Genomic DNA, 72,089 nt, shown 5'->3' with positions numbered 1-72,089 from the left:
GCTATGGTCTTGAATAAAATTCTAGCTTCTTTGTAAGGGGGAAAAAAGGGGGGGAAATGTCAAGGGGAGGAACAAGAGAAGTCCTCAGGGATGAAAAAGAGTTCATTATGTCTGTCTAAAATGTACCTTGTTAAAGTCTTCAGCAGCATGTTTTTTAATGGAGAAATACCCTTTTTAGTTTCTCTTATGCATAAGAGCTGTCAAACCATTTATTTACAAAGTCTGCATGCATAAAAACAGGGAAGAATGCAGGTGTAATCAAGCATAATAACTTCACCTTTAACCTATGATTTGTTTATCTTCTAGTACTGTGAGGGTCTGTTACTTTTTTTTTTTTTCTTATATCCAAATGTCCTGGGTTCAGCAGTAGCAGTCATTTTTCTCCTTCTTAGTAGCTGTTGCAGAGATGTTTTTGACTTTAGTCTCGGAACAGTGCTGATAACAAACCAATGTTTTAGTTGTTGCTAAGTAATGTTGTCCCGGGGGCAGGGGGGGTGTGAGGGGTGTGGAGGTATGACACGGGCCTATATTGTAGGGGGGGACAAAGTTCCTGTGGTGCAGATGAAGAATTTGCTGGAGAAGACAGTCTGGGTTATTCCTGCTTCAGGTAAAGGCAAACTCACTCGTGGGATTGCTTTTGCTCAGGGACCAAGTATATCTTGGTGGGTAATGCGGGAAGATGGGCAAGTCCGATGTATACCTCAAGGGGATTTGATTTTAGGGGAAAACAGCCAGTGAACTCAATCGTATGCTGTTGCCTGCTCTGTAATACTTTTATAGCCCATCAACTAGATGTCTTCAGGTCACCAGCGACTAGCCCTGACTTCCCTCCAACCATCATCCCAACAGAGAATGAACTTCAATAGAACCAGACGAGTTCTGCAGTAAAGGAACGATCAGCATCAGCAGGCAACGATCCAACACTGCACACAGCCTTTCCTGCCCTGAAAGATTGTTACAAGAGATGGAACATGACATTATGGACCGAATGGACTCAGCAGCATTATAGGGATTGGTCCATGCACTAAGAAAATGATCTCTTTCTCTCGGTCTGTGTGTGTATGATAATACCGATGTTTTCAGTTGTTGCTAAGTAATGTTTACCCTGACCAAGGACTTTGTGAGGCTTATGCTCTGCCAGGGAGGAGGGGAAGCTAGGAGGAAGCAGAGACAGGATGCCTGACCCAAGCTAGCCAAAGAGGTATTCCATACCACAGCACATCATGCCCAGTTTATAAACTGGGAGCAGTTACCCGGAAGGGGTAGATCACTGCTCAGGTCAGGGTGGGTATCAGTAGGCGGGTGGTGAGTGGTTGTATTCTCTTCCCTTGTTATTCCCCTTATCATTATTATTATTGGTGGTAGCAGTAGTGATTTTGTGTTATACCTTAGTTACTGGATTGTTCTTATCTCAACCCGTGGGAGATACATTCTTTTGATTCTCCTCCCCATCCCTCGGGGATGGGGGGGGGGGGGGGAGCAGGGACTGCGCAAGCGGCTGCATGGTTCTGAGTTACCAGCTGAGCTTAACCATGACAGTTCTTTTTGGTGCCTAATGTGGGGCAGGAAGGGTTGAGATAACAAAAGATCTGACCAGAGCGTGTCTAATGATATTTGTGATAAGCATTCATTGCTTCGGATTAATCATCTCTCCTCACAATGTTGATTTATTTGCTCTCAGAGTTGTTGCGCTTCGTCTCAGTGTTTCATCATGTCATGCCTTACTTACTGCCAGTATTTGCTGTTTTAGTGTTTATCAGCTGGGAGGCCTGGGGTAAGGTTCTTGTTTCGCTGTACTTCATGGTAATGACTTGTAATACAATAAACTCATTGATCATGAAACTGGTCTAGCATGCGTTCCCAGCGTGGTCATCACCTCTTTACTTTGGGAGGCATATAATGGAATTTTTGAGCAATTAAACATCTTTTTTTTTCCTCCTCGGGTGGTCCACCTATGAAGGAGACATTCCTTCACAACCCCCGCTCCCCCACCAGGCTATTTAAAACAGCATTTGAGAGTTCTAAAGGTTTTTGATGGCCTTTGCATACCCTTGAAACCTGCCTGCTGCTTGTGCTGGGGTTCAGTATGTTGGCACACATATAGCATGTGATTTACCCATGACCATACCACCTTGAGAACGCCCTATTTCATCTGATCTCAAAAAAACAGGGTCAGATTCAGGTCTTGTCTAGGGTTAGATGATGATAAGTAAAACACTTAAACAAGGTGTGCTCTCATCCTGGTGTTATGAAAACTTCATTTCAGCCACGGTCTAATTCAATTATTTTATTAAAATTGATTAATTGCAATAAGCAAGCAGCGCTGGGTGCGCAGGGGAGTCTCTGCTCCACCAAAGACGCACACCGGGATCTTTGGGGTATAGTCTCTTATACTTCTCGGTCTTGGGTTTTAGCCAGTCCATCATCTTCTTTACCCGGATGTCGACGTGGCTCCTTTCCATTGTTCTTTTCTTGTTGCTGGGGTCTTTCTCCAGTGAAGACATTGCTGAACTTCTTGATAACGTATTAACAGGAAAACTCTTACAAGCTTAGCCGCAGACTTAGCATTTTGTTCTATACCTCATATGGCTATTTGCCTAGTACCCAAGTTTCACAACATCCTGTAACAGGATGTATCTCTTGGTTATCTAACCCCCTAAAGGCATTCAAGCAGTTAAACAAAGCTCTCTTTGAGCAGTAAAGCAGTTGAGTAAGAGGGATTATTCCTTTGTCTCTTCTTCCCTTTCATCATTGTATTGACAGGAACATCTATCATAATAATGATCATTCCTATATTCTCCACACATGGTACAATGGTCACAAGGGGTTCCAATTCCACACAAAGTGCAATGGTTACAAGGACTTCTAAGTTGCTGACACGAATCATCCCTGTATACTCCACAATTCCCCCCTTTGTTTTTGTGTAATTTATTGATTCGTGTCTTGGCCTCAAATCTAATAACTACCTTCCGAGCCGTGGATAATATTGGAGTCATCTTAGTTTTTAATATCATCAACAAGTGGGTTCCTCCCTTATTTGCTATTTCTGGTTCCAATGGCATGGCGGTTAATTGCATGTTTTGTACAACCGTATGTATCAGTCTGGTGAAACATGGGATTATACATGGAATAATTAATAGTCCTCCAAATATTCCCAATACCACTATACCGACCTTAGTGATCCAGTCCCCATTTAAAAATTGTCCCCAAGATCCTAGTCCTCCTAAATTGATTCCATTCCAAGTTTGTACTGGAATATGGGCTATCTGTTTCATCTCTCTTACAAGCTCACTTATGGCTTTTCCCTCATCATCTATTTCTAAACAGCAATTACTAAGATTGAATTTTCCACAGACCTCTCCTTTTTGAGCTAGCAAATAATCTAAAGCCAGACGATTTTGGTATATTGCAGTTCTCATTTTAGTATTTTGCTTTGGAACTAATCCTAATGCATCTCCTGGTTTATTTACTACTATTTCTACCACATCTTGTAGTCTTATAATCCTATTCAGCATATATATAGGAGTCCTGTATCCCCAGGACCCATCTTCGGCCCAAGTTGCCGGATCATAATAAGAGATTATTCGTTCAGGTAGCCACTCATTGTCTTTCCAATTACCAATTTGTAGTTCTCTTTTATACCGTTTTCTCCTTAGTTCACCTGTTTCTGTGTATAGCTGGACTCCCAAGCGTTCCCCTAGGTTTATAGGTAATAAAAAGAAACTAGGTCTGATTGTTCTTAATATACATGATCCTGTCCAATTTTGAGGTAAAAATGCAAAGCCTATTTTACCACAGATCCAATAATGTCTGTCTGGAGTGGGCCAGCCGTTTGGTATATTAGTTCCATTAGTCCAGTTATGGAATTGTTGATTCATTTCTATGGGATCTCCCCATTTTTCCCAGTTTTTCTTTGTTTTGTTCCATGTATAACCTCCTTCACAAAGTAAGTTTCCTACTGATTTTCCATCATTTTCTAGGTTTTGCCAACAACTTTTCCCAATTATACTTGTTTGTAAGATCCATTGCTGTCTCCTTTTGTTTCTTCTGTTATTTTTCCATATTGCAGGATCACTTACATTACTTTCCATTGCCTCCCAGGGCCATCTCTCCTCCTGGTTAGTTCCCCCACAAACATAGCAGTTAGTTACATTCAATGCTTTAGCTATATTTTCAGCAAGATTTACAAAGAGATTCTTAGCAACTGTGGGAATTTCATATTGGACTCCTGTTTCCATTTCATGATAAAAGGAACTGAATAATAAGTGGTGTTGTACTGACTCTCAAGATTTTTCTTTAATTATTATTTGTAAAACCACCCCTGGATCTTCTCCAGGTCCATAAATCAATAGTCCAGTTTTTACGTCTTCTTGTTTCCATTGTTCTGGATTCTAGATAGTTAGATTGACAGGGTTGCGAGAATGGGCTGTGCAATTAGGAAGAGTTATTCCCTTTTTAATCTCTGCCTTCAATTGGGTTCTCTTACATTTTTGGGGCCATCCCCAGGTAGGAGCAGTGCTCCAACAGGCACAACTCCATCCTGTGGCTGTACAATAGTGATAACTTCTGCCTACAACATCTGTTTCATCAGGATAACACCCAGAGGGTTTTGGTGATGAGACACACAAATATTTTTCATTTCCTCCATAATATTTTCTCCAATTCAAGTTTCCACAGTTGGAATAAAAATCATCATCAATAGCATCACAGGCATCAAAAGTTACCCATACAGGGTGACTTAAATTAGCTATTATTTGGCTTTCTGCTATTGGTCTTCCTTTTGCTGAGTTTGTTCTTATTTCTACCCAATATTGATAGGGGAGTTCTTTTGGATTAAAACATACCGTTTTAGTTGTTCTTTCTTTACAAAGTCCATATTGGGTTTGGTTATGTATATAGTAGCCGATTATTGTTCCTTTACATTCATACATGGTGTGATAGACCAGCGTCTGAGAGGTTACTCTCCATCGTCTAGTTGTGGTAATGCATTCACTACAGTTGTTGGGAATGCTTATAGAAGCCATGGCATTCTCCCATATGGTTCCTATCAGAACCAACACCAAAAGAGGTCCGGTCAGGATCATAGTGCTCAGTGGTCACAGCCCCAGGGGCTGCAGCCCTCAGCAGACCTTTCCAGCTGCAGCATCGATTCCCTCCGGTCTTGCCCTCTCTGGTAGGTCAGAGGTATATTTCTTGTCGGCTATTATGGCAATAGTATTTGACCCACAACAACTGTTCCAATGAGGTTATAGTTTCACACCGAATGCAAAGGAACTGTAAATGATTCCTCAGAAATTGTTCTTGGTCTCCTCTACGGGTAATAATATAATTTGAGCAATTGGGACACCTTGCCCTAATATATAGGTTGCAACGTTTACAGATAGGACATGGACTGGTATTGGCCCTCATTCTATTATTTATCAAAATGACTTCAATTGTACCTGTTTTTTCCCATAAAATATCTACAAGAGTCAATATGAATCCCCTCAGTTACTTATTTAAGTCCTCTTGAGGGTCAGCTTGGTGTCTCCAGGTTCAGTCACAACTTTCCATTCTTTTATGGGTCCTTTTACTCGTGACGTGTGTGTCCACCCTTTTTCAGCAGTTCTTATCACCATCTCTGTAGTTAAAAGAACAAAAAACAGTCCTTCCCATTGAGGGGATAAACTCTCTTCTTTCCAGCTTTTTATTAGCACCTTGTCTCCTGGTAGGATTTTATGTATTGAAAATTCCAAGGGGGTGCTTTGTGCTAGGCCCTGAGTTCTTGCATGTTCTTATTCAAAGTAGTGATATAATGTTGGATAGTAATATCCTCCAACTTGGGGTGGGTGACCTATTGGTAGTCCCTGGGTATATGGCATCCCATATAACATCTCAAAAGGTGAGATCCCAGTAGTCAAATTTGGCATAGTTCTAATATTTAGCAAGGCCAGAGGAAGACATTTGATCCATGACATTTTAGTTTCACCCTAGATAGGAAACTCGGGTTTGGATTAGTTGGGCCTTTTGTCTGGTTACCCAATAACCATTCAGTCCCAGAAAATTCAGTAATCCCACCATTCACTGGACACATTCTTCCTTTGTTTCTGTGGCAATTAATAGATCATCCACATATTGTAAAAGAGTCCCCATCTGAGTGGGTGGTTTCCATGATTCTAGTTCCAGTGCCAGCTGATTTCGAAAAATCATTGGACTGTTTTAAAACCCTTGAGGTAATACTGTCCAAGTTCATTGGGTTTTCCTTACTGTGTCAGGATGTTCCCATTGGAAAGCAAATAAATTCTGGTTTTCTTTGGCCAATGGTAAGCAAAAGAAAGAGTCCTTTAAATCCAAGACGGCAAACCATTTCTGATTCAATTTAGTCAATAAGGTATATGGATTAGCTATTACTGAATATCCTCTACAAATTTGTTGATTCCTGAGATCTTGAACCAATCTGCAACTTTTCTTTACTGGCAAGATAGGAGTATTATATTCTGCTTCACATTCAATTAATAATTTATATTTTAAAATTTATCAATGATTTTTTAAATTCCCTTTTCTGCAATTTTAGGGGCTATTGTTTTATTCTAATTGGGTAGGCCCCCCTTTTTCTTTCTACTTTAACAGGCAAATCATTTTTTGCCTTACCTGGAACTTCAGATGCCCATACTCCCAGATATACCTGGATTAAGGATTTCTTCTGTTTCAGGGAGGTCCTCCTGTTTGCTTTTTATGTTGAATTAAAGATAAAATCAAAACTGCAATTAACTGATTTTTAACTCTTAATTCCATTTTGCCTTCTTTAAATGTTGTTTCTTGCCCTAATAAACATTTTGGAGAATTTGGCATGCGTAAAGATTTTATGCATTCCTATTTGTTTTCCCAATTTGTACTTTAAGAGTTTCAGAAAGAATGCCTCTTTTTGCATTTTTTTTGTTGTTTTTTTTTGTTTGTTTGTTTGTTTGTTTGCTTCTTTTTTTTTTTTCCTTGGTGGCCAGTAGCTCCCACATCTGTAACAAGTTCTTTTCCCTTTGATTTAACACCGAATAAGTTACTTCTGTATCCACCAAAATTCCAGTTTATTTCCTCTAGTCCCTAGTTTTAATTTAACCAGTGGATCTGATAGGGTAGATTCCCCAGGTCCCTGTCAGTCTAGTTCCAATTCAGCCACCGGAGCCACCCCATGGCACTCTCCCCCCAGGGCAGTCTCACTTCCAGCTTCCAAAACTCCCCACAGCACACACACACACCGATTCGGTCCCATAGGAGAAGAACCCACTTCCCCTCTGCCCGACATCCCTCCTCCACTGCTGCCTCCCCAGCACTCATCCCATGCTCAAACACAGGAGCTGCCTGAGCTCTCCTCCTTTCCCCCTTGGTTCTCCTTAACTTTAAGCATCTGTCCCCAGTATCACAATCTGAACACCATCTCTCCAGCTTAGCTTTCAGGTTTTTTCCTGTCCTTTTCCAAAGCCAAAATTAAGGGATCTGTCGGAGCTATATTTTCGCATTCCGTCTGTCACTAGGGGTGGTTTCTTAAAGAGAAAAACATATCTGCATACATTACTTCATCCCATTTTCCTTGCCCCCTCAAAAACAACATTAATTGTAACAATGTATCATAGTTCAAAGCTCCATTTTTAGGCTATTTTCCTGATCTTCCAAAGTATACAAAAGCCATCATTGGTTACAATATTTTATCAACATTTTCTCATTAACCGAGCCCCCAGGAAACCCAGGTCTTTCCACTGTGCCAAAATCATAGAATCATAGAATCGTTAGGGTTGGAAAGGACCTTAAGATCATCTAGTTCCAACCCCTCTGCCATGGGCAGGGACACCTAACACTAAATCATATCACCCAAGGCCTCGTCCAACCAGGCCTTGAACACTGCCAGGGATGGAGCAGTCACAACCTCCCTGGGCAACCCATTCCAGTGCCTCACCACCCTACACAGGAAAGAATTTCCGTCTTATATCCAACCTAAACTTCCCATGTTTAAGTTTTAACCCATTACCCCTTGTCCTGTCACTACAGTCTCTAATGAAGAGTCCCTCTCCAGCATCCCTATAGGCCCCCTTCAGATACTGGAAGGCTGCTATGAGGTCTCCACGCAGCCTTCTCTTCTCCAGGCTGAACAGCTCCAACTTCCTCAGCCTGTCTTCATACGGGAGGTGCCCCAGTCCCCTGATCATCCTCGTGGCCCTTCTCTGGACTTGTTCCAACAGTTCCATGTCCTTTTTATGTTGAGGACACCAGAACTGCACACAATACTCCAGGTGAGGTCTCACAAGAGCAGAGTAGAGGGGCAGGATCACCTCCTTTGACCTGCTGGTCACGCTCCTTTTAATGCAGCCCAGGATACGGTTGGCTTTCTGGGCTGCAAGCGCACACTGCCAGCTCATGTACATTTTCTCATCAACCAGCACCCCCAAGTCCTTCTCCGCAGGGCTGCTCTGAATCTCTTCTCTGCCCAACCTGTAGCTGTGCCTGGGATTGCTCCGACCCAGGTGTAGGACCTTGCACTTGTCATGGTTAAACCTCATGAAGTAGGCATCAGCCCACCTCACAAGCATGTCAAGGTCCCACTGGATGGCATTCCTTCCTTCCCCCCAGGATATCAACCGAACCACACAGCTTGGTGTCATCGGCAAACTTGCTGAGGGCGCACTCAATCCCACTGTCCATGTCAGCGACGAAGATGTTAAACAAGATCGGTCCCAACACCGATCCCTGAGGGACACCACTCGTTACTGGTCTCCAGCTGGACATTGAGCCATTGACCACAACTCTTTGCATGCGGCCATCCAGCCAGTTCTTTATCCACCAAGTGGTCCATCCATCAAATTGATGTCACTCCAATTTAGAGACAAGGATGTCATGTGGGACAGTGTCTAACGCTTTGCACAAGTCAGGTAGATGACAACAGCTGCTCTACCCCTGTCCATCAGTTCTGTAGCCCCATCATAGAAGGCCACCAAATTGGTCAGGCAGGATTTGCCCTTAGTGAAACCATGCTGGCTGTCACCCAGCACCTTGTTGATTTTCATGTGCCTTAGCATGCCTTCCAGGAGAATCTGCTCCAAGATTTTGCCAGGCACAGAGGTGAGACTGGCTGGTCTGTAATTCCCCGGGTCATCCATTTTCCCCTTCTTGAAAATAGGGGTTATATTTCCCTTTTTCCAGTCATCGGGAAATTCACCTGACTGCCATGATTTCTCAAATATGATGGCCAGCAGCTTCGCAACTACTTTCACCAGCTCCTTCAGGACCCACGGATGGATCTCATCAGGACCCATGGACTTGTGCACGTTCAGGTTCTTAAGATGGTCTCGAACCAGTTCCTCTCCTACAGTGGGCGCAAGGTCTTCATTCTCACAGTCCCTGCATCTGCCTTCCAAGACTTGGGTGATGCAGTCAGAGCCTTTGGCAGTGAAGACCGAGGCAAAGAAGTCATTCAGAACCTCAGCCTTCTCCAAATCCTGTGTAGCCAGTTCTCCTGAGAGCTTCCTGAGGGGGCCTACATTCTCCCTAGTCTGTTTTTTATTTGCTATGTACCTGTAGAATCCCCTCCTGTTATCTTTAATACCTCTAGCTAAGTTTAATTCTAACTGAGCCTTAGCTTTCCTAACCTGGTCCCTAGCTTCTCGGACAATATCCCTGTACTCTTCCCATGCCACCTGTCCTTGCTTCCACTTATTATAAGCCTCTTTTTTCAATTGAATTTTCCTCAGGAGCTCCTTATCCATCCAAGGAGGTCTCCTGGCCCTCTTGCTGCACTTCCTTCTGGTTGGGATGCAACACTCCTGAGCTTGTAGCAGGTGATCCTTGAATATCAACCAACAGTCTTGGGCCCCTCTGCCCTCTAGGGCTGTATCCCATGGAACCTTCCGAAGCAGGTTCCTGAAGAGGCCAAAGTCTGCTCTTTTGAAGTCCAGGGCAGTGAGCTTGCTTCATGCTCTTCTCACTGTCCTGAGGATCTCAAATTAGACCATCTTGTGATCGCTGCATCCAAGGCTGCCCTGGAGAGTCACATTTCCAACGAGCCCTTCCCTGTTGGTGAGTACGAGGTCAAGCACGGCACCTCTCCTTGTCGGCTCCTATATTACTTGCAGAAGGAAGTTGTCTTCCACACAATCGAGGAACCGCCTGGATTGCTTGTGCCGGGCTATACCGTCCTTCCAACAGATGTCAGGGTGGTTGAAGTCACCCATGAGAACAAGGGCCTGCGAGCGTGAGGCTTTTCCTATCTGTCTATAGAGTGCTTCATCCGCAGGTTCTCCTTGATCAGGTGGTCTGTAACAGATCCCCACACTAATGCCCCCCCTAGCTGTTCTTCCTTTAACCCTGACCCACAAACACTCTGTGGACTGCTCACCTGTCCCCAGACAGAGTTCCATACTCTCCAGACTATCCCTAACATAAAGGGCAACTCTCCCTCCCCGCCTGCCGGACCTGTCCTTCCTAAAGAGCCTGTAACCTTCCATTCCAACACTCCAGTCATAGGAGCCATCCCACCATGTTTCTGTGATGCCTATTATATCATACCCCTGTAGACGTGCACACATCTCTAATTCCTCGTTTGCTCCCCATGCCACGGGCATTTGTATAGAGGCATCTGAGCCGAGCTCCAAATGAAGCTGGCTCATTGGCTGGAGCAGCTGGGATATCTCTAAATTGCTCCAGGCATTTATTATAGGTTCTGGCAACTGACTGGGTGTGTTGGGATGGAATGATGCCCCCCTCCCCCAACACATCTAGTTTAAAGCCTCCTTGACCAGCCTTGCAAGCCTCCTACCAAAACTGCTCTTTCCCTTCTTTATCAGAGCAGCTCCACCAGCCCCCACTAGACCTGGCCTACAAGCTTGGGTCCCATGTTCAAGACACCCAAACCCCTGACTATGACACCACCCTTTTAACCAGTTATTAACCTGGCTAATCCTCCTAGCTTTTTTTAGGTCCTCCCCTGTACCCTGGAGAATTGATGAAAAGACTATCTGAGCTCCAGAGCCCCTAACCACCTCCCCCAGGGCTCTGTAGTCCCTCTTTATGTTCCCCAGGCTACTACTATCTATGTCCCTAGCTCCCACATGTATCACCAGGAGTGGGTAATAATCCGTGGGACTTACTAGAGCAGGCAGCCTCTCTGCCATGTCCCTGATCCGTGTCCCCAGTAGGCAACACACCTCCCTTGAGACGGGGTCTGGCCAGCAGACAAGTGCTTCTGTCCCTTTCAGTGTAGAGTCCCCTACTACTACGACCCGCCGCTTTTTCCTAGGGGCACCAGTAGAGATCTTCTTTAGCAGTGCATCAGCCAGCTGTTTCTGGCTCGAGTGCGCTTCCTCATTAGCCCCCTGCAGGAGAGCAAAGCTGTTCTGCGTGGAGACAGGGGATTTAGGGGAAGCCCCTTGCTTTTGGTTGTCCTTTTCCTTCTTTTTTTCGTTGTTTTTTTTTTGCCACTAATTCCCAGCTTTCCAGGTTAACGGCCTCCTTCTTTCCTTCGTGAGGTAGAGGTGAAACTCGAGGCCCCTGGACAGTTTGGGCGTGGAACAAGCATTCCTGCTTCCTCTCAGCTTCCCTAAATGCACTCTAAAGGACTCTTTTTCAAGACCTCTCCACTCTGCTGATTTTCCACTATCAGTCTCGCATTCATACACACACACGGGATCCCACAGACACAGTCCACACAATTACAGCACTCGAGACAGAGACTATCATTGTATCAAACCAGCAATTAACAGTTATAAAAGTCTGTCACCAACACCAAAATCACAAGACCAAAATCTTACAACACTTGTAACAGAGACAACAATTATAATGCATTTATAACAGTCTGTCATGCTTTGCCTGTCATGGTGTCATGGTTTAAACCCAGTCAGTCAACTCGTTCACTCACCCCCCCTTCTTTCCCTCCCCCTACTCCCAGAGGGACGGAGAGGAGAATTGAAAAGAATGCAACTCCCACGGGTTGAGATAAGAACAGTTTAGTAACTAAGGTATAACACAGATCACTACTGCTACCACCAATAATAATAATGATAAAGGAAATAACAAGGGAAGAGAATACAACACCTTAGCACCAGCCGACCGATAACTTGCCCCTCCTCAGCCCGACCAAGCACCGACCGATACCTCCTCCAACCCTGCAGTCCCCCAGCCCTTCCGGCTAACTCCCAGTTACATCCTGGGCATGACGTGCTGTGGTATGGAATACCTCTTTGGTCAGTTTGGGTCAGGTGTACTGTCTCTGCTTCCTCCCGGCTTCCCCTCCTCCCTGGCAGAGCATGAGGCTCACAAAGTCCTTGGCCAAAACAAAACATTGCTATCAGTTCTGTTCCCAGGCCGAAAGTCAAAACACTGCGCTGCACCAGCTACCAAGAAGGAGAAAATGACTGCTACTGCTGAACCCAGGACATTATCCACCCCTTATTCCATACCATTCACGTCATGCTCAGATCCCACATTTTCAATATACCATCACTCTTATCTCGGTGCACTCTTATCTTAGTGCACGGACCAGTCCCTATAAAGCTGCTGTGTCCATCTGGTCCATGATGTCAGGCTCCATCTCTTCCAGAGCAGGAGAGACTGTGTGCAGTGTTCACACTCTTGAATAACCTGGGCAATAGTGTTCATTGCTAAGTCCACCCCTCGATCATGAGTCCATCTCTGTGTTGCATCTCTGCTCTGATGGCCTGAAGTGCCATGGGCCCACCAGGCTTAAAATAATTCACTGTCCCCTTAAGCAGTTTCTGCAGCTTGTTGCTGGGGACTCCATACAGCTGCCTTCCATCTCTGATGCTTCCAAAGCACTGGAGGGGCCCAGTGGACTAGATACTTGCCCATACTGTCCCACACACCCTGCCACTCATGACTGTCCAGCCTTGGGGAAAATCTCTTGGTCCCCCTGCATCGTTGTCTAACCCCAGACAAGACCCAAACCTGACTCTGCTTAACTTTTGAGATCAGACAAAATGGTTGTGGGTAGAACACAGTCTGTGTGTGCGCCAGCATGCTGATCCCCATCACAATCAGCAGGCAGGTCCCAAGGATACCCAAAGGGCATTCAAAACCTTCGGAACGCTCAGACGATGCTGCTGTACTTGTCACTGGGGCTGGTGTAGCTGCTGTGCTTGCCGGCTCTCCCACCACCAGCTTCTCTTTTCCTGAGTTCAGCTCTTCCTCCTCTGCCTTGGTGGGAAATGCTGCGTGGTCTCCTGCATCCTTCTGGGGCTCGGCGGGCGGCTTCCGGGGAATGCTCTCGGCCGTCGCGGGGCTGGACTCCTCCGCGGGGCTCGGCTCCTCCGCCGCCTTCTCCCGCTGCTCGGCAGCTGCCTCCTTCCGCTCCTCGACCGCCCCGACCTCCTCCACCGGCAGCCGTCCCCTCGCGGCCTCCGGCCCCGCTCCCGCCGCCGCTTGGTCCCCGGGGCCGCTCTCCTGGGCCGCTTCAGCAGCCGCCGGCTCCCGGGGCCGGTCCTCCTCGGCTCCCCGCAGCCTCACGAAGATGGAGGCGAGGGCGAGGGCCAGGGCGGTGAAGAGCAGCCGGACGGCCAGGTACAAGTCCACGGCCACGTCCGTCCCGCCCTGCTGCTGGAGCCCGCCCGTATTACAAGTCATTGCCATAAAGTACAGTGAGACAAGAACCTTAGCCCAAGCCCCACACTTGATAAACACTAACACAGCAAATACCGGCTCTAAGTAATGTACTACATTCTGAAGCTGTGAGATTAAGAGGAACAACTCTGAGAGCCAATAAATCAGCATTGTGACGAGTGACTGTTAATCTGGTCAGATCTGTCGTTATCTCAACCCCTCGTGCCCCACGTTGGGCGCCAAAAAGAACTGTCGTGGTTTAAACCCAGTCAGGTAACTCGTTCGCTCACCCCCCCCTTCTTTCCCTCCCCCTACTCCCAGAGGGACGGAGAGGAGAATCGAAAAGAATGCAACTCCCATGGGTTGAGATAAGAACAGTTTAGTAACTAAGGTATAACACAGATCACTACTGCTACCACCAATAATAATAATGATAAAGGAAATAACAAGGGAAGAGAATACAACACCTCACCACCAGCCGACCGATAACTTGCCCCCCCTCAGCCCGACCAAGCACCGACCGATACCTCCTCCAACCCTGCAGTCCCCCAGCCCTTCCGGCTAACTCCCAGTTACATCCTGGGCATGACGTGCTGTGGTATAGAATACCTCTTTGGTTAGTTTGGGTCAGGTGTCCTGTCTCTGCTTCCTCCCGGCTTCCCCTCCTCCCTGGCAGAGCATGAGGCTCACAAAGTCCTTGGCCAAACCAAAACATCGCTATCACCTCTGCTCCCAGGCCGAAAGTCAAAACACTGCACTGCACCACCTACCAAGAAGGAGAAACATGACTGCTACTGCTGAACCCAGGACACATGGCCACTCTGATTATTCCAATAGGGATTCTGATTATGCCATTTTTGCTCTCTGGGAGGACCCTGTTGATGTCGCCTCTCCCAGTTTCGCATTCTGGGTTGCCTAATCACAGATCTTTCTTCTGCAGTAAATAATATTCCCAATATTGACTGCATCTCTTCCTATGTATAAATATTAGGGCCGAAAAACTGATGCAATCGTTCAGAAACATCCAAAAGGTTGTCTAATAACCGACCCATTTCTTTTTTAAAGAATCTTACATCACCCGTATTCAGGGGTACTGATACAAATCCAATCCCTCCTGTATTTCCTCCCATCGGCACCTCTCGGAGGGGGAATAGAGTTTCTTTCTCTTTTGTTTTCTCCTGAGGATTTTCATCCTCCTGTATTTTTATCTTACTTCTGGTGTGACTGGAGGGAGGGGAGGATGGGGGAGCCGATGGAGTAGTTTTGGGTGGTATCGGAGGGTAAACACCTTCTCCATTACTTCCCGAGTCCTGCCCCTGATAAGGGGGTGGTAAATTATCTAACAGCTCCCATGATGAAACCGACATAGATGACCCTTTCCATAATGCAGCATAATCACTCTCCTCTTGATTGAAAGGTTCCTTGCCATTTACATCTAAATTTAAAGCCTGACAAATCCAATCATCAAAAGACCCAAATATTGGCCAGTATAAGTGGTCAGGCCAAATTTCCTCTCTAGTCCACACTTCCATACAGTAATGGACCATTTTTTCCTTACTCTTTCCATCTTGGGACGGCCAAGAGTACCAATTTTTGACCATTGACCCCAAGGCACTGCCTGGGGGTATTTCTGGTAATTCTCTCCCTGTCTTATTCCTGGGACCTCTCCGTGAGCCCCTTCCTGGGTTAGAGTTACGACTCCTACTCTGACCCATTTCCCGCCGGGTGTGTCTCCTTTCAATCCACCACTATCACTTCCCTCCTTCAGCGGCCAAGTCCCTCACAGGAGATTGGAAACGCGCTTAGAAGAGGTCCACACTCGCTTCGCAACGTTGTTGCGTCTCAGTCATGCACACACTGGCCTTCCCACTCAACCGGACGATACTTACAATCCATTGTTCTCGTCCAGATCTTCGTGCACAGGAATTACGGGTAATTTATACTGCAGTTTTCCGGGAGCTCGAATTCCTTGGTTATTGCCTCTCTGGTTCGTTGATCTCTCGAGACTGTCCGGGGCTACCACTCCCGAGCCACAAGTTGTGGGGCGCCCCTCGTAAGAGTTATAGTCCCAAGCAGACACACAGAGATCACGTTGGGGTCACCAATTTTGTTATGAAAACTTCGTCTCAGCCATGGTCTAATTCAATTATTTTATTACAATTGATTAATATGGAGAGGCAATAAGCAAGCAGCGCTGAGTGCACAGGGGAGTCTCCACTCCACCAAAGACGCACACTGGGATCATTGGGGTATAGTCTCTTATACTTCTCGGTCTTGGGTTTTAGCCAATCCATCATCTTCTTTACCCGGATGTCGACGTGGCTCCTTTCCATTGTTCTTTTCTTGTTGCTGGGGTCTTTCTCCGGTGAAGACATTGCTGAACTTCTTGATAACGTATTAACAGGAAAACTCTTACAAGCTTAGCCGCAGACTTAGCATTTTGTTCTATACCTTATATGGCTATTTGCCTAGTACCCAAGTTTCACAACATCCTGTAACAGGATGTATCTCTTGGTTATCTAACCCCCTAAAGGCATTCAAGCAGTTAAACAAAGCTCTCTTTGAGCAGTAAAGAAGTTGAGTAAGAGGGATTATTCCTTTGTCTCTTCTTCCCTTTCATCATTGTATTGACAGGAACATCTATCATAATAATGATCATTCCTATATTCTCCACACATGGTACAATGGTCACAAGGGGTTCCAATTCCACACAAAGTGCAATGGTTACAAGGACTTCTAAGTTGCTGACACGAATCATCCCTGTATACTCCACACTGGCAATACCAGTGAGGGCCAAATGGCAATGTGCTGGGGCTTAGCCTACGCCTACAGAGCTCTGCTCAACACTATGCAACGCCTTCAAGGGGAAAAAGATATCTCTGGATCTGATGACAAAGCAACAGACGACGCAGCTACTCAACCCCCAAGCACAGCAGCTACACTGACCCTGACAACAGACACTGCAGCCACTCCAACCCCCGTGACAGACACTGCAGCTAAACAAAAGAACCAATCCATGCCAATATCAGTTGTCCCTATAAGCAAGGAGAAAAGGAAATGGGAGCCACAAAGAGCACCTCGTGCAGTGAAGAAATATGAAGACCCAATGCACGTAACAGGGGATGCCATCTGAACAAGAGTTATTTAATACATGAATCAGCAGAAGAGGAAGATGAAGAAGAGGTAACTTCTCGATCCCACACCTCGACCAAGATACAGAATATGAGAAAAGATTTCAGCCATCTTCCAGGGGAGCAAATTGTCACCTGGTTGCTCCGATGCTGCAGCAATGGGGCCGGCGGTCACAAACTAGAAGGTAGGGAAGCCAAGCACCTGGGATCACTGGCTAGGGAAGGGGGAAATGACGAACAGATTGCAAAAGAGAAACAAGCCCTCAGCCTCTGGAGGTGGCTCTTGGCAGCTGTGAAGGAAAGGTTTCTGTTGACGCGGGAGTCACGGACAATGCAGAGACAATCAATGTGATCAAGCGATTGCCAAATTTATTACAAAGCCTTAACTCCTTATATACTATTTCTTACATGCACTTACAGTGATTTGGCATATTATGATTGGATACATGTCTTGAAGACCCTTAGTGACTAACTTATAATTAGTTAAGCACAGGTGTGACAACTTGACCTCAAAAGATTGCCAACAGTCCACAGTTCTCATTAACTCAGTGAATTCCAGCTGCTTCTTATCTTGCTTGCTTAAGCTTCCTTGGGCCTCTCATGGCCTTGCTGTATCTTTCAGGATTATTCAGAGTTTATGTACCAATTATCCATTCTCCTGTGAGTACACTGTCTCCACATCTCCCCCTTTTTGTTTTATATATGTTTTGGGTGACTACTTGAGCAGGGGATTTGGTCTAGATGATATCTCCAACTGTCCTGGGTTCAGCAGTAGCAGTCATGTTTCTCCTTCGTGGTAGGTGGTGCAGTGCTGTGTTTTGACTTCCAGCCTGGGAACAGTATTGGTGAAACTGATGTTTTCGGTTGTTGCTAAGTGATGTTTACCCTGACCAAGGACTTTGTGAGGCTCATGCTCTGCCAGGGAGGAGGGGAAGCCATGAGAAAGCAGAGACGGGGCGCCTGACCCAGGCTAGCCAAGGAGGTATTCCATACTACAGCACATCATGCCCGGGGTGAGGGTTAACTGGGAGTTACCCAGAAGGACACAGGCTTCCGGGTGGGACTCGTTTCTTGGCCGGTGGTATTGTATTCTCTTCCCTTGTTATTTTCTCTTATCATTAATGTCGTTGGTAGTAGCGGTGGTGATTTGTGTTGTACATTGGTTGCTGGACTGTTCTTGTCTCAACCCATAGGAGTTGCACCCTTTTGATCCTCCTCCCCGTTCCTCCGGGAGCAGGGAAGGGGAGAGCTCCAGTGGAGAGGGAGGGGGGGGGGGGCCTCGATTGTTGTCAGCCTGGCACCACTCACTGGGAGTGAGTGAACAAGTTGCCTGACTGGGTTTAAACCACAACAGTTCTTTTGGTGCCCAACATGGGGCACGAGGGGTTGAGATAACGACAGATCTGACTGGATTAATAGTCACTTGTCACAATGCTGATTTATTGGCTCTCAAGGTTGTTCCTCTTGATCTCACAGTTTCAGTATATCATATCTTACTTCCATCCGGTATTTGCTGTATTAGTGTTTTTCAAGTGTGGGGCTTGGGCTAAGGTTTTTGTCTCATTGTACTTTATGGTAATGACTTGTAATACAATAGAATCATTGATCATGAAACTGATCTGGCTTATGTTCCCAGTGTGGTCACCCCCTTTATACTTTGGGAGGTATATGATGGAGGTGCTTAGCAATTACACATCTTTTTTCTCCTTCTCAGGTGCTCAACCTGTGAAGGAGACATTCTTTTACCCTCCCAGTCCTCCCCCCAGACCATTTAAAGAATCATTTGAGAGTTTTGAAGTTTCAGAATGGCTTTTTAATGCTGCTGAGGCTTGTTTGCTGACAGTGGCAGGGATCACCATGTTGGCACACATATAGAGTGTGCTTTGCCCACGACTGATTTCAAGAGTTAAGCAGAGTCAGGTTTGGGTCTTGTCTGGGGTCAAACAACAATATAGGAGGACCAAGAGATTTTCCCTGAGGCTGGACAGCCATGAGTGGCAGTGTGTGTGGGATAGTATGGGCAAGTATCTAGGTCAGTGGGCCCTTCCAGTACTTTGGAATTTCACTACCGAACAACTACAAAATCCAGAAGAATTAGTAAAACACTTAAATGAAGTGTGTGGTCATTCTGGCCGTACCAGATATGGACAAATCATGGCAACGTGCTGGGGCTTGGCCTATGCTTACAGGGCCTTGTTGAACACTATCCAGCACCTTCAAAAGGAAAAGAATGTCGGCAGATCTGAGGGCAAAGCAACAGTCAGCGCAGCTACTCCAGCTCCAAGCACAGCAGCTTCACCACCCCCAGCGACAAGTACAGTCGCTACTCAATCTTTGGCTGCAATGAACAGCGCAGCTACCCCAGCGGCAAGTACAGCAGCTGCTCAGACTTCGATTGCAACAGACAGCGCGGTTACCCTAGCTCCAAGCACAGCAGCTGCACCACCCCCAGCAACAAGTACGGACGCTACTCAAACCACAGTGAGGCAAGAAGGGTGAAGCGAGATGAAGAAACAATGAATTCACCAGCCGGTCCAGAGTCTGATCAGGAGTCATCATCACATGACGAAGAAGAAGAAGAAGAGGTAACTTCTCAACCTCGGACCTCAACCGAGCTGCGGAATATGCGAAAAGATTTTACCTGTCAACCAGGGGAGCACATCATCACCTGGTTACTCCGATGCTGGGACAATGGGGCTGATTGTCACGAACTAGAAGGTACAGAAGCCAAGCAGCTGGGATCACCTGCTATAGAAGGGGGAATTGACAAAGCAATTGCAAGGGAGAAAAAGTCCCTCAGTCTTTGGAGGCAGCTCTTGGCAGCTGTGAAAGAAAGGTTTCCGTACAAGGACGATGTTACGAGTCGTTCGGCCAAGTGGACTACTATAGACAAAGTCATCCAGTCTCTGAGGGAATTAGCCATCGTAGAGATGATCTATCACATCAAGCCGAATAACGGGGATATACCCATAGATCCAGATGAAGTTGAATGTACACGACCCATGTGGCGAAAACTTACACGGAATGCACCGTCATCATATGCCCATTCATTGGCAACAGTAACCTGGAATGACATATTACCTCTAACAGTGGATGAAATGGTTCATAAACTCCGAGAGTTCGAAGACAATCTCACAGCTTCCCTCATCTCAGCTGTGGAAAAACTGTCCCAGGACCTCAAACAATTGTGGGACGATCTATCTGATTTATCCAGCTCCTCACGTGTACCAACACACATCTCACCTATTAACAAAAGGCATCCTATTGTTCGAGAGAGGAGATACAGGAGGTGTATGCCACGGGGTATCCTGTGGTTTTACCTGCTGGATCACAGAGAAGACATGACAAAGTGGGATGGAAAACCTACTTCAGCTTTGGAGGAACGGGTGAGTGAACTGAAGAGGGGAGCAAGGGCCAAGACTGATCGTCCCATGAGAGCTATGGCTTCAGTCTCTGGTGAGCAGTTTCCCAGATGGAATGGAAGAGCTGCTTTTACTCCAGCTCCTGTGATAAGGAAGAATAATCCCTTACACCACGACTTAAGTGTCCAACGCTGTGATGACCATTAGAGGGGCCCTGCCTCCAGCCAGGTAGAGGTAGGGGACAATCGGATTTACTGGACTGTGTGGATCAGATGGCCTGGCACATCAGTCCCACAGAAGTATAAGGATCCAGTAGATACCGGTGCACAGTGTACCCTGATGCCATCAAGCTGTCAAGGGGTGGAACCCATCTATATTTCTGGAGTGACAGGAGGATCCCAAGAGTTGACTGTGCTGGAGGCTGAAATCAGCACGACTGGGAGGGAATGGCAAAAGCACCCTATTGTGACTGGTCCAGAGGCTCCATGCATCCTCGGCATAGACTACCTCAAGAGAGGGTACTTCAAAGACCCAAAAGGGTACCGGTGGGCTTTTGGTATTGCTGCTTTGGAGACTGAGGAAATTGAGCAGCTGTCCACCTTGCCTGGTCTCTCAGAAGATCCCACTTCTGTGGGGTTGCTGAAAGTCGAAGAACAACAAGTGCCAATTGTGACCACAACAGTGCACCGGCGGCAATATCGCACCAACCGAGACTCCCTGATTCCCATCCATTAGCTGATCCGTAGACTGGAGAGTCAGGGAGTGATCAGCAGGACCCACTCGCCCTTTAATAGCCCCATATGGCCAGTGCGAAAGTCTAATGGAGAATGGAGGCTAACAGTAGACTATCGTGGCCTGAATGAAGTCACACCACCCTTGAGTGCTGCCATACCGGACATGCTAGAACTTCAGTATGAACTAGAGTCAAAGGCAGCCAAGTGGTATGCCACGATTGATATTGCCAAGGCATTTTTCTCATTTCCTTTGGCAGCAGAGTGCAGGCCACAGTTTGCTTTTATTTGGAGGGGTGTCCAGTTCACTTGGAACCAACTGCCCCAGGGGTGGAAACACAGCCCTACCATTTGCCATGGACTGATCCAGACTGCACTGGAACAGGGGCAAGCTCCAGAACACCTGCCATACATTGATGACATTATTGTGAGGGGTGATACAACCGAAGAAGTCTTTGAGAAAGGGAGGAAAATAATCTAAATCCTGCTGAAAGCCGTTTTTGCTATAAAACGGAGTAAGGTCAAGGGACCTGCACAGGAGATTCAATTTGGGGGAATAAAATGGCAAGATGGACGTCACCAGATCCCCACAGATGTGATCAACAAGATAATAGCAATGTCTCCACAAACTAATAAGAAAGAAACACAAGCTTTCTTGGGTGCTGTGGGGTTCTGGAGAATGCACATCCCAAATTGCAGTTCGATTGTAAGCCCTCTCTATCATGTGACCCGGAAGAAGAATGATTTTAAATGGGGCCCTGAGCAACAACAAGCCTTTGAGCAAATTAAACGCGAGATAGTTCATGCAGTAGCCCTTGGACCAGTCCAGACCGGGCCAGATGTCAAAAATGTACTGTACACTGCAGCTGGGGAGAACGGTCCTACCTGGAGCCTCTGGCAGAAAGCTCCAGGGGAGACTCGAGGTCGACCCCTCGGCTTTTGGAGTCGGGGATACAAAGGATCTGAGGCCAGCTATACCCCAACTGAGAAAGAGATACTGGCAGCCTATGAAGGGGTTCGAGCTGCTTTGGAAGTGATTGGCACTGAAGCACAGCTCCTCCTGGCACCCCGGTTGCCCATGCTGGGCTGGATGCTACATTACACAACGAGCTCGGTTAGGAAATCTACATCGTCCAGGCATTCTAGAAGTCATCATGGACTGGCCAGAGGGCAAAGATTTCGGAATGTCACCAGAGGAGGAGGTGGTGCGTGCTGAAGAGCCCCCACCATATAATAAACTGTCAGAAAGTGAAAAGCAGTTTGCCTTGTTTGCTGATGGCTCTTGCCGTAAAGCATCGGAGATGGAAGGCAGCTGTATGGAGTCCTGGATGACAAGTTGCAGAAACTGCTGAAGGAGAAGGTGAATCGAGTCAGTTTGCTGAGGTGAAAGCCATCCAGCTGGCCCTGGACATTGCTGAACGAGAAAAGTGGCCAGTACTTTACCTCTATTCTGACTCATGGATGGTGGCAAATGCCCTGTGGGGGTGGTTGAAGCAATGGAAGCAGAGCAACTGGCAACTCAGAGGTAAACCCATCTGGGCTGCTGCACTGTGGAAAGATATTGCTGCCAGGGTGCAGAACCTGGTGGTGAAGGTACGTCATGTAGATGCCCATGCACCCAAGTGTCGGGCCACTGAGGAACACCAGAACAACCAACAAGTGGATAAAGCGGCTAAGATTGAAGTGGCTCAGATGGACTTAGATTGGCAACATAAAGGTGAATTTTTTTGGCCCGGTGGGCCCATGACACTTCAGGTCATCAGAGCAGTGATGCAACATATAGATGGGCCCATGATCGAGGGGTGGACTTAACAATGGACACTATTGCCCAGGTTATTCATGAGTGTGAAACATGTGCTGCAATTAAACAAGCCAAGCGGTTAAAGCCTCTTTGGTATGGAGGACGATGGTTGAAGTATAAATATGGGGAGGCCTGGCAGATTGACTATATCACACTGCTGACATCCCGCCAAGGCAAGCGCCATGTGCTTACCATGGTGGAAGCAACCACCGGGTGGCTGGAAACATATGCTGTGCCCCATGCCACTGCTCGGAACACTATCCTGGGCCTTGAGAAACAGATTTTGTGGGGACACAGCACCCCAGAGTGAATTGAGTCAGACAATGGGACTCATTTCCTGAACAATCTTCTAGATATTTGGGCCGAAGAGCATGGCATTGAGTGGGTCTATCACATCCCCTACCATGCACCAGCCTCTGGGAAAATCGAACGGTGCAATGGGCTGTTAAAAACTACACTGAGAGCAATGGGTGGGGGAACTTTCAAGCATTGGGATACACACTTACCAAAGGCCACCTGGTTGGTCAACACCAGAGGATCTGCCAACAGGGCTGGCCCAGCCCAGTCAGAACTTTTACATATTGTAGAGGGGGACAAAGTTCCCGTGGTGCATATGAAGAATTTGCTGGAGAAGACAGTCTGGGTTATTCCTGCTTCAGGTAAAGGCAAACCCACTCGTGGGATTGCTTTTGCTCAGGGACCTGGATATACTTGGTGGGTAATGCGGGAAGATGGGGAAGTCCGATGTATACCTCAAGGGGATTTGATTTTAGGGGAAAACAGCCAGTGAACTCAATCGTATGCTGTTGCCTGCTGTGTCATACTTTTATAACTCATCAACTAGATGTCTCCAGGTCACCAGCGACTGGCCCTGTCTTCCCTCCAGCCATCATCCCATCAGAGAATAAACTTTAATAGAACAGGATGAGTTCTGCAGTAAAGGAACGACGAGCATCAGCAGGCAACGATCCAATACTGCACCCAGCCTTTCCTGCCCTGAAAGATTGTTACAAGAGATGGAACCTGACATTATGGACCGAATGGACTCGGCAGCATTATAGGGATTGATCCATGTGCTAAGAAAATGATCTTTTTCTCTTGGTCTGTGTGTATATGGATGTATATATGTGGGAGAGTGATGGTGTATTGAAAATGTGGGATCTGATCATGACATGAATGGTATGTAATAAGGGGTGGATAATGTCCTGGGTTCAGCAGTATCAGTCATGTTTCTCCTTTGTGGTAGCTGGTGCAGTGCTGTGTTTTGACTTCCAGCCTGGGAACAGTGTTGGTGAAACCGATGTTTTCGGTTGTTGCTAAGTGATGTTTACCCTGACCAAGGACTTTGTGAGGCTCATGCTCTGCCAGGGAGGAGGGGAAGCTGTGAGGAAGCAGAGACAGGACACCTGACCCAGGCTATCCAAGGAGGTATTCCATACCGTAGCATGTCATGCCCAGGGTGGGGGGTAACTGGGAGTTACCCGGAAGGACACGGGCTTCCGGGTGGGACTCGTTTCTTGGCCGGTGATATCGTATTCTCTTCCCTTGTTATTTTCTCTTATCATTGTTGTTGTTGGTAGTAGTGGTGGTGATTTGTGTTGTACATTGGTTGCTGGACTGTTCTTGTCTCAACCCATAGGAGTTGCACCCTTTCAATCCTCCTCCCTGTTCCCCCGGGAGCGGGGAAGGGGAGAGCCCCGGGGGGGGCGGGCTCGATTGTTGTCAGCCTGGCACCACTCACTGGGAGTGAGTGAACAAGTTGCCTGACTGGGTTTAAACCACGACACCAATATATGCTGACTACAGGCTGCTGGCCCTGCCCCTTTTTTCTGCGGTATGGCTCTCTGATAACAGGGGAGACCATCCCTCACATCAAGGTCTCTCATGGCATGTGTCCCCACCGCTCCACTCCTGCTGGGTTGCAGCCAACAGCGGAGCTAAAGGTTCTTCTTGGTGGCAAACACAGAGGCCAACCCAGTCTCTCCCTTGATTGTGGTAGCAGGCATTTTGCCATCCTCAGTCCTTGCACCTTGTTGTCAATGCAGAGTTTCACCTGCTTCATCCAGTAACAAGTCACTACTACAGCAAGGCACACACAAATTTACATTAGCAGAGTAACTATTACAGGGTGCAGCAGCATGTTGAAGATGTTGATGGCAGCGAGGGACTAGCCAAAGAAATTTCTTACCAGTGGAATTCTCCCACCCTCTTAATTTGTTCCATTACCTGCTTTATAACAGTACCATTGTATTAGAATCTTTCCAGCTTTTGCTTTAGTATTTTCTAGCAGCTACTGCAAATTTGCATACTCTAACATCTCTTTTACAAGTGACAAATCTATATAATACAAGGTGTAGTTCCTCATTAGCAACTGGCTAGTAAATACAGGTGGTTTTATGCACAAAATCATAGCCTCTAATAATAGCTACTTTACAAGCACACATATTCAAGCTGTTACTTTTCAGTTGCCCCCAAGTGATGTTTTGCAATCATTCGTTTTTCTCCTCCTCTGTCTCATTCTGCTTGGGGTATTCACGGTCAGCTCCTGTAGCTGAGGCATCAGGTTTTTCCATTCGTCTGTCCAGCTCATGGCAAGGCTTGACAAACTTTGCAGGCAGTCACCATGGACCTGTAGTCAGGAGGACACAAATATAGCCCCTCCTCCAGGTTATCAGTTCTTGAGAAGCAGACAGGTTAAACTGCACATTGTTAACAGTCTAACAGAGAGTGGAGACTCACAGTAGACTATCGTGGCCTGAATGAAGTTACACCACCCTTGATTGCTGCCGTATTGGACATGCTGGAACTTCAGTATGAATTAGAGTCAAAGGCAGCCAAGTGGTATGCCACGATTGATATTGACAATGCATTTTTCTCAGTTCCTTTGGCAGCAGAGTGGAGGCCAGAGTTCGCTTTTACTTGGAGGGGCGTCCGGTTCACTTGGAATTGACTGCCCCAGGGGTGGAAATGTTATGAGTAAATTCTTGTTTGTTAATCAAATCTTGCTTGCTTAAGAGTTATTGGAAAATTACGCTTGCTTAAGAGTTACTGGAAAATTATGACACTTCGACATTTTGCTTATAGACCGCAGGCGTCCCGTAAAGTAAACGATGTATGGGGGAAGGAGATAAGGAGACTTCCTCCCCACACCCACCGGGAGGCAGAATGAGACCTCTTATCAACAGGCCGGAGCCTTCCTCCCCACACCCACCGGGAGGCAGAATGAGACCCCTTATCAACGGGCCGGAGCCTTCCTCCCCACATCCACCGGGAGGCAGCATGAGACCCCTTATCAACAGGTCACACAGGCGCAGAGTACGCCAGGAAGCGACACGTATATCCGATGAAGAGTATGAAACCAGTGACTTTGGGGAAGTGGGTTGCGCGCCGTTGGCGGAGCAGAGACTCCCCGGCAGCCCAGCGCTGTTTTGCTTGCTGTCGCTTGCTCAATAAACCGATTTGATTCATTGGTCTGGCTCTCGTCAATTTATTTGAGCCACATTTATAACAGAAACACTGCCCTGTGATTCGGAGAAAACTCCAAGAACAAACTCGCCAACAGAGTTTCTAGTTGCCAAGCAGGTATTCTTTATTGCGGAGCCGGGAGACACGGGGGATAGCTCCTCCTAACGTGCGTCCCCGAATTGATATACAGGTCATCCTTATATGGTCACTGAGCATATTACATCTTTTTCCAGAAAGTTTCCCGCATGCATACAAAAATGGGATGGTGGTCTTCAAGGGTCATTTTTCTCAACAATGTTCATAGCCAGCTTAATTAACATTACAGACGTAGCAATCACCCTGTCTTGTACTTATCAGTTAGTTTAACTGCTCTCATCCTGGACATCTGCTTGTCCCGGATACTCCCTAGTAGATGCTCACACCAGCTTAATGGGTTTATTAGCACCCCAACACATAGCAATCATCCTGTCCTTTTACTTATCAGTTAGTTTAATGAAGCCCACGCTGGACATCTGCTAGTCCCAGATACTCCCCATCCCTCGGTCCTGTTTTTCTGTTCTGCTTTTCTTACACCTTTTGTACTGAGGTCCTAGGGACCTGAAACTATGTCAACTACCTTCAAGCACCGCAGTTATTTTCCATTGCAAAGCCATCACACTTAACATTGCTTAGAACTGATTACATTTTGTGCTCTTGTGTCTCCTTGTCTCACCTGCCATCTGCCATGGACTGATAGGGACTGCACTGAGACAGGTGCAAACTCCAGAAATACCTGCAGTACATTGATGACATTATTGTGAGGGGTGATACAGTGGAAGAAGTTTTTGAGAAAGGGAGGAAAATAATTAAAATCCTTACAAAGTCCTGTTTTGCCATAAAAGGGAGTAAAATCAAGGGATCTGCACAGAAGATTCATTTTTAGGGAATAAAATAGCAAAATGGACATAGATCCCCACAGATACAATCAACAATATAACAGCAATGTCTCCACAAAATAATTGGAAAGAAACACAAGCTTTCTTAGGTATTGTGGGGTTCTGGATAATGCACATGACAAATTACAGTCTGTAAGCCCTCTCTATTGTGTGACCTGTAAGTAGAATGATTTCAAATGGGGCCCTGAGCTGCAACAAGCCTTTGAGCAAATTAAACAAGATATTTCCTGCAGTAGCTCTTGGGCCAGTCTGGACTGTGCCGGATATGAAAAATGTACTCTACATCACATCCGGGGAGAATGGTTCTACCTGGAGCCTCTGGCAGAAAGCTCCAGGGGAGAGTCAAGGTCGACCCCTCGGCTTTTGGAGTCGGGGATACTGAGGCAGCCTATGAAGGGGTTCTAGCTGCTTCAGAAGTGATTGGCACTGAAGCACATCTCCTCCTGGCACCCCGGGTGCCTTTGCTTGGCTGGATGTTCAAAGGCAGGGTCTCCCCTACACATCATGCAACCGATGCTACATGTAATAAGTGAGCTGCACTAATTACACAACAAGCTCAAATAGGAAATCCCAGTGGTCCAGGCATCCTAGAAGTCATCATGAACTGGCCAGAGGGCACAGATTTTGGCATGACAGAGGAAGGGGTGATTCATGCTGAAGTTACCCCACCAACTGTCAGAAAGTGAAAATCAGTATGCCTTGTTCACTGATGGGTCCTGCCGTATTGTGGGAAAGCATCAGAGATGAAAAGCAACAGTATGGTGAGACAAGGAGGCACAGAAGTACAAAACGTAATCAGTTCTAAGTAATGTTAAGTTTGATGGCTTTGTAATGGAAAATAACTGCGGTGCTTGGAGGTAGTTGACATAGTTTCAGGCCCTCAGGGGCTCAGTACAAAAGGTGTGAGAAAAGCAGAATAGAAGAACAGGACCTGGGGATGGGGAGTATCCTGGACTAGCAGATGTCCAGGATGACAGCAGTTAAACTAACTGATAAGTAGAAGGCCAGGATGATTGCTATGTCTGTAATGTTAATTAAGCTTGTTGGGAAAAGTAAACGACCCTTAAAGACCACCACATTTTTGTATGCATGCCGGAAACCTTTTGGAAAATGATGTAATATGCTCAGTGACCATATAGCAATTCGGGGACACACGTTAGGAGGAGCTATCCCCCGTGTCTCCCGGCGCCGCAATAAAGAATACCTGCTTGTCAGCTTGAAACTCTGTTGGCAAGTTTGTTCCTGGAGTTTTCTCCGAATCAGTGGTGTCCCCGACGACACTTTGCAGAATTTGGTTAAGGTGAGGGTGAATCTACTCAGTTTGCAAAGCTGAAAGCAATCCAGCTGGCCATGGGCATTGCTGAATGAGAAAAGTGGCCAGTATTTTATCTCTATACTGACTCATGGATGGTGGCAAATGCCCTGTGTGGGTGGTTGCAGCAATGAAAACAGAGCAACTGGCAATGCAGAGGTAAACTCATCTGGGCTGCTGCATTGTGGCACAATATTGCTGCCCGGGTGCAGAACCTGGTGGTGAAGGTACGCCACATAGATTGTCATGTACCCAAGAGTTGGGCCACTGAGGAACACCAGACCAGCCAACAGGAGGATAGAGCAGCTAAGGTTTACATGGCTCATATGATTTTAGATTGGCAACATAAGGGTGAATTATTTTTAGCTTGGTGGGCCCATGACACTGCAAGGATGACTTGTTTAGCAATTCGGGGAGACACGCTAGGAGGAGTTATCCTCCCTGTCTCCTGGCATCGCAATAAAGAATACCTGCTTGTCAACTTAAACTTTGTTTGATGAGTTCCTGGAGATTTCTCTGAATCAGAGTCTTCTCTGTTTGGCAGGGCCTTTACAACAGGAACTCTCCTTGCATCTCCCCCATGTATTGCTTTTCATCTATTGGTAACAGAGATCACCTTGTGAAAAACGAACTCACTCCTCTAAACAAGATAACAAGGTTTTATTGAGGGACAAAGTCAATAAAGCAAAAGCAATAGTGCTGGGCACGTGACCATAGCCAGAGGTGCACTGATTAGCATTTGTTACAGACTTATATACTTTCACTATTGCATTAGCCATATACTAAATCCTGTTATTTCACCACAGACTTACAACACAAACATTGTTCTTTAAAGCTAAAGATACTTTAGAAGACTAGTGTGAAACAATTAACTCATGTTTAGTGGGGCCACTACATTCTACAGACTTACAACACAAACACTGTTCTCTTTCTACAACCTTAGTTAAGCTAAAAAGTACTTTAACTCTATGTTTTCCAGGCACTAGCTTTTCTTAAATCAAGCCCCCCCCCCCCTTTCTTTTACCTTTACAAATTCTTTTGCTATGTGACTCCATTTTGCTCAAGAGTTCCAGCCCTTCTTTAACTTGTTGTCTAATCTTGTGTCTTTAGCGAGCTTTGTTTCTGTTATTGTAAACTCCACACAACCACACCTATGATTTGCAAATGCCAATACATTTATGTGTTTATTACAATTCCCCTTTTTCTTTTTCTTAATCAATTTGGCTTGAGCCATAATTTCCACTCTGGCTTTTCTCATTCATTCATTTTTTTAGAAGATTAGTTTTGCCTCCTCAAACGGATCATCACGAGACCGATTTTTTAACCTTCTAATTTTTGATTCTGTTCACTCAGAAGTAATTATTTCAAATCATAATTGCTCTATGGTCCTACAGACCATTCTACTCATCAGGGGAACAACACGAAGTACAACAAGTAAACCAGTTATTAGCAAAACAAAACCCAGCAGAATTCCTCTTAACCCCCCAAAGTTCCACCAGCTATTGTTCCACCATTTTTTCATATCCAAGTTAAACCCTTTAAAGGTTTGAACGGGAACATGTGGACCTTTTTCATTTCAGTAATTATCTTTTCAATAGCTTTTCCTTTATCATCTATCTGTAAATAACAGTTAGACAGATTGAATTTCCCACACACACCCCCTTCCTGGCCCAAAAGGTAATCCAGGGCAAAGCGAGTTTGATATACCGCTGTGCGAATTTTGCTGTTCTGTTTGGCTAATATGGTGAATGCATCACCAGTTTTGTTAGTCACAATTTCCAGGACTGCTTGCAACCTAATTATACAATTTAACATATATAGAATCATAGAATCATAGAATAGCTAGGGTTGGAAAGGACCTTAAGATCATCTAGTTCAAATCCCCCTGCCATGGGCAGGGACACCTTACGCTAAATCATATCACCCAAGGCCTCATCCAGCCTGGTCTTGAACACTGCCAGGGATGGAGCATTCACAACCTCCCTGGACAACCTATTCCAGTGCCTCACCACCCTAACAGGAAAGAATTTCCTCCTTATATACAATCTAAACTTCCCCTGTTTAAGTTTTAACCTGTTACCCCTTGTCCTGTCACTACAGTCCTTAATGAAGATATATAGGAGTCCGGTATCCCCAGGATCCATCCTCCTGAAGAGGCCAAAGTCTGCTCTTTTGAAGTCCAGGGCAGTGAGCGTGCTGCACGCTCTTCTCACTGTCCTGAGGATCTCAAATCATTACCATAAAGTACAATGAAACAAGAACCTTAGTCCAAGGCCCCCAGCCAATGAACACTAACATAGCAAATATTAGCTGTAAGTAAGGTACGACATGCTGAAACTGTGAGATCAAGATCCCCAGGATCCATCCTCAGCCCAGAAGGCAGAATTGTAATATGCAATAATTCGCTCTGGGGGCCACTGATCATCTTTCCAGTTTCCAATCTATAGGTCCCTTTTTGCCCAGGATATTTCAGATGCCTCAGAATAGACTGGCACCCCTAGTTGTTCCCCCCTACGTATTTGTAATAAAAAGAGCCTTGGCTGGATGGTTCCCAAAACACATGTTCCGGTCCAATTCCCAGGTAATTCAGAGTATGCATATTTATCACTGATCCAATATAGTCCTTCTGGAAGCTTCCCACTTATCCGCAGGATTCTTATTTAAAGTCCAATTTTTCCCTCCATCTGCAATATCCGAAGGATGGCCCTAAGTTGTTCTTTTTTTTTTTTTTTTTTTACTGTTTCATTCCAAATTCTACTGTTTTCACAAGTTAAATCCCCCACTGTTTTTTTTCCCTTGTCTCCCAGGGTGCTTTTGCCAACAGTTTTGGCCAATGATACTCATCTGTAGTGCCCATTGTTTCACTCTCTGGACTTTGCTTGAATTCCATATATTATTGTCAGTGATATTAATTTCCTTAGACTCCCAAGGCCATTGTTCCCCCATATTGGTACCTCCACAAACATAACAGTTGCTTATATTGAGTACTTTTGCTATATTTTCTGCCAAATTCACAAACAAATTTCTGGCAATTGTGGGAATTTCATATTTGGCCCCAGTTTCCATTTCATGATAAAAAGAATGGCCAATTGCTGAGGTGAGTAGCTCGAGAGAGGATGCCTTCAACACGGGAGCAGGGGGGGAGATCAGCGTCCAGGAGCCTCATCTCCCAGCGACAAGAGCCACCGAGGGAGCCTCAAGTCCTCAACAGGGCCTGCCCAGGAGCCGGCAGCTCAGCTGTCGCGAGCAGCTGACTCACAGGGGGTGGAGCCAGGAGGAACGCCCTGACTGGTTAAAAACCTGCCCCAGGAGCACGGCGACCAGAGCGGGTCCAGGCAGTTGGCGCAGGCAGGCGAGCGGGATGGTTAGCACTCGTCGTATGACTAGTGTAAGAAACTAAGGATAAGGGTATTGTTTATTAAGATTTATGTTAAGCCCAATGTAAAGGTTAGGCAACAAAAGATGTGAAATCGCTTACTCAAACAATCACCAGACACAACTTGTGCAAGATAAGATAACCGTAATCGCTTACACAAACTAAACCAAGTACCGCTTAGCAGATGTTGACTAAAGATAACTGTAAGATGTTCCAGGAACTGGCGGAGATAAGACAAACAACTCCATATAAGGACATATGAGTAAAAGGTCAACTATGGAACAAAGGAAGAAAACTTCTTACTTCAGTCTCAAGGATCACCAGGAGGCAGAGGTTGACCCCCTAACAACAGCGGAAGCATGCGCAGAGTACCTCCACTACTTCATGAACACGGAAGTGAGATGTATAAAAAGGGGCTGTTTGAACTGCTCAGTATGGCAGTTGGCAGAGCGCAGACTCCCCTGTCGTCCAGCGCTGTTTTTGCTCATATTCTACTTGCTATAATTAATAAAATTTTAATTGGATTATGATCCGTTGTGGTCTCAATTTATGACACTAGGGCCCGGTCCGGGAGCTCTGCTTTGGCTGCCCCGGCGGTGGCCAGCGTAGGCACCCAGACAGAGCCGATGAGAGGGGAGGCTGCAGTGCAGAGCTCGGGGTGTAGAGACTGCATGCACTGGTCTTGTGAGGGAATGGTGCACAATGGGCAGGGCTGTACTCGGTGCTCCCTGGGGGAGGTCCTCCTGCAGCAGGTGGCTGAGCTGCGGGATGCTCTTAATAGACTGCGAGATGTCAGGGAAGCTGAGAGTAAGCAGAAATGCTTGCTCCTGGTCCAAACTTCAGGGGCCTCAAGCTTCCCCTCTAGCTTATGAAGGAAAGAAGGAGGCCGTTAACCTGGAAAGCTGGGAATTAGTGGCAAAAAAAACCCCAAAAACAACAAAAACAGGAGGAAAAGGACAATCAAAAGCAAGGGGCTTCCCCCTAATTTTGTTGTCCCCATGCAGAACCACTTTGCTGTCCTGCAGGGGGCTAATGAGGAAACGCACTCGAGGCAGAAACAGCTGGCTGATGCACTGGTAAAGAAATTCTCTACTGGTGCTGCCAGGAAAAAGCGGCGGGTTGTAGAAGAAGGGGACTCTACACTGAAAGGGACAGAAGCATTCGTCTGTCGGCCTGACGCCGTCTCAAGGGAGGTGTGTTGCCGACCAGGGGCACGGATCAGGGATGTGGCAGAGAGGCTGCCAGGTCTAGTAAGTCCCACGGACTATTACCCACTCCTGGTGATACATGTGGGTGCTAGGGATATAGATAGTAGTAGCGTGGGGAGCATAAAGAAGGACTACAGAGCCCTGGGGGAGGTGGTTAGGGGTTCTGGAGCTCAGATAGTCTTTCTGTCAGTTCTCCAGGATACAGGGGAGGACCTAAATAAAGCTAGGACGATCAGCCAGGTTAATAACTGGTTAAAAGGGTGATGTCATAGTCAGGGGTTTGGGTGCCTTGAACACGGTACCCAAGTTTGTAGGCCAGGTCTAGTGGGGGCTGGTGGAGCTGATCTGATGATAAAGAAGGGAAAGAGCAGTTTTGGTAGGAGGCTTGCCAGACTGGTCAAGGAGGTTTTAAACTAGATGTGTTGGGGGAGGGGGGCATCATTCCATCCCAACACACCCAGTCAGTTGCCAGAACCTATAATAAATGCTCGGAGCAATGTAGAGATATCCCAGCCGCTCCAGCCAATGAGCCCGCTTCATTTCGAGCTCGGCTCAGATGCCTCTATACAAATGCCCATAGCATGGGGAACAAACAAGAGGAATTAGAGATGTGTGCATGTCTATGGTGGTATGATATAATAGTCATCACAGAAACATGGTGGGATGGCTCCTATGACTGGAGTGTTGGAATGGAAGGTTACAGGCTCTTTAGAAAAGACAGGTCCGGCAGGCGGGGAGGGGGGGTTGCCGTTTATGTTAGGGATAGTCTGGAGAGTATGGAACTCTGTCTGGGGACAGGTGAGCAGTCCACAGAGAGTTTGTGGGTCAGGGTTAAATGGAACATGGCTATGGGAGACATTAGTGTGGGGATCTGTTGCAGACCACCTGATCAAGGAGAACCTGCGGATGAAGCACACCATAGACAGATAGGAAAAGCCTCACGCTTGCAGGCCCTTGTTATCATGGGGGACTTCAACTACCCTGACATCTGTTGGAAGGACGGTACGGCCCTTCACAAGCAATTCAGGAGGTTCCTCGATTGTGTGGAAGACAACTTCCTTCTGCAAGTAATATAGGAGCCGACAAGGAGAGATGCCATGCTTGACCTTGTGCTCACCAACAGGGAAGGGCTGGTTGGAAATGTAATGCTCCAGGGCAGCCTTGGATACAGCGATCACGAGATGGTCGAATTTGAGATCCTCAGGACAGTGAGAAGAGCTTGCAGCAAGCTCACTGCTCTGGACGTCAAGAGAGGAGACTTTGGCCTCTTCAGGAACTTGCTTCGGAAGGTTCCATGAGATATAGCCCTAGAGGGCAGGGGGTCACAAGACTGTCGGTTTATATTCAAGGATCACCTGCTACAAGCTCAGGAATGTTGCATCCCTGCTAGAAGGAAGTGCAGCAGGAGGGCCAGGAGACCTCCTTGGATGGATAAGGAACTCCTGAGGAAAATTCAAATGAAAAAAAGAGGCTTATAATAAATGGAAGCAAGGACAGGTGGCCTGGGAAGAGTGCAGGGATGTTGTCCGAGAAGCACCAAGTCTTGCACCACCCAAGTCTTGGAAGGCAGATACAGGGACTGTGAGAATGAAGACCTTGTGCCCACTGTCGGGGAGGATCTGGTTCGAGACCATCTTAAAAATCTGAACGTGCACAAGTCCATGGGTCCTGATGAGATCCATCCGCGAGTCCTAAAGGATATGGCAAATGAAGTTGTTAAGCCACTGGCCATCATATTTGAGAAATCATGGCATTCATGTGAAGTTCCTGATGACTGGAAAAAGGGAAATATAACCCCCATTTTCAAGAAGGGGAAAAGGGATGACCCGGGGAATTACGCACCAGTCAGTCTCACCTCTGTGCCTGGCAAAATCTTGGAGCAGGTTCTCCTGGAAGGCATGCTAAGGCACATGAAAAACAACAAGGTGCTGGGTGACAGCCAGCATGGCTTCACTAAGGGCAAATCCTGCCTGACCAATTTGGTGGCCTTCTATAATGGAGCTACAGAAATGATGGACAGGGGTAGAGCAGTTGATGTCATCTACCTGAACTTGTGTAAGGCGTTCGACACTGTCCCACAAGACATCCTTGTCTCTAAATTGGAGTGACATCAATTTATTGGATGGACCACTCGGTGGATAAAGAACTGGCTGGATGGCCTCACACAAAGAGCTGTGGTCAATGGCTCAATGTCTGGCTGGAGACCAGTAATGAGTGGCGTCCCTCAGGGATCAGTGTTGGGACTGGTGTTGTTTAACGTCTTTGTTGGCAACATGGACAGTGGGATTGAGTGCGCCCTCAGCAAGTTTGCCAATGACACCAAGCTGTGTGGTTTGGTTGATAGGCTGGAGGGAAGGAATGTCATCCTGAGGGACCTTGACATGCTTGTGAGGTGCGCTAATACCAACCTCATGAAGGTTAACCATGCCAAGTGCAAGGTCCTACACCTGGGTCGGAGCAATCCCAGGCACAGCTACAGTGGCCTAGATACTTGCCCATGCTATCCCACACACCCTGCCACTCATGGCTGTCCAACCTTGGTGAAAATCTCTTGGTGGTTCTCTTGTATTGCCATGTAACCTTAGACAAGACCTGAACCTGACCCTGCTTAACTTTTGAGATCAGATGAAATAGGGCGTTCTCAGGTTGGTATGGCTGTGGGTAAAGCACATGCTGTATGTGTAGCAACATGCTGATCCCCTGTTCAAGCAGCAGGAAGGTCTCAAGGGTATTCAAAGGCCATCCAGAACCTTCAGAATTCTCAAATGCTGCTGTAACTAACCTGGTGGAGGAGTGGGGGGTGTAAGGGAATGTCTCCTTCATAGAAGATCTCATCAGATCTGTTGTTATCTCAACCTTTTGTGCCCCACATAAGGCATCAAAGAGAACTGTTGTGGTTTTAGCCCAGCTGGCAATTCAGAACCACACAGGCACTCGCTCACTCCCCCCCTTCTTCCTCCCCCTACTCCTGGAGGGATGGGGAGGCGAATCAGAAGAATGTAAATCCCACAGAATGACATAAGACAGTCCAATAACTAAGGTATAATACAAAACTACTACCACCAATAATAATAATAAGGGAAATATCAAGGGGAGAGAATACAGTTGCTCACCACTCGCTGACCGATACCCAGCCAGACCCGAGCAGTGATGTCGGCCTTCTGGGTAACTCCCCCAGTTTATATACTGGGCATGACATGCTGTGGTATGGTATACCCCTTTGGCTAGTTTGGGTCAGGTGTCCTGTCTCTGTTTCCTCCCAGATTTCTATGCACCTCCTCACTATTCATGCATGAGACTGAAAAGTCCTTGATCAGAGTAAGCAATACTTAGCAACAACTCAAAACATCAGTGTGTTATCAGCATTGTTCTCAGACGGAAGTTCAAAACACAGCAGTGCACCAGCTTCTAAGGAGGAGAAAAATTTTTTACTATGTTCTTCCTGTAGCGATACTGACTTGCAATCCATCAGATCTAATGGGAAAATAATGACCTTGTCGCTGTCATGTTGAAGATATTGCACATTTTAAAAGTGCTCCAGTGTTAAAAGAAGTCCTGAAATGGACGTCCAAGAGGCCCAAGTGTGTTTGATCAGTAAGCACGTGACCAAGTGCTGTCTAAATAAAGATGGTTTTGTATCTGTCTTTTCCTTTATGCTGTAGCAAAGCCATCAACAAGGCCTATGAGGAGTATGTTTTGTCAGTAGGAAATCTTGATGAGCGAATATTTCTTGGGGAGGATGCAGGTGAAGAAATTGGAAATCTCACAAGTTGCTTAAATACAACTTTGGGAATGGAAACACCTGAAAGAGTACAAGTGACACATAATTTGCAACAGCACTTTGACAGAGTGAGTATGACATGGTCTATGTTGCTGGTTTTATTTAGAGAATAAGACAAGTTTGTCTGTGTCTCATCACAAGAATCAGCTACTAAAAATTGACATCTTTATTGTTCAAGGTGATCTTGGAGTGTACACAGCACAACTGAGTTAAATTTTGGTAATTGATTAGAAATAGTCTTTACTGTTGGATTTTTTGGACAGAATTTATCCATGCATTTGGGGTTACTTTGATCAAATCTACCACAGACAATATTTAGGTAATTATCTAAAGCGGGATCTTTAGGTGAAGATTTTGAAGCACAACAGGAGGGACAATTCTGTACAGATGTTTTGGCAGGTGCTGAATTGTCCTGCAACTGTTGGGAATACCTTTACTTGTCTGTGTAGCTTCCCCTTCCCTCACATCTCTGTCCTATATGCAGAGCTGATTGCTTAACACATGCAAAGCTGCTCAGTGCTTTGCTTTCTACGTTCCTTTTGTTTCCCTTTGCCAGATGTCCTTCAGGTCATAATATTATATCTGTTAACAGTCTTACATAAAGCACTAGGGAATGTTTTTCACCTTGCTTTCCTACAAACACAATATACAGATATGTCTTTATATATGAGTAATAAAGTAGCACAGAATGTGGTCTTTGGCAGGATAAAGAACACTACGTATTTCAGAACAATAAAGTGAAGACATGTAAAATTATCAGGGCCTTCATGTGACTAGAGCAGCTTCTGAAAACCAGGCATGGGCTTTAAATGCAGATATGTGTACCTATGGATACAGAATATCACAGTGTTCTGGAAGAAAGTTTGCAAGATCATCTGTAAACTGACTCAACTCCTCCTTTAGCAGTTTCTGCAATATTGCTTCTCACTTTCTGACAGTTTATTATATGGTGGGGCCTCTTCAGCACACATCTCCTCTTCCTCTGGTGACATTCCAAAATCTTTGCCCTCTGGCCAGTCCATCATGACTTCTAGAATTCCTGGGTGACTGGGATTTCATGTTCGAGCTCATTCTGTAATAAGTGCAGCCCATTTACTCTCTGTAGCATCAGTTACATGAGGTGTAGAGGAGACCCTGCCTGTGAACATCCAGCCCAGCATGGGCAACCGGGGTGCCAGGAGGAGCTGTGCTTCAGTGCCAATTACTTCCGAAGCAGCTTGAACCCCTTCATAGGCTGCCAGTATCTCTTTTTCAGTTGGGGTATAGCTGGCCTCAGATCCTTTGTATCCCCGACTCCAAAAGCTGAGGGGTCGACCTTGAGTCTCCCCTGGAGCTTTCTGCCAGAGGCTCCAGGTAGGACCGTTCTCCCCAGCTGCAGTGTACAGTACATTTTTTACATCTGGCCCGGTCCGGACTGGTCCAAAGGCTACTGCATGAACTATCTTGCGTTTAATTTGCTCAAAGGCTTGTTGTTGCTCAGGGCCCCATTTAAAATCATTCTTCTTCCAGGTCACATGATAGAGAGGGCTTACAATAGAACTGTAATTTGGGATGTGCATTCTCCAGAATCCCACTGCACCCAAGACAGCTTGCATTTCTTTCTTATTAGTTGGTAAAGACATTGCTGTTATCTTGTTGATCACATCTGTGGGGATCTGTCTACGTCCATCTTGCCATTTTATTCCCAAAAATTGAATCTCCTGTGCAGGTCCCTTGACCTTACTCTGTTTTATGGCAAAACCGGCTTTCAGCAGGATTTGGATTATTTTCCTCCCTTTCTCAAAGACTTCTTCCACTCTATCACCCCTCACAATAATGTCATCAATGTACTGCAGGTATTTCTTGAGCTTGCCCCTGTTCCAGTGCAGTCTGGATCAGTCCATGGCAGATGGTAGGGCTGTGTTTCCACCCCTGGGGCAGTCAATTCCAAGTGAACTGGACACCCCTCCAAGTAAAAGCAAACTGTGGCCTGCCCTCTGCTGCCAAAGGAATTGATAAAAATGCCTTGGCAGTATCAATTGTGGCATATCACTTGGCTGCCTTTGACTCTAGTTCATACTGAAGTTCTAGCATGTCCGGTACGGCAGCACTCAAGGGTGGTGTGACTTCATTCAGGCCATGATAGTCTACTGTTAGTCTCCACTCTCCGTTAGAGAGTACTCATTTCTCTTTTGCCATCACTTTGTCAATTCCCCCTTCCCTAGCAAATGATCCCAGGTGCTTGGCTTTCCTATGCTCTAGTTCATGACCTTCGGCCTCATTTTCCTAGCATTCGAGCAACCAGGTGATGATGTGCTCACCTTGAAGACAGCTGAAATATTTTCGCATGTTCTACAGCTTAGTCAAGGACAGGGTTTGAGAAGTTACCTCTTGTTCTCTCTCTGATTCTTGTACTAATTCTCATTCAGTTATTGCCCCCTCTGTTTCTGGCGTTGAGTCTTCTGCATCTTCCTTCTCTGGACAAGCTGGTTTTCGTTTGCATCTCCTCTTGCTTATAGGGGTAACTGATATTGGCACAGATTGGTCCTTTGGTTCAGCTGCAGTGCTTGCTACTGGGTTTTGGGTGGCTGCAGTGTCTTTCACTGGAGTTGAAGTGACTGCTGTGCTTCTTGTCGGGGACAGAGTAGCTGTGTTGTCTGTTGCTTTGCCATCAGATCCAGAGACATATTTTTCCCCTTGAAGGTGCCATATAGTGTTGAGCAGGGCTCTGTAGATGTAGGCCAAACCCCAGCACATTGCCATGATTTGTCCCTCTCTGGTGTTGCCAGGATGACAGCACACCTCATTTAAGTGTTTTACTAGTTTTCCTGGATTTCGTACTTGTTCAGGGGTGAAGTTCCAAAGCACTGGAGGGGCCCACTGGCCTAGATACTTGCCCATACTATCCCACATACCCTGCCACTCATGACTGTCCAGCTGGTATGGGGAGGAGAATCGAAAGAATGTAAATCCCACATATTGAGATAAGAACAGTCCAGTAACTAAAGTATAACAGAAAACTGCTATTAATAAGAATAATGATAAGGGAGATAACAAGGGGGAGAGAATACGAAACTAAAAAGGGAAGAGAAAAAAAACCCAACAATCACAAGTGATGCGCAATACAAGTGCTCACCACCCGTCGACCGATACCCAGTCTGACCCGAGCAGCGATCTGGGCCTTCAGGGTGACTCCCCCAGTTTATATACTTGGCTTGATGTGCTGTGGTATGGAATACCCCTTTGGTTAGTTTGGGTCAAGTGTTCTGTCTCTGCTTCCTCCCGGCTTCCTGTGCCCCTCCTCACTGGCAGAGCATGAGAGACTGTCATGTCCTTGATTGAGGTAAGCATTACATAGCAGCAACTAAAAACATCAGTGTGTTATCAGTGTTGTTCTCAGGCAAAATCCGAAAACACAGCACTGCACCAACTACTAGGAAGGAGAAAAATAACTGTTACAGCTGAACCCTTGACAGATGGCTTTATCTGATGAAAATGAATTAAAATGCTAATCTGTTGCAGAATGGCTCCAAGAGCAAGGCCATGGGTCCTTAGAGGCCTTGTGTGAGCAAAGCAAAGTGTAGGCCTCACAGGTAACCGGAAACCGGACATGGGAGGAGAATGTAGAGGAAGCCGTGTAGAACTAACCAATACTGTTGTGACTAGTAGGCGTGGCTAACACCACGCGGATATAAGCGATGTGCGCCAGGAATAAAGTAGAAGCTTGCTTATCACCCATATTGGGTTGGGGTGTCTTGCTTCTCCTCGCCGCTAACACTAATCAAGAGGACTTTTCATTTTAATCATTAAACCTGTTGAAAGGAAACCCTGGCTCAGTACACTTTTCCTATGAGCTACAGCTACCTTTTTTATTCACAAGGTAGGAAGGGATTGTTGGGTGTTTAGGGTTTTTTAGATTGGCCTGTTTTTTTCACACTTCCCTCCCAGTACCTGCATTTCATTGTGAAGTCACATCTTCCCTGTTCATATGTTTATATAGTACTGTTCAATACAGACACATAGGTCATTGGGGTCTCTTTTCTGAGACATCACTAGTTTGGGCTGTTTGATTCCCAGCCATTTTCCCCAGGCATGTATCATAACACAGGGTAAGAATTCTACAGATGGACACTTCTGTGGTTATGACTTGTGTCTAAGTTTTATAGCAGTGCTCAGTTATGTTCTTATTTTTTTCTCTTGTTAGTCCAAATCACTCAGTATTACAACCCCACTTACCGGCCGCAAGTATATTAAAGAGATCAACCCGTATGTAACACCTGTTTCCATGGCAACATACAGCTTGAGCCGCCTTCACACAATGCTGGCAGGACTGAAAAATGCCCCCAGTGAAAATCTGGAGCAAATACTCAGGTGGGTTTGATGTTTAGCTACCAAATAATCCTATTCTTTAAAATAGTTTTAATAACAAATGTTAATGATGAACACTAAGATTTGAAAGGTTCTGGAGTAAAATAGGACTCAGAGAGATATTTAAATATCAAATACTTTGTTCTCTTTATTTAGACACATTTGTCCTTAAGGGACTGATGGCTGTAAGAAAATACCACATTTAAAACACAGTGGTTCCGAGCATCTCTAACAGCAAACTGCTAATACAAAATGTCAAGACTTTTCTTCTGCCTACTTGGCAAATCTTGCATCTAGCAAATAGCTCCCCTTTGTAGGAGATGCAACATAAAATTTATTCTTCATGTAGATAAACTGTTGCGTCAGGTACAATATATTTAAAATCAATTTTATATAATGTGAAAAATGCAGTTTAAATAATTATCCCCAATCAAGAAAATATGTGTGTATTTACCACCATGTATACAATACTAATAATTTGTTGTGGCTGTTTTACATTACAAATGAAGTTAGGCACCTATGGGTGTGCTCACATTGTTATCCAAGATATTTCCAGTTTCAAACTTTCATTGTATTATAAAAAAAAATTAAAGGCTTGGGTTTAGAATTATAGAACCATAAAATAGTTAGGGTTGGAAAGGACCTTAAGATCATCTAGTTCCAACCCTCCTGCCATGGGCAGGGACACCACACACTAAACTATGTCACCCAAGGCTCTGTCCAACCTGGCGTTGAACACTGCCAGGAATGGAGCATTCACAGCTTCCCTGGGCAACCCATTCCAGTGCCTCACCACCCTTACAGTAAAGAACATCTTCCTTATATCTAACCTGAATTTCCCCTGTTGAAGTTTTAACCCATTGCCCCTTGTCCTACAACTAGAGTCCCTCATGAACAGTCCCTCCCCAGCATCCTTGTAGGCCCCCTTAAGAAACAGGAAGGCCACTATGAGGTCTCCACGCAGTCTTTTCCAGGCTGAACAGTCCCAACTTTAGACTCATAGAATCATACAATAGTTAGGGTTGGAAAGGACCTTAAAATCTTCTAGTTCCACCCCCCCTGCCATGGGCAGCGACACCTCACAATCAACCATGTCACCCAAGGCTCTGTCCAACCTGGCCTTGAACACCACCAGGGATGGAGCATTCACAACTTCCCCAGGAAACCCATTCCAGTGCCTCATCACCCTCACAGTAAAGAGTTTCTTCCTTATATCCAATCTAAACTTCCCCTGTTTAATTTTTAACCCGTTACCCCTTGTCCTATCACTACAGTCCCTAATGAAGAGTCCCTCCCCAGCATCCCTGTAGGCCCCCTTCAGATACTGGAAGGCTGCTATGAGGTCTCCATGCAGCCTTCTCTTCTCCAGGCTGAACAGCCCCAACTTTCTCAGCCTATCTTCATACGGGAGGTGCTCCAGTCCCCTGATCATCCTCGTGGCCCTTCTCTGGACTTGTTCCAACAGTTCCATGTCCTTTTTAAGTTGAGGACACCAGAACTGCACACAATTCTCCAGGTGAGGTCTCACAAGAGAAGATTAGAGGGGCAGGATCACCTCCTTTGACCTGCTGGTCACGCTCCTTTTGATGCAGCCCAGGATACGGTTGGCTTTCTGGGCTGCAAGTGCAAACTGCCTGCTCATGTTCATTTTCTCATCAACCAGCACTCCCAAGTCCTTCTCTGCAGGGATGCTCTGAATCTCTTCTCCGTCCAACCTGTAGCTGTGCCTGGGATTGTTCCAACTCAGGTGTAGGACCTTGCACTTGGCTTGGTTAACCTTCATGAGGTTGGCATCAGCCCACCTCACAGGTCCCTCTGAATGGCATTCCTTCCCTCCAGTGTATCAAAATGTTTCTGGTTTGTTTTTTTTTTCTTTGTAGGAATAGTATGTTGACAGTGTTTTTATTTTCAGGGCATGTTCCAGAGATCCTTCTCAATCTATTGCCAACTGAGTAAAAGAAATGCATGAAGTATACTGCCAGAGCACGCAGTCTGAAGGAGAATTCAGTAATTTTTCCAAAGGTGGGAAACATTTTACTTATACAGAAAAGAATTAAAATACCTGTAAGTAATTGTAACTACATTAGAGGATATGCTTCAGCACAAGTGTGTCCTTTCTTATGTTTGTATTTTCCTGTATTCTTAAGACTCAGCAAAATTCAACCCTGAATACAAATTTATCATCAGCCTTAGCTTAAATCACTGGAATTTGAGGATGCTTTCAGTTCTACAAAAGCAAAATGAAAAGCGCTGTTAAGGGGAACACTTTTTCGATCAAATATAAGAATAATTGTGATTGCAAGGATTTCTGTGACAGTAATGAAATTAATTAATTGTAGTCTTTACAAACCTTACGTCAAGTTGGATCCATTTCAATATATTTTCCAACATATTTTCTGAACTTGAAATATGTGTATTAGAGCAATGTTAAGGATTGTTCTTATAGATGGTGTTGTCATCAAAATCTGGGTTCAGTAATAAGCTATTCTGCTCTGCATGCAGGAGTCAGTGCAGCACAGGAGAGGGATTACTACCTTTATTTTAAATTAACTGGTTTAGTCCTGGAAGCATTGTAATCACAGTAGTACAGAAATCCACACAGGCTACTAAATAGTTGCATCTTTGTAGCTTAAGATATAGAATGTAATTCTTTTATTGCATTTCTCAGTATTGTTTCTTTTTAAAATTCCTGCAGATGTTGCTAGTAAGCATTTTTGTCATGCTGAGGTGCTATACTACAAGGTGTTGGAGTCTGTCATTGAGCAAGAGAGGAGGAGACTGGGAGACACTGACTTATCTGTAAGGAAAACTAATCAAATTGTACCTCTTTTCTAAACTTGGACCTACAGAAAAGGAAACTAGCTGTAGAGCAGAATATACAGCTCTGCAAAATTAGGGTAAATCTCTGAAACAGAGCCTGTAGGTACATTGAATGTTACGTTGTCCATCATATTTGAAAAATCATGGCAGTCAGGTGAAGAAGGGGAGAAGGGATGATCCAGGGAATTACAGATCAGTCAGTCTCACCTCTGTGCCTGACAAAATCTTGGAGCAGATTCTCCTGGAAGGCATGCTAAGGCGCATGAAAAACAACAAGGTAGTTGGTGACAGCCAGCATCGATTCACTAAGGGGAAATCCTGCCTGACCAATTTGGTGGCCATCTATGATGGGGCTACAGAACTGATGGACAGGGGTAGAGCAGTTGACGTCATCTACCTGGATTTGTGTAAAGTATTTGACACTGTCCCACACGACATCCTTGTCTCTAAATCGGAGAGATATCAATGTGATAGGTGGACCACTCGGTGGATAAAGAACTGGCTGGATGGCCGCACTCAAAGAGTTGTGGTCAATGGCTCAATGTCCAGCTGGAGACCAGTAATGAGTGGTGTCCCTCAGGGATCAGTGTTGGGACCGGTCTTGTTCAACATCTTTGTTGGCAACATGGACAGTGGGATTCAGTGCACCCTCAGCAAGTTTCCCAATGACACCAAGCTGTGTGGTTCAGTTGATGCACTGGAGGGAAGGAATGCCATCCAGAGGGACCTTGACACGCTTGTGAGGTGGGCCATTATTCCAACCTTATGAAGTTTAACCATACCAAGTGCATGGTCCTACACCTGGGTCAGAGCAATCCCAGGCACAGCTACAGGTCGGGCAGAGAAGAGATTCAGAGTAGCCCTGCAGAGAAGGACTTGGGGGTGCTGGTCAATGAGAAAATGAACATGAGCAGGCAGTGTGCGCTTGCAGCCCAGAAAGCCAACCGTATCCTGGGCTGCATCAAAAGGAGCGTGACCAGCAGGTCAAAGGAGGTGATCCTGCCCCTCTACTCTGCTCTCGTGAGTCCTCACCTGGAGTATTGTGTGCAGTTCTGGTGTCCTCAACATAAAAAGGACATGGAACTGTTGGAACAAGTCCAGAGAAGGGCCACGAGGATGATCAGGGGACTGGAGCACCTCCCGTATGAAGATAGGCTGAGAAAGTTGGGGCTGTTCAGCCTGGAGGAGAGAAGGCTGCATGGAGACCTCATAGCAGCCTTCCAGTGTCTGAAGGGGGCCTATAAGGATGCTGGGAGGGACTCTTCATTAGGGACTGTAGTGATAGGACAAGGGGTAATGGGTTAAAAATTAAACAGGGGAAGTTTAGATTGGATATAAGGAAGAAACTCTTTACTGTGAGAATAGTGAGTCCCTGGAGTGGGCTGCCCAGGGAGGTTGTGAATGCTCCATCCCTGGCAGTGTTCAAGGCCAGGTTTGACAGAGGCTTAGGTAACCTTGTTTAGTGTGAGGTGTCCCTGCCTGTGGAGATAGTTTTCTCACAGGAGAATGGATAATTTGTACATGAACTCTGAATAATCCTGAAAGATACAGGAAGGCCGTGAGAGGCCCGAGGAAGCTTAAGCAAGCAAGATAAGAAGAAGCTGGAATTCACCGAGTTATGAGAACTGTGGACTGTTGGCAAGCTTTCAAGGTCAAGTTCTCACACCTGTGCTTAACCAATTATATGTTAGTCACTAAGGGTCTTCAAGACATGTATCCAATCATAATATGCCAAATCACTGTAAGCGCATGTAAGAAACAGTATATAAGGAGTTAAGGCTTTGCAATAAACGGGTTTGGCCTAATCACATTGATCTCTGACTGAGTCCATATTTTTTCTGCAGCACCTGCCCATGGCAGGGGGGTTGTAGCTAGATGATCTTAACGTCCAGCCCTAACTATTCTATGATTCTAAAAAGTGTACAGGGAATTGTTCGTTTGTAAAGACAAGATACATGAGATTTTTAATGAGTGAAGATGGCTCATTTTGGAGTCTGTTCTGCCTTTATCAAATAACATCTCTTTTAATAAGCTTGATAATCTTGCTGTTAAGGCAGAGTAAAAAATATTTTACTGTTTTATAGTTGCACTGTAAATTAAACATTAAAATTTGCAACTCTTGCAGGCAATACTAGAGCAGGATGTGTTTCATTGATCACTGCTGGCATGTTGCCTTGAGATCATTACCTTCACGTACAACCCACCTGGAAACTTTCCATTCATCCCTGAAATATTTGACATTCCAGTTCATAATTTTTATAAGGTAAAGTGTTTGATAGCTATAAATGCTTATCCAGTCATGAGTAAGTCATGTTAATGTACACACTAACCCTTCATGCTCAGCTTTGCCCTGTTTTGTATTGAAAAAAATATTACACAAGTGTCTGTTTTTCTGGGGTGTGTCTTGGACATTTAGCAATCAAACAGTGTTAGCAGTTTGAGAAGCAGTATCCATGTAGTAACTGCTGGATTATCATTGTATCATGAACTACTGTTGCAGCTTGATGTGTTTGTTTAGAAAGATACAAATATCTGTCTTCTGATGAAAGCGGAAAGCAGCACCTGATTGAGGCATAGTGATGCAGCCTTCATGTTTCTAATAATCTCTTCCTTGAAAATCAGGAATTAGCTCTTTCTGTAAGAAACAATCTATGAAACAAGTACACTATGTTGATCATAATTATCCACCTTGCAGGTAATTGAAGCTTTCATCAGAGCAGAGTATGGCCTTTGTCGGGAAGTAGTAAAACACCTTAATCATATTGAGGAGCAGATCTTGGAAAGCATGGCTTGGAAACAGGAATCCATACTGTGGGACAGAATCAGGGATAATGAAAACAAGGTTCCTGCTTGTGAAGAAGTGAGCACTTCTTTCTGTTTTACAGTTTCTCTCATCAGACAGGATAGTAGAGAGGAGATGTTATACTCTGAAGGATCGGCTCTACATGTTTAAATCTTAGTTTCACCCTACAAGGTGCTCAGTTTAGAGGACGCAGGAACTGTAGTGTGCTGCAGGGACAGTGTCATGGTTTAAGCCCAGCTGGTAACTCGGAACCATGCAGCTGCTCGCTCACTCCCCCTTCTTCCTCCCCCCACTCCCAGAGGGATGAGGAGGAGAATCAAAAGAATGTAACTCCCATTGGTTGAGATAAGAACAGTCCAGTAACTAAGGTATAATACAAAACTACTACTACTACTACTACCTACTACTACTACTACCACCAATAAAAATAATGATAAGGGAAAATAACAAGGGGAGAGAATACAGTTGCTTACCACCCACCAATTGATACGCAGCTCTACGCGAGCAGCGATCTGAGCCTTCCGGGTAACTCTCCCCAGTTTATATACTGGGCATGATGTGCTGTGGTATGGAATACCCCTTTGGCTAGTTTGGGTCAGGTGTCCTGTCTCTTCTTCCTCCCGGCTTCTCCTCCTCCCTGGCAGAGCATGAGACTCAGAAAGTCCTTGACCAGAGTAAACATTACTTAGAAGCAACTCAAAACGTCAGTGTGTTATTAGTGTTGTTCCCAGGCTGAAAGTCAAAAACACAGCATTGCACTAGCTACTAAGAAGGAGAAAAAATGACTGCTACTGCCAAACCCAGGACAGACAGACACAATGAAGACATGCAGCTGAGGTGATTATCACCCAGTATTTGCACAGCATAGTTGAACAGGGAACAAAAAGGCTAAGCAGGGAAGATTTGGACTAGTCACTTGTGCTTGAGAAGATTACTAGGCAAAAAAATGTGATTAAAAAAAGCAGACTTTTAATTGTAGTCACAGGAAGATTGTTACAGTACCCTATCTACCCAAGTAGGACAATGGCTACAAAGTTTTAGTTAGGTTGATGTTAAGTTTTTCAGTGGTTTTTTGTTTTTTTCTATAGTCGTGCTGTTAAAAATTCTGTAGTGTAGAAGCTTTTAAAAATGTGTTATGTAGACACTCAGATACAGACAATCTAATAACAGTATGAATATTGTATGTAATGCCACCTCAGTATTTTGAGAGATCTGCTGGGAACAGTGCTGTGGGTTTTCCATTGACATCAAGAAGAATAAATGAGTTCCGCACTGAAACTGGTGAACTAGGGAAAGGTGAGACTTTTAAAAGTATAACATACTTACACTTCTTAGACCATGGCTTTAATTTTTTTTTGTCATACAGTAAGGAAGTTGCTTTAATGTCAAGGTACAGTTAACTGCAAACACATCTTTACATGGTATTTCTATTGCAACTCACATAGTTAAGTCAGATGTGTGATGCATTCATTAATTTCAGCATGCACAAAATGCTGTTTTCAGGAAGCTATGTATATGAACAGCATGTATGTCTGTATACATATGTATATGTTAATACTTAAGCACACACTACTTAAGTTCTCATTGGTAGCACTTGAACAGTTTGCTTTACTGTTACACCAAAATCAAAGCTCCACTTATATATTTAGTTATATGAAGTCTTAAACTTGTTCTCTGAAAAATAAAATATAATACATTAGCTTAGAAAAACATGAAACAGTATTATTTGAGATGAAGTAATCTCTAAAAGCAATCTTTAAGGCACAAATGTAGACATGAAGAGCTGGGCATGACATGTTTTGGTACTCCTTAGATTTCTCTCATGTATTTTTATAATATGGGATTATACAACAAGAGTTAAATATATATGTGTGTGTGTGTTGTTTCTCAATGCACAGGCCCTTCATCCCCTTCAACCACCCTGTATGACAGATACAGCTCTCCTACAGCCAATCCTACAAGGAGAAGGCTGTTTGCTGATAACAACTCTGACAGCAGCACTCCAGTAAGAGTTTCCCAACAGCCTGTGGTGAATACGGTGCCTGTGCAGAACATGAATCCCAAGTGATGTCAGTAACCCCAGTGCCTGGCCAGACACTGTTTACAGCAGCAACTTCCACCGTAACTACCAAAAATGGGCAAACTGTGACAATACCAGTACAAGGTGAGAGAAAGCTACTGTAGCATTACTGGGGCTTGCTCCCATCAGAGTATTAGGACACAGTAAGGAGGAAGGGAGAACAGTACACCAGTGGAGAAAAAAAGGATTCCTAATGGGGGAAGAATTGTTTGAATAGATGAGCAGAAGTTAGAGACAGAACATGTATACAAGGATGTTCTGACTGCCAACATCTGCCTTATAGAACTGAGTTATTTCAGTCAGCCTGCCTTCCTGAACTGGCACTGGATGGAAGTTACATTAGTATGAAAAACTTGGTTCAATTTCATTATCTTCTAGTCTCCTTATGATGAAAAGCCAAAAGTATTTTGATGAAAGTTTCATATATAATGTACTAAATATATAGTTATAAGCAACTAATAAAATTAGTTGCTTATAAAATACTGAATTCTTTAAAAACCCCAAACCAAACAAAACCACAACCAATCAGAAATACCTACCCACCCCACACACAACTTGCTCTTATTTCAGACTCTTTTCCTTAAATTACAGGTATCGCCAATGAAAACGGAGGAATTACTTTCTTCCCAGTCCAGGTAAATGTGGGTACCCAGGCTCAGGCTGTCCCTGGCCCCATTCAGCCCCTCAGTGCCCAGGCGCTCACAGGTACCCTGAACACCCAGGTGACGGGGGCTGTGCTGCAGTTACCCAGCCAGGTCACTGTGCAGCAGATTTCTCCTGGAGAGCAGAGGCAAACCCAGCCCTTTGCCACTGTCATGTCCATCAGGTCGTGGAAGATGGGCTCGCTTTCACTCTTCTTTAGAAAGGTAATTTTCAGTCTGATTTGTGCTTTGCTTAGTATTTTGGCAAGTCTTCAGTGATTTTTAAAATATGTAATTATTATTACTACCAATAGAAGAATATTCCATTTCAAAGTGAATCTATACTTTTTGTCTGTTCATTCACATACCTGGAGAGTAGTTTTCTTTTGCAGGCAACTTCTCACTAGCAAAGGAGTAGGCTCTCAGACCACGAATTGTGAAGTATATTATGTACTCCGCTAGCAGGTACTTGAAGGTGTCTGTTTTCTTTAAGGCTTTGTAAAAGAAAGAAATTCACCTTAGAGATATTTTGGTTTATCCAGTACACAGCAGTTGCTCTAAGCTGTGCAGTGCCCTTCCTGTGCTCAGGACAACTCAAAGTTAAGCTTAATTTAAACAAATGTTTTCTTAGAATCAATACCAGAACTGAGAATATCTGTTTCTTTAAAGGAAAAAAAAAAATTAAAAAGAATTCTTCTTTTGGCTTATCATTTGCACAAGTTTTACAGGGTGTGCAGGTCTGAGCTTCTCTTGAGCTGGGTGAGAAAAGCTGTATTGCTGGGCCCTGAGCAAGTCTCCCTTTCCACAGGTGTACCATTTAGCTAGTGTTTGCCTGAGAGATCTCTGTGTCAAACTCGTATCTGATGAGATGCGGAAAAAGATCTGGACATGTTTTGAGTATTCCTTGGTGCACTGTCCTGAAATCATGATGGATAGACATCTGAATCAGCTCCTGATGTGTGCCATCTACATAATGGCTAAGGTAAGGTGTGAATAAAACAAAAACAAACCAACAAAACACCTCCCTAAGACTTAATGTTCCAAAGATTACAATTCCTCAAAAATCCCAAACCAATCAAACACTACAGACAACCACCCCAAACAAATAAAAAGAACACAGAAAAACTGTTATCCTTTTCTGTCCATCTCCTCTTAGGTGACCAAGGAGGACAGATCATTTCAGAACATTATGCGCTGCTATTGGACACAACCACAAGCCAAGAGTCATGTAAGTACAGATCGTATTCAACAACGTGGTATCTGGTTTATTAAATGCCTTGGGTCTATCTTAGGAATGGATCTCTTTCTGAAGGAACAGTTAGTATTCAATGACTGCAGTCCATGAGCCATTCTCCTCACCAGACAGCAGTTGATCCAAAATCCTGCACTACTGAAAGCTTTTCATGCTAGACTAAACCTAAAATAAAAAAATCACAGCAGCAGTGCCTGTTGGATACACTCCTCTTGGGAGGCTCTATTTTCCCCTGTAAGCAGCAGTTTGATACCACAATGTAGTTTCTGAAAAGCCAATGTATCATGCATATTATTGTTTCCTGAGTACGTAAATGCCTACCTGACCATCCTCCCTTCGCTGTGCTCCTCTTTCTCCCTGCAGGTATATCGGAGTGTCCTGATAAAAGTCAGGAGATGCCGACGACGCTCTGGCAGCAGTGACAGCAGCGGCCAGCAGAACTCACCTACAGAGAGAAGTAAAGAGAGGAACAAGGAAAGAAGTGAGTGATTCCCAATTCCAGGAGTTTGGGTTTAATTCTATTTCCAAAACAGTGTGTGTAAAGTAAGAGTTGGATTTTGTGTCACCCCACCCCAAACAGTTCCTTCTTTGCTGAACCTGGACACAATTGAGAATGTATTGATACCATGTAAGAATTGCTATAACTCCAAAGTTAGTCTTACACCCACTTTGACAGTTTGGAATCCATCACCACATGCGCTTCCCTTCAGAGTTTACCATGGTAGCTGGCCTCAGCTCTTGGAGCTCAATCTGTCCACCAAAGAACACGTCTTTGTAGAAAGGAAGGAAACCCGTGGTACCCCATGCTCACAGGTACTCCTTTACTTACCACAGTTGTGTAGCTGTAGCAGTTTCTTTTGCAGCAGCTGGCTGTCTTCAGAGACAGGGACAAACCAAGCACCCACAGCATCTGCTTCAGCCAATCCAACAGCTCTGCAGAGGCTTTCCTTGGCACATTTTCCTTGAGTTAACCTTTATAAAGGAAAGCAAATAAGTGATGCTGTATATTCCTACCACAAGTTTTCAAGATACTATGAGCTGAAAAAGTCTACTGTTCCCAATTTGAAATGGTGACAGTCAGCAACAAGAGCTACTGTTAAAAGCGCAGCATGAATACCTGAAAAGTGGAGGTTTATCTCTGCTTACTGTGTGATGAAACTGAGCTTATACAGAAGAACCACTTGCGGTTTGTCTGGTAAGATGATAGAAATCAAACATGTTTCTGTACACATCCTCAGCAGCACATTGGTCTGTAATAAGGCTGATACTGCTTCTCTGTAAGATGAGGTGCTAAGGGAACGACATCAGCCTTGCTTGTACTGGCACCAGGTTCAGGCTCACTGTGCTGCAATTTAAGGGTGGGGAAGACAGTGGCTTTATGGGGCTGAACAACAGGTGGAGGTGACTGGAGCAGGTGAAGCAGCTGTGACTCAGCTCAGGAGCTGTTCCTCATTGCAGGGAGCAGAGACTCCAGCCCTGTGATGCGATCCAGCAGCACCCTGCCTGTTCTGCACCCCAGCAGTGCCCCCCCTATCCCAACCCGACTGACCAGGACCAACAGTGACACCAAGGCGGAGGAGTGAGGGGACCTCATACAGTTCTATAACAACATCTATATTGAGCAGATCAAAGAATTTGCCCTGAAATACACCTCAAATGCAGTAAGTAAATTCTGTGCTTTTCATTTGTTACGAGATCTTTTTTTACTGTACCTACAACAGTGAAGTGCTCTTAGCTAACCCCACTGCAAACAAACTCCAGGGTTTATAATTTTATTACAAGTTCACCTCAAGGACACGCTCTGCTGCTAACACCAAGAACTGTCCATACCTACTTGCTGTTTTCTCCTGTATGCAATACACAGTGCTGAGCAATGTCAGCTGCCAGCCTCAGATAGCATTAGGAAAGTAAATTAAAAATAAAAACCTAAAGCACCACTGATCTGGCCAAATAACATGACACAACTTGCATCTGTTCTAAACGTGTATGGTGTGACAGCAGTGAGAAAAACTGAACCAAGTTTAAGGTGACCAGCTCACAGAAGCTGTGCTGTAGGATCAGACACCAACTGCAGTTTGATTTTTCTCTCTCCCTTTCTCTGCAGACAGACTCCCCTCCGCTCTCGCCCTACCCGTTCATGCAGGTGGGCTCCCCTCGCCGTGTGCAGCTGTCCCACAACCACCCTGTGTACATCTCACCACACAAAAATGAGTCTGTGCTCTCTCCTCGAGAGAAAATATTCTACTACTTCAGTAGCAGTACATCTAAGGTGAGACTGAAGGGTCTTAGTTTGCTTTTATAAATCCTTAATTCTACCTTTTTCTTTTTGGTAGTGCCACACACTGTTCTGTTTACATAGTCTAACCTGTGCTTTCTCACCTGATGCTCTTCCAACTGCCAGTTCAGGTATCTAAGAAGTTGTAAAGCAATCAGGTGCCTAAGAGTACTGCGTACTTTGAAATGTTACTCTTTGTACCAAAACAGGTGAAAGACTCAAGGCTGGCAATGGCACCCTTTGCTTTCAGGTGACAGGGGGTTCCTTGGTGTTCAAAGAGAACACCAAGCACAGTCCCACCCTCTTACCTACCTAGTGTGGAAAAAAATCCTCCAGCAAGCTCTTGACTATGAGAGGACTCACCAGGGGAGCATGTAATAGCCTGAATCCCACCATCCCTGGGCAGCAAGAATGAAGAAGAAATCTTCCTTGGGAAGCATTTTCAGTCTTAATAGGAATTGTTTTACCTATGGTCACAACTAGGGTTGGAGGGCCTTTGAGCTCTACGTGTGTTGAAAAAACAAACCTACTTGAATGTGAGTGCAGCATGCTCTGGTAATGGAGAGACCAGCATGGTGATTGAGAAGGATGGTCTGTCACAGGAAGCACTTCGTGCAGTGCAGATATCCAGAAACAAAAGTGTATGTAATCCCACTGTAATGCAAATATCAAAAGGTGTCCTTATGTTTAGGGAGTCAAAATAATGAGAAATTAATTCTCCTTCCCCCCTCCAGAGGCTACAGGAAATAAACAGCATGGTTAGAACTGGAGAACCTGCAACAAAGAAGAGAGGCATTCTCTTGGAAGATAGTACTGAAGCACCAGCCAAGCGTATCTGCCAGGAGAATCACACTGCTCTGCTAAGGCGGCTACAAGATACAGCAAATGACAGAGGCTCTCACTGAGAATGTTACAGCTATTCCAGGTATTCTGTACGTCCTTCCTTCCTTCCTTCCTCCCTCCCTTCCTTCCTTCCTCTGCCTTCCATTACCTACCTTCCTTCCTTCGCCTTCCATTACCTTCTTTCTTTCCTTCCTCCCTTTCTCCATCCCTTCCTTTTCCTTCCTCTGCACTCCATTACCTTTCTTCCTTCCTTCCTTCCTTTCTTTCTATGCCTTCCATTACCTACCTTCCTTCCTTCCTTCCTCTGCCTTCCATTACCTTACTTCTTTCCTTCCTCCCTCCCTCCCTCCCTTCCTTCCTCTGCCTTCCATTACCTATCTTCCTTCCTTCCTTCCTTCACCTTCCATTACCTATCTTCCTTCCTTCCTTCCTTCACCTTCCATTACCTTCTTTCTTTCCTTCCTCCCTTTCTCCATCCCTTCCTTTTCCTTCCTCTGCATTCCAGTACCTTTCTTCCTTCATTCCTTTCTTTCTGTGCCTTCCATTACCTACCTTCCTTCCTTTCTCTGCTTTCCATTACCTTCCTTCTTTCCTTCCTCCCTTCTTCCATCCTTTCCTTCCTTCCTCCTGCCTTGCTTCCTTCCTTCCTTTCTCTCCCTTCCGTTGCCCTTCTTCTTTCCTTCCTCCCTCCCTTCCTTTTCCTCTCTCCCTCCCTTTTCCTTCCTCCCTTCCCCCCCTCCCTTTTCCTCCCTCCCTCCCTTTTCCTTCCTTCCTCCCTCCCTCCCGACCTTTTCCGACCTTTTCTTTCCTTCTTTTTACTTCCTTATTTTCTTCCTTTCTTCCTTCCATTTCCTTCCTTTCTTCCTTCTTTCCATTTCCTTCCTTCCTCCCTCCCTCTCTTTTCCTTCCATTTCCTTCCTTTTACTTTCTTATTTTCTTCCCTCTTTCTTTTTCCTCCCTCCTTTCCTTCCTTGTCCTTCCTTCCTTTTTCTTCCTTTCCCTTCCTTTTCTTCCTTCCTTTCCTTCCTTCCACTTTGTCCTGGGTTCAGCAGTAGCAGTCATTTTTCTCCTTGGTAGCTGGTGCAGTGCTGTGTTTTGACTTTCAGCTCGGGAACAGAGCTGATAACAAGGATGTTTTGGTTTGGCCAAGGACTTTGTGAGCCTCATGCTCTGCCAGGGAGGAGGGGAAGCCAGGAGGAAGCAGAGACAGGACACCTGACCCAAACTGACCAAAGAGGTATTCCATACCACAGCACGTCATGCCCAGGATGTAACTGGGAGTTAGCCGGAAGGGCTGGGAGACTGCAGGGTTGGAAGAGGTATCGGTCGGAGCTTGGTCGGGCCTGGGGGGCGAGTTATTGGTCAGCTGGTGCTGAGGTGTTGTATTCTCTTCCCTTGTTATTTCCTTTATCATTATTATTACTGGTGGTAGCAGTAGTGATTTGTGTTATACCTTAGTTACTAAACTGTTCTTATCTCAACCCGTGGGAGTTGCATTCTTTTTGATTCTCCTCTCTGTCCCTCCGGGAGCAGGGGGAGGGAAAGAAAGTGGGGGAAGTGAGCGAACGAATTACCTGACTGGGTTTAAACCACGACACACTTCCTTCCTTTTCTTCCTTCCACTTCCTTCCTTCCTTTATTCTTTCTTTTCACTTCCTTCCGTTTCCTTCTCTCTGTGCTTCCTTACTTCCTCTCTTTCTCCCTCCCTCCCTGCTTTCCTTCTTTCCTCTCTTCCTTCTTTCCTCTTTCCCTCCCTTCTTTCCTCCCTCCCTCCCTCTCTCTCTTTACCTAACTGCCTTCCTCCCTCCCTTCCTCCCTCTCTCCATCCCTTCATTCTTTTTATTCTTTTTTTTTCTGCCTTCTTTTTTTCTCTTATAGGTTTATAGTATACTGAAATCTATTGCAGCTTTAATATCATCTGTGTTTTCTTTAATTTTACATGCATAGATAGACATGATTCAGTCAGCTGATCGGAGCTAGCCTAGCTAGAGCCGCAGCCAGCACGCTTCAGCGACCACGAGGGTCAACGGAGATTAGGAAAATCAGAGGGGAGAGCGCAGAGACATCGCTATTCCCGACATCTCCTGATCCCCGAAGCCCCAGCAGCATTGCGAGAGAGAGGCTGACGTGGCGGGGGGGGGGGTCCCACGGTGACGGTGACCACCCCCCTGCCCCTTGCCTTGAAAGAGCCTCTGAGAGGGCAGCGGCATGTCACTGCCCACCAGGCGCAGGGAGGAACAAGCAGGTCTTGTTGCTGGTGTCCCAGACTGCTGACCAATATGGTCATCTCCAGAAAGAGAGCTTGCAGTAAGAAGACTGCAGCAACTCAGAGACCCCGTCCCAAACTGTGGCTGTTCAGGTCTCTGGATGCAGGGAGTGCCAGAGCCTGTTGCTGCTAGGGGAGAGAGGACAGCATTCCACCTGCGTGAGGTGTGAGCAGGTAGAAGATCTGCTTAGCCTGGTGGCAAAACTTAAGGAGGAGGTTGAGACGCTGAGGACCATCAGGGAGTGTGAAAGGGAGATCGACTGGTGGAGTAACTCCCTGGCGTGCCAGTCGGAATGGTTCCAGGGAGATACCCTCCAGAAGGGGAAGGACCCCCTGCCTTCTCACACAGAGGGGGGTGGCCCAAGACAGCCCCTGCCCTGTAGCTGTTGCGCAGAGGTAGGGGACCAAAAAGGCGACGAGGGTTGGAAGCGAGTTCCAGTTTGGCGTCGTGGGAAACCCTCCCCCCTTCCTGCCCTGCTTCCCCAGGTGTCCCTCCGTAATAGGTTCGAGGCCCTGGATCTTGAAGGAGAGGTAGGTGAGAATGTGGGGCAAGGCCAGCCTACAAGGCCACATAGGAAAAGGCGGTCGACTTTGCACCTCAAGACTGCCTCTGATAAGAAAGAAAGAAGGGTCATTGTAGTAGGGGATTCCCTTCTGAGAGGAACAGAGGGCCTGATATGCAGAGTTGACCCTCATCATAGGGAAGTGTGTAGTCTGCCTGGAGCCCGGATCAGGGATATCACCAGGGCGATCCCCAACCTGGTGCACCCGACAGACTAATACCCGCTGCTGATCTTCCAGACAGGTGGATGGAAGCTGCTTCCCGCAGTCTGAGGGGGATGAAGAAAGATTACAAGGCCTTGGGGCGGATGGTGAAAGAGTCTGGGGCTCAAGTGATCTTCTCCTCACTCCTTCCATCTTCCACTGATGATGTGGGAAGGAATGGGAAGATTCAGTCCATAAACGATTGGCTTCGAGACTGGTGCTACAGGCAGGGCTTTGGATTCTTTGATAACAGCTGGTTTTATAGGGCACCAGTCTGGACAATGACAAGTGGGAAAGGTTTATCTCACAGAGGCAAAAGGATGCTGGGGCATGAATTAGCAGGGCTCATTTGGAGAGCTTTAAACTAGATTCGAAGGGGGATGGGGTTGTAGCTGGGCTTGCCCCAGTGGGGCAGCACTCCAGAACTGATGAAGACTGGGAGCCTCCTATAATCCTAGGGTGACATCGGTGTGCTCAGCTCGCTCCCCGGAATATCTATACACCAATGCGCACAGCATGGGAAATAAGGAGGAGGAGTTGGAAACCTGTGTTAAGTCAGGAGACTATGATCTGGTGGCAATTACAGAGACGTGGTGGGACAGCTCACATGACTGGAATATAGTCATGGAAGGCTATGTCCTTTTCAGGAAAGACAGGCCAGCCAGGAGGGGTGGTAGGGTTGCTCTTTATGTGCGGAAGCAACTACAATGCACTGAGTTCTGTCCAGGGACAGATGACGAGCGAGTTGAGAGTCTGTGGGTGAGAATTAAGGGGCAGGCTGGCAGGGGAGATGTTGGTGTCTGTTACAGACCACCAGATCAAGGTGAGGAAGTTGACGAGGCCTTCTACAGGCAGCTGAGAGCAGCCTCACAGTCACAGGCAGTGGTCATAGTGGGGGATTTTAACTTCCCTGATGTTTGCTGGAAGGACCACTCAGCAACCCAGCCACAGTCCAGGAGGTTCCTCCAGTGTATGGATGATAACTTCCTACTGCAAATGGTTGAGGAGCCAACCAGGAGAGGACCGCTGCTGGATCTCATCCTCACTAACAAGGAGGGTCTGGTCGAAGCAGTAAGGGTTGAGGGCTGCCTTGGTTGCTGCGACCACGAGATGGTGGAATTCAGGATCTTGTGTGGTAGGACCAGTAGAATAGCTAGTAGAATTGCAACCCTGGACTTTAGCCGGGCAAACTTTGGCCTTTTTAAGCAATTGCTAGGGGAAATCCCATGGGCAACCTGTTTGAAGGCAAAGGGGCCCACGATAGTTGGTTGGCATTCAAGGATTGCTTTTTCCTAGCTCAAGATTGGAGCATCCTGACACGTAGGAAGTCAAGGAAGAGGGCCAGGAGACCTGCGTGGCTAAATAGGGAATTGCTGGGTATGCTCAAGTGGAAGAGGAGAGTTTACAGGTCATGGAAGGAGGGGCTGGCCACTTGGGAGGAATATAGGGCTGCTGCTAGAGGATGTAGGAAGGCAGCTAGGATGACTAAGGCCTCCTTAGAATTAAACCTGGTGAGAAGGGTCAAGGACAGCAAAAAGAGCTTTTTCAAATACATGGCAGATAAAACTAACACCAGAGGCAATGTAGGCCCACTGATGAACGGGATGGGTGCCCTGGTGACAGAAGATACAGAGGTGGCAGAGTTACTGAATGCCTTCTTTGTCTCTGTCTACTCTGCTGCAGGCAGTCCTGAAGAGACCTGTACCCCTGAGACCTTAGATGAAGTCAGGTCGATGGAGCGGTTTGCCTTAGTCGATGAGGAATGGGTTAGAGACCAGTTGAGCAATCTGGACATCCATAAATCCATGGGTCCAGATGGGATGCACCCGCGGGTGCTGAGGGAACTGGCGGAAGTCATTGGTAGACCACTCTCCATCATCTTTACCAAGTCTTGGGAAACGGGAGAGGTGCCTGAGGACTGGAGGAAAGCAAATGTCACTCCAGTCTTCAAAAAGGGCAAGAAGGAGGACCCGGGTAACTATAGACCGGTCAGCCTCACCTCCATCCCTGGGAAAGCGATGGAACACCTTATCCTTGGTGCCATCTTAAGGCATATCAAGGATAAGAGGGTTATGAGGGGCAGTCAACATGGCTTCACCAAGGGGAAATCATGCTTGACCAATCTCTTAGCCTTTTATGAGGAAATAACACGGTGGATGGATGATGGCAGAGCGGTGGATGTGGTCTACCTTGACTTCAGCAAAGCATTTGACACAGTCTCCCACAGCATCCTCACAGCTAAATTGAGGAAGTGTGGACTGGATGATCAGGTAGTGAGGTGGACTGTGAACTGGCTGAAGGAGAGAAGCCAGAGAGTTGTAGTCTATGGGGCTGAGTCTAGTTGGAGGCCTGTAACTAGTGGAGTGCCTCAAGGGTCAGTACTGGGACCAGTATTATTTAATATATTCATCAATGATTTAGATGAGGGAATTGAGTGTACTATCAGCAAGTTTGCTGATGACACTAAGCTGGGAGGAGTGGCTGACACGCCAGAAGGCTGTGCTGCCATCCAGCGAGACCTGGACAGGCTGGAGAGTTGGGCAGGGAATAACCTGATGAAATATAACAAGGAAAAGTGTAGAGTCCTGCATCTGGGCAGGAACAACCCCAGGTTCCAGTATAGGTTGGGGAACGACCTGTTAGAAAGCAGTGTAGGGGAGAGGGACCTGGGGGTCCTAGTGGACAACAGGATGACCATGAGCCAACACTGTGCCCTTGTGGCCAAGAAGGCCAATGGCATCCTGGGGTGTATTAGAAGGGGGGTGGTTAGTAGGTCGAGAGAGGTCCTCCTTCCCCTCTACTCTGCCCTGGTGAGACCGCATCTGGAATATTGTGTCCAGTTCTGGGCCCCTCAGTTCAAGAAGGACAGGGACCTGCTGGAGAGAGTCCAGCACAGGGCAACTAAGGTGATTAAGGGAGTGGAGCATCTCCCTTATGAATAAAGACTGAGGGAGCTGGGTCTCTATAGTTTAGAGGAGACTGAGGGGTGACCTTATTAGTGTATATAAATATATAAAGGGGGAGTGTCACGAGGATGGAGCCAGGCTCTACTCAGTGGCAAACAATGATAGGACAAGGGGTAATGGGTACAAACTGGAACACAAGAGGTTCCACTTATACTTGAGAAGAAACTTCTTCTCAGTGAGGGTGACAGAACACTGGAACAGGCTGCCCAGGGAGGTTGTGGAGTCTCTTTCCCTGGAGACATTCAAAACCCGCCTGGACACATTCTTGTGTAACATTATGTAGGTGTTCCTGCTCTGGCAGGGGGATTGGACTAGATGATCTTTTGAGGTCCCTTCCAGTCTGTAGCATACTGTGATACTGTGATACTGTGACATGCATGTACCTTTTTATTTTGATTGTCACATTTATGTTTGAATACAGGAAAGTGGGGATGATGCATAGAGTTGACCAATGTACAGGGGGGTTGTACAGGGGGGTTGTACAAGGGGGTTAGAGGAATTTGCTTGCTTAAAGAAAAGTATTGTCTGTTGTAAATGCCTGCTAAGCAGAACAAAGGCACCTGGTCCTATTGATAAGGAAAAGCAGACACTTGGTCCTATTGATAAGCAGCTATTGATAAGGAAATGCAGGCACTTGATCCTATTGATAAGCAGCTATTGATAAGGAAAAGCAGACACCTGAATCTACTGATAAGGGGGAGAAGCAGATGGTTTATGGCTGGGATACTGACCAAACCCTAAGGCCATATGTAAAGACTGAAAGGTGAAAAGTGCAAGAAGAGGGAGACTCATTTACTTCATCTTGAAGACCCCTACCCACAGGAGGAAGACTCAGTTACTTCATCTTGAGACCCCTGCCCATGACCAGAGGGGGCACTGCGCAGGTGCAGAGGACCTTCTAGCTCATTATAATGCGAAGCGGGGATAGGACATGAATATGTATAGGCGTGTTGTGCAACCTTATGAATATATATAACTTTAGAGAATAAATGTAGAGGGAAACAACACTGAGGTATGCATGACTTTGAGGAATTATCCCCGTGCGTCTCAGCGCTGAATAAATAGCATACCTACTTTACAACTTTAACGAGTTGTGGAGTCAATCCGCGCATCAGGGACCAATTATTTAGAGAGTATCTTAACTTGCAGAGATGACTGAGTAGAGCTCAGTAATGAACACCATTTATTCCTTTGCTTTTCTGAACAGAGACTACTCAGTACTGTGGGTGGTTTAAAAAGAAATAAATGTGAGCCCATGTTTATTGGAAAGTTAAGTCTGTGTGATCAAAACAGATTCAAAACTAAGCTTCTTGAGTTTCAAATCTTGTTGTTCAACATATTCCATCCTAACAGCCCCCTAACAAGGATTTGATTAAATATTTGTGCTTGCTTTTTTTTTCACCAGAAAATTTCTGCAAAAATAGCTAGAGCCAGTAACTTTTTTAGAAAAGCCATTTTTAGTTAATCACTGCCGTGCCTGTTTCAATATATGATTTCTGCAACTTATTCCTTTGCATTTGTGGTTTTCTGGTTTTTATGTTTTTCCCCGCATTATGAATTCTTCATTTCTCATGAGAGTCATAAAATTTTGAAAGGTATAGTAGCAGTATGCAACACAGACTTCCTTGCATCCTTTTGCTGATCTTCATGAAACCTGATTTAAGGTACTCATTTTCTGCAGTGATCAGTCAACATAATGTGATTGCTTGATTAAAATCATGCTATAGTAGTTAGATATTTTGAAGAGGGACTTTTTTTTTTAATTATTTTTGGTTGTTGTTTCACTGAGCTCTGTTAGCAGTAAGTGAATTTTATTCTTTCCTTTTTCTGCTGGTTTGAGCTCATCTCTCTGTCTTTACTTTTCATTTGATTTTCTTAGGTCAGTATGTTGGGCCAAGCACCTAAGGGCTACTTAACTGAGGAAGCTATTTTACTTATAGGATTATTCTACAGCATCTATACAGGACCAGACTGCTGGTATGAGAAAACCTCCACAAAAACTGCTTTTCCAAGTTGTTTTTTTGGTGGGCAGAGCTTGCTTTCTGCAGGGTGCACCAGAGAGAGTGCCTGGAAATTTGCCATTGTTGCATATTCCCTCTGAAAATAGAGCTATTTTTAGTAACACAGGCCACAGTGTCTTTCACCTTCTCTTATTTGCCCTGCTGGTTTTGCCCTTGCCTCCTTGAGGTTAAAGCGGAACTAATTTTAAATTCATCTCCAGCAGCTCCAAAGACTCTTTTAGGGCAAACCATCCATTTCTACTCAATAAAACAGTTCTGTGCTCAAATTCTTAAAATTTGCGTAAAACTCTGTTTTTACTTCTGTCTTGGAAATCTACCCTGTCATGGAGAGCACCTATCAGGAAAAATCACCTTGCTATGTCCATATTACCTTTCCCAGGCAATCTCTCTGGGCTGAAAGCCCATCTCTTCACCTTTCCCTGTGTTCTCCCTAGACAGTGTTGCCTCCAGCTCTTCTTACTTACACTCATATTAGTTTCATAAGCAAAGTGGACACACCACTAGAGCGCAGGCACTGGCCCAGCATCAGAAGAGATATTCTACCAGATGGGTTTGCTGTGTTACCAGAGAAGTCACCAATCACATATCTTTTGTTCAAATTATTCACCTTCTCCTGTGTAAAAGATGTAAGCTGATAGAAAAGCAGAATGTGTAAACTGCCTGCTGGACTTAGCACAGTAATAGGTGATACTTCAGAAATATAATGCTAGTGTTACAGTAGCAAAAGTATAGCAGCCTGAGCTTTTAAACAAATCTTATCAAACTATTTACTGATCTCAGCATAATCAGATTTGGTTTCTCATCAGTACTGTGCTAGATGAATGCACTATACCATCTCCTCCATAGCCCCCTGAAATACATGCTGCACATACAAAATTCAAGTCAGAGAGTGTCTTCTGCATGTGCATATGGTAGTCCTAAAAGAAATCAGCCTCAAAACCCCAGACTTTTCCTACAGCCATGCATACAAAGTGTCATATGCTAAGAAGCTGTGCCTGTGAGAGGGTAATTTTACAGAAATTACCCATGCCAGTGTCGTGGTTTAAGCCTAGCTGGTAACTCAGAACCATCCAGCTGCTCACTCACTCCTCCCACTTCTTCCCCCCCACTCCAGGAGGGATGGGGAGGAGAATTGAAAGAATGCAAATTCCATGGGTTGAGGTAAGAACAGTCCAGTAACTAAGGTATAATACAAAAGCACTACTGCTACCACCAATAATAATGATGATAAGGGAAATAACAAGGGGAAAGAATACAATTGCTCACTACCTGCTGACTGATACCCAGCCCGACCCGAGCAGCAATCTCAGCCTTCTGGGGTAACTCCCCCCCAGTTTTTATATTGGGCATGATGTGCTGTGGAATGGAATACTTCTTTGGCTAGTTTGTATCAGGTGTCCTGTCTCTGCTTCCTCCTGGCTTCCCGTGCCCCTCCTTGCTGGCAGAGCATGAGACTAAAAAGTCCTTGATCAGAGTGAACATTAATTAGAAACAACTGAAAACATCAATGTGTTGTCAACACTGCTCTCAAACGAAAGTCGAAACCACAGCACTGCGCCAGCTACTAAGAAGGAGACAAATGACTGAACCCAGGACAGCCAGCCAGCCACCATAACAGGGTTCAACTATAGGTTTCCACTGAACTGATAATCTAAACGATAGATTTCTCTATAAAAGCACTTGTGTTTGTGTGGCAAAGTTTTGGTAGCAGGGTGAGAAACTGTTAGAGGCTGCTGTGTCTGACAGAACCAATGCCAGCCAGCTCCAAGTTGGACTAGCCACTCTCCAAGGGTGAGCTAATTGGCGATGGTGATATCACCTCTTAAAGAAGGGAAAAAAACTGCTTTGCAGCAGCAGCTGGAATAGAGGAGTGAGAATATGTGAGAGAAACAACTCTGCAGACACCAAGGTCAGTGAAGAAGAAGGGGGAGAATGCGCTCCAGGCACCAGAGCAGAGATTCCCCTACAGCCTGTGGTGAAGACCATGTTAAGGAAGGCTGTCTCCCTGCTGTCCACGGAGGTCCACAGTGGAGCAGGCGAATGCCTGAAGGAGCCTGTGACCCCATGGGAAGACTGCTGGGGGAGGTTCCCTGCAGAACCTGTGGACCCTTGGAGTAAGAGGAGCCCATGTTGGAGCAGGTTTGCTGGCAGGACTTGTGACCTCATGGGAGACCCATGCTGGAGCATTCTGGTCATGAAGGACTGTACTCTGTGGAAGGGACCCACATTCGAGCAGTTTGTGAAGAATTGTAGCCCATGGGAAGGACCCATGCTGGAGCAGGGGAAGTGTGAGAAGTCCTCCCCCTGAGGAGGAAAGAGCTGCAGAAACTGCAGCCCCCAGTCCTTGTCCCCCTGTGCTGCTGGGGTGGAGGTAGAGAATTTGGGAGTAAAGTTAAGCCCAGGAAGAAGGGAGGAGTGGGGTTAAGATGTTTTTAAGATTTGGTTTTATTTCTCATTATCCTACTCTGATTTGATTGGTAATAAATTTAATTTGTTTTCCCCAAGTCAAGTATTTTTTGCCTGTGACAGTAATTGGTGTCCCCATGAGACTTTTGTCATATTTTCTCTCCCCTATCCAGTTGAGTAGGGGGAGTGATAGAGTGGCAGCTTGATAGACACCTGGCTTCCGCTAGGGTCAACCCACCACAGTACTTTTTAGTACTACACCTCGAGCTAGGTGCCTCTAAAGAAGGACCCTGAAAAAAGAAGATACTGAACAATTATACCCTTACAATCTAAGTTCCCCACCCCTCACATGACAGATCAGACTGGAGTCTTCCCATTCTTCATTTGGTCCTTTCATTGTCTCTGGGTGGGCTGTTTCTTTTCTTATCTCTTAAGGTTCCAGCTTCTGCTGACAATTGTAGCTTCCTTATCTTCCAGCTTGAACTGGCTCTGGGGACTTCTTTTACTTAACTAGGTAAAAGTTCAACATATCTATGTGAAAGTTCACAGCTTGAGGCCTAAGGCTTCAGCAAATTTAGCTGCTAAGCAAGTTATGGTAAACAAATAAGTAGTATACCAAATTGGACAACAGTAGAAACCTCTTTCAAAACATGATGCAGCCCTGTGTCAAAGATGCAGGAACTGACAGTAGTAATTTATCTGGTGCTGAAAAACAGGACATGGGATTTGGGTTCTTCCCTCTGTTCCAAAAAACCCTTTTCCATTACCCTTCACATGCTGCAGGGCAGCAGTTCTCAACTCATAACTTATGCAAAACTACAGTACACCAACACAAAACTCCAAAAGAAGATGAGGACATAGACATACAACTATACATGCAATATAAACCAAAAAAGAGCTGGAAGCACAGAGAATGCATATTTTACAATGCGAAAAGTCTTCTTTAGCTTGTAAAAGCACAGTGAAAGCAAGTATTTTCTGGATTTTGTCATTGGTTGTGAGGGCAGAACTCTTCCTGAATAATACCATCTGTGCAAAAGGCATTTGGAGAGATATGGGATTGCCCCAACCCAGGTGTAGGACCTTGCACTTCACACTGTTTAACGTCATAAGGTTGGCATTGGCCTACCTCTCAAGTGTGTCAAGATTCCTCTGGATGGCATCCCTTCGCTCCACCACTGACCGGTCTAGTTCAACATCTTTGTCAGTGACATGGACAGTGGGATTGAGTGCACCCTCAGCAAGTTTACTAACAACAAGCTGTGTGGTTCAGTTGATACGCTGGAGGGAAGGAATGCCATCCAGAGGGACCTTGACATGCTTGAGAGGTGGGCTGTTATTTGAACTGTTCAAATCACACTAGCCAGAGGAAAGAAGTGATTTGCAGTACTGTAAATCATGGGATTTTTTTTTCCAGAAATTGCATAGCTTGGGATGGATCTGACCGAAGTCCTCAAGGAAGGCTGCAAGGCCAAGTGGACATTTCTGAACTGCGGGATCAGGATCTGCACCATGCACTGTTTGTCAGGGGTCTACAGTTTCCCCCAGCTTCTTCTAGGAAATCAGTTGCCAGTTGGGGTTTGATGTTTACAGCAAGCTCATATGTTAAATTCTAGTTTATAAAAGCTGCAGTGGTTTGTTACTTGGCTGTGACTGGCTTCCAGAGCAACTCTTGAGCAGAAGATGACATAGTTCCTGCAGTTTCCAACACTGAAAGTAAAATTTTGAATTTTCATCACCAAACTTCCACCTTTATTCAAGATATTAAATAGATATGATATTTTTGTATATGCATTCCTTTCTGACTTTGAGGAAAACACACTAAAAAATTCAATGAATTTTCTTCTTGCTCAGAAGTAGAACACCAATAGCAGTACATCATACATTAAAAGAGCATTTCATTAAAGATAACATCAGAATATACTGCTACCTATAGATCATTTTGTTACTGTAAAAGTCAGTTGGTCGGTCCTAATGCTGAGTTAGCAGTTGGTATATCCTTGCTTCTGTTCTGTTCCAGTCTCTCTCCATGTTGGGCACCACTCTGCTATCTTGAAGGCTGGCATCCTTGGTCTTATTTCTCATAAATGTGCCTGACCAATTATATGTTAGCTACTAGGGGTCTTAAGGACATATATCCAATCATAATGTGCCAAATCATTGTGAGCAAATGTAAGCAACAGTATATAAGGAGTTGATGCTTTGTAATAAATGGCTTTTAGTATGATCATATTGATCTCTGACTGAGTCCATTCTGCGGCACTGATCTATCCAGCTCCCCACGTGTACCAATCCATGTCTCAGCTATTAACAAAAGGTGTCCTATTGCTCAAGAGAGAAGATATAGGAGGTACATGCCATGGGCCACCCTATGGTTTTACCTGTGGGATTATGGAGAAAAAACCTACCTAAGCTCTGGAGAAATGGGTGTGTGAATTGAAGAGGAGAACAAAGGTCAAGGATGATCATCCCATGAAAGCTGTGGCTTCAGTTTCTGGTGAGCAGGTTCCCAGATGGAGTGGAAGAGCTAATTTTACTCTAGCACTGCACAAGCTACTAAGAAAGAGAAACATGACTGCTACTGCTGAATCCAGGACAACAATCCTTTTGCCATTCCATATGATTTCTCAAAGTGAATATTTCCGCATAAGCTACTTCATCCCACTTTCCTTATCAACTCAAGAATAACATCAATTGTAACAAAGTATTATAATGAATTGTGCTGTTCACAGGCCACTTTTCCCCAAAATACAGTTTGTACAGTGTCCATCATTGGTTACAGTATTTTAACAAAGTCTCCCAAGTAACTGAACCACCTGGGTGTCCACCACATTGTTTCAAAGTCTCACAACTGACCAAGCCACCTGAGAGTTCACTGATTTGTTTCCAGAGTGTTGCAAAATGCTACCCAGTGGGGATTTTTTCAGGATTCCCCCTTTGGAGGTAGTGGTACCTATGATCCTGACCTCCACCCAGATACAAGAGTCCAGACAACCAGAACCAGACTACCTTTACCAACCACACAGGGCGTTCCTTATGTGGTAAGGGACCAGAAAGAATGATTTTTAAAGAAATAAAATCAGGAGTCTTATCGAGGTCCTGAGTTGGTCCGGGGAGCTGTGGTTCCTTTCAGGGAAACTGCCCAATGCTGACGTGAAGGTCCCAGAGACTCCCCAGATCCGCAGGAAACATGGCAGAGGGTCCTTGTTCAAGGCACCAAATTGTTACCTCAAAAGTCAGTCAGAGAAAGTCTCTAAGACTCAATTTGGAGTTTTAGAAAGCAGGCATTCTTTATAGCAGCGCTGGGCGCACATGTGAATCATTTCGCAAAGGTGAGTGAAACCATTACTTGATGGCAGCAGCTATGTATTTGACATACTCAAACATATACATAGCTTTTCCAGGAACTAAATATAATATTTGCATCCCAATTAAGCATGCACTGTATTGCTCAGTGGGGGTCTCCGCTGGTCACTGATAGTCTTTCTCACTGTGTTTAATGAATTACCTCAGTGCTTGCGCACGCTTGCAAGGTTCTAGTGCTAAATTAGCAGTTGGTATGTCCTTGCTTCTGTTCTGTTCCAGTCTCACCCCACATTGGGTGCCACTCTGTTATCTTGAAGGCTGAAATCCTTGGTCTTATTTACTGTCTCCTTAGTTGTTATCAATCCCATGATCAATCCCAATTCCCCCATCAGCCAAACATTCCTTTCTATCTATGTGTTAATAAGTGTCAGCCAGTAACTTAGAAACATTCAGCCACTCACTCACTCCCCATCCCCTTCTTCCCCCCCCCCCCTCCCCCCCGTACTCACAGAGGGATGGGGAGGAAAATCGAAAGAATGTAACTCCCACAGGTTGAGATAAGAACAGTACAGTAACTAAGGTATAATACAAAACTATGACTACTACCACCAGTAATAATAATGATAAGTGAAATAACAAGGGGAATCGAGTTAATTTTTGTAAATTAATTAAAATTAAATTAAATTATTTATTTTTAATTAAAAAATAATTAATATTTAATTAATTAATAATATTTAATTTACTACATAAATAGTTTGCTTCAGCAAAAGCTTGCTTTATCTTTGTTTTTGCATTGTATCCTGCTTAAGCACAATCACGTAGGCAGACAGGAAGAATTAAGTTCCTGAAACTGCGAAATGAACAGGAACAAGGGTCTTTTGCGGCTGGACATAGGACATATGGCAGTCATGCTTGATTGAACCAACATCTAATCTGGAAGTAACAGAACAAGTTATATAAGGGCTTTAGGCACATTCATAGGGTTAAGTAGCTCAGAAGTTCATATCAACGACAACTACTAGCCTTTATCAACTAGCTCTTAAAAGACCCTCACAGAAGAAAGAATGAAAATTACATCAGCCATTGGGAGGTGGTATTCATGTTCCTGAAAGTCCTATGAATATGTAAAAGGCTTGACTATAAGAAACTTTGTACTCACAAGTGTGCATGCGGGATATGAAGGCATGCACCCAGTGCTGTAAATAAACCTTTGCTCCACTGACTTTGTCTCCAGTTAAATTTTTCTAAAGGTGAGTGCGTTTCTCACACCTATCATGCACCAGCCTCTGGGAAAATAGAATGGTACAATGGACTGCTATGAGCGCGTGCTGAGCTCCCGTGTCCCACCCAGCCCTGCAGTGTTACAGTTCTGCAGGGCACCCTGGAGGGAAATGAGCTAAGCTTTGAATGGTCATGTAACGTGTGGCTGGAAATGGTGATGACATTGTGGATCTGGTGTCACATCAGTGACACTGTGGCACCCACTGAGAGCAGGAGCTGAAGGCAGTAGATCCAGACCGGAGCTGCAGAACAACACTCCCTAATGGAAATCGCTATTGCCCCTCAGCACGACGTACTGCAGTGACGCTATTTGAAGGGAGAGGTCACGGCTCTATCACATGGGAGCACGGCACCGCCCGTCTATGATGTCCGCTCGAGACACCGACCTTGGCTGACATGGCGGCTGATGCAGCAGTTCCCACACCCCACCGCTCGCTCCTCACGACAACACCACACCCTCACGGCCAACCACCGGCCGGAAGTTAATAGCGGCAACCATGGCAACGTGCCAGAAGTGGCGTACAGCCAAACGGGTCGAAGAATGCCCGCGACTATTTCTTCCCCTCCGCCCTATCTCCCCCCCTCCAAAGTGTCCTTGTTCCCCTTAATGAAGGGAATGGTACGCCCCAGCTGCAGTGGGGCAAGAACCTCGGAGAGCACAGCCCTGCCCTCTTCATGAATATGCAAATATAGGACAGGGCAGTGAGACAGAAGCTGAGTCATTTCAGTGGTGCTGATGATGCGCGGATTGACTCCACAACTCGTTAAAGTTGTAAAGTAGGTATGCTTTTTATTCAGCGCTGAAACGCACGGGGATAATTCCTCAAAGTCATGCGTACCTCAGTGTTGTTTCCCTCTACTTTTATTCTCTAAAGTTATATATATTCATAAGGTTGCACAACACGCCTATACATATTCATGTCCTATCCCCGCTTCATATTATAATGAGCCAGAAAGTCCTCTGCTCCTGCGCAGTGCCCCCTCTGGTCATGGGCAGGGGTCTCAAGATGAAGTAACTGAGTCTTCCTCCTGTGGGTAGGGGTCTTCAAGATGAAGTAAATGAGTCTTCCTCTTCTTGCCCTTTTCACCTTTTTTAGTCTTTACGTGTGGTCTTAGAGTTTGGTCAGTGTCCCAGCCGTAAATCCTCTACTTCTCCCCTTTATCAGTAGATTCAGGCGTCTGCTTATCAATAGGACTGGAGGTCTCTGTTCTGCTTAGCAGGCATTTACAACAGATAGTCCTTTTGTTTAAGCAAGCAAATTCCTCTAACCCCCTTGTATAACCCCCCTGTACAACCCCCTTGTACAACCCCCCTGTACTACCCCCCTGTACATTGGTCAACTCTCTGTATCACTGATGTGATAGAATTTGTGGTGGCTGTTGTGTTGTTGTTTTCCAGCGTTTGAGGAGTTTCCATGCGTTTGATTTTCTGTCTTATTGCTTTGCTTTCACCGTTATGGTGGAGGAGATAGATTGGTTTCAGGTGCCTGTTGTTTGCGCTGAGATGCAGGCGCCGGTGAGGGGCGGGTAGAGCTGCAGTGTCATCGAGAGTCGCCACCTCGTTATGGGGCTGGGGGGGAGGGGGGGCGAGATGGCGGCGCCGCTGAGGTCAGGCCAGTGCGCACCGCGGTCTTTATGTAACAGCCGTCCCCTCAGCCCCCTGGCCGAGTCTCAGGGTTGTGCCCAGCAGTTGCTACTATGTCATTTCTGATTGCCTGGTGGTCAGGGCTGTCTTCCTGGCTTTTCTGTCTTGTTTTTCTCCTCCCCCTGGCATCTCTATGGGTGCTGTCGGTAGTAACGGCAGAAGCTGCCCGCAGTAAGGGCAAGGGGACGGGAGTAGCTCTATTTCTACTGATGCGCGGATTGACTCCACAACTCGTTAAAGTTGTAAAGTAGGTATGCTTTTTATTCAGCGCTGAGACACATGGGGATAATTCCTCAAAGTCATGCATGCTTCAGTGTTGTTTCCCTCTACATTTATTCTCTAAAATTATACATATTCATAAGATTACACAATATGCCTATACATATTCATGTCCTATCCCCGCTTCGTATTATAATGAGTTAGAAGGTCCTTTGCGCCTGCACAGTGCCCCCTCTGGTCATGAGCAGGGGTCTCAAGATGAAGTAACTGAGTCTTCCTCCTGTGGGTAGGGCTCTTCAAGATGAAGTAAATGAGTCTTCCTCTTCTTGAACTTTTCACCTTTTAGTCTTCACGTATGGCCTTAGGGTTTGGTCGGGTGTCCCAGCCATAAGCCATCTGCATCTCCCCCTTCAGGTGTCTGCTTTTCCTTATCAATAGCTGCTTATCAGTAGAATCAGGCCTCTGCTTTTCCTTGTCAATAGAACCAGGTGTCTGCTTTTCCTTATCAATGGTTAGTGCCTTTGTTCTGCTTAGTAGGCATGATAGGTACAGACAATACTTTTGTTTAAGCAAGCAGATTCCTCTAACCCCCCTGTACAAACCCCCTGTCCATTGGTTAACCCTGTATCACTACTTCGGTTGAAATGTGACTTTTCCAAATGCGGTGGCACCCTGGAGTGTCCTGGCGTAGCTGGTGCATGAGACGGAGCATGGAATCTGTGAATTGGTGTAGCCCAGCTGCAGTGGCTTCATGGAGTTGGATCCTGCTTTTGAGGGCCAGTCAAGTTGTGTGTGGCTCTAGCATTACATGCCGGTCAATATGTGTGTTCAAGATGGAGTGTGATCTCAGCCTCACTCCTTCCTTCTGGGGAGTGCAGTAGCTCAGGCTCTGGACTAGTGAGCATCGCAACTCTGAGGGGACAGTCAGATGTTAAGGCAGCTTATTGTCCTGGGTTCAGCAGTAGCAGTCATGTTTTTTCCTTTGTGTTAACTGGTGCAGTGCTGTGTTTTGACTTCTAGTTTGAGAACAGTGTTGGTGAAGCCGATGTTGTCGGTTGTTGCTAAGTGATGTTTACCCTGACCAAGGACTCTGTGAGGCTCATGCTCTGCCAGGGAGGAGGGGAAGCTGTGAGGAAGCAGAGACGGGGCGCCTGACCCGGGCTAGCCGGGGAGGTATTCCATACCACAGCACGTCATGCCCGGGGTGGGGGGTAACTGGGAGTTACCCGGAAGGACAGGAGCTTCCGGGTGGAACTCGTTTTCTTGGCCGGTGGTATCGTATTCTCTTCCCTTGTTATTTTCCCTTATCATTGTTTTAGCTGATAGTAGCGGTGGTGAGTTACCTGACTGGGTTTAAACCACGACAGTTCTTTTTGGCGCCCAACGTGGGGCACGAGGGGTTGAGATAAGAACAGATCTGACTGGATTGATAGTCACTCGTCACAATGCTGATTTATTGGCTCTCAAGGTTGTTCC

General features: G+C 45.6%; 1 pseudogene; it reads left to right on the top strand.

Annotated features, from left to right (window-relative positions):
* The first annotated feature begins 36,509 nt into the window (after positions 1 to 36,509).
* Positions 36,510 to 53,800, top strand: LOC133282382 (retinoblastoma-like protein 2; annotated as a pseudogene).
* The last annotated feature ends 18,289 nt before the right edge of the window (positions 53,801 to 72,089 follow it).

This window comes from Pezoporus flaviventris, unplaced genomic scaffold, assembly GCF_033815535.1.
Source record: "Pezoporus flaviventris isolate CSIRO_AGI_PZ_B2104156 unplaced genomic scaffold, CSIRO_AGI_Pfla_v1 ptg000121l, whole genome shotgun sequence".
Lineage (NCBI taxonomy): Eukaryota > Metazoa > Chordata > Aves > Psittaciformes > Psittacidae > Pezoporus > Pezoporus flaviventris.
Note: the sequence above shows the minus strand (reverse complement) of the source record. Positions and strands in the feature narration are given on the sequence as shown.